The sequence below is a fragment of the Papaver somniferum genome, unplaced genomic scaffold (assembly GCF_003573695.1).
Source record: "Papaver somniferum cultivar HN1 unplaced genomic scaffold, ASM357369v1 unplaced-scaffold_152, whole genome shotgun sequence".
NCBI classification, from domain to species: Eukaryota; Viridiplantae; Streptophyta; class Magnoliopsida; order Ranunculales; family Papaveraceae; genus Papaver; species Papaver somniferum.
This window is the reverse complement of record NW_020624598.1, coordinates 396050-468138: the sequence shown is the minus strand read 5'-3', so window position 1 is coordinate 468138 and position 72089 is coordinate 396050. Positions and strand designations below refer to the sequence as shown.

The following is a 72089-nucleotide window of genomic DNA, read 5'->3' as shown; positions in this document are numbered from 1 at the left end:
ATCTGCATAACATGTTATGCATTCGAGAAAATGGATGCATAACCTGTTATGCGTCCGAAAATATGATTGTATAATGCGTTAGGCATCGAGAAAATTGTTGCACAATCTTTTATGCATCGAGAAAATAGATGCAGAACCTGATATGCATCCGTAAATATGGATGCATACTGCATTATGCATCAATCTTTTTTATGTACGCACTAAAATCAACCAAAACAATGGTTAGATAACTTGTTATAGATGCATAACTTTGTTATCCAAATGCATAATTTGTTATGCAGTGGAGAAAATGGTTGCATAATTCGTTATGCGTCTGCAGAATGTGTTATGCATCTTTTTTTGTGGCTGCATAATTTTTATGTATCAAGTTATCGAAAATTTTGCATAAAATGATGATCACCTCCGATTTTTTCGTGAAAAACAAAAATTTTATATTCTTGTTTGTACTCGTTGCGTAGCTCTCTTAAAAAGATTTCCAACGATATAAAATTTGTAAAATTCCAAGGCGCGAATTTTTAGATATGTTATATCCAAGTTATGTTGCCAATTATACCCCCGATGCATAACCTGTCATGCAGATGCATAATTCGTCATGCATACATTTTTAATGATTTCATATAATTATGGGTGTCAGGGAAATAATTATGCGTGTCATGGTACCTAAAATTAATTGTGGGCTTGACAATGAGAATATTATTTTTTTTGGGTCTCCCCGTAATTCTCCCTAACAGAAAAGACTTGAGCAATCCGGGTAGAAATCCTAAGTTTTGAGCTTTCCCGGCTAAGTTTCAGTCATCCCTATTTGACGGACAGAGTCTAATCGGTCAAACCTGGTTGACACTGAATCGTTTCAAAATTACATTGTAGTCCTTTGAGTGCTTAACCTAACAAAAGCTAATCATACCCTTTCTTCTCTTTCTTCTTTGTTCCCCCTCGTTTTTCTTCTTCTTTTTCTTTGGATTTCTAACGTAGCATAACAGAGCTTTGATTGCGAAGGATGGGAACTCGATTCCAGGTGACCTAAATTAAATAACACTAAAATTATATCATCTTCTTCTCTTCTTTCCTTCTTCTAATCCTCATCGCTAACCCCCATCGAAATCAGCCGCCAAATAGGTGTTCCCTCTATCTGTTAATTTAAATCTATCGAAAAATAATTACTTATTTGTATGATATTTTGTTTTCTTTCACTGTCTGTAGGTGGAATTTCTTTTACTGGTAAGCAAGAATACTAATCCAGTAATCCTCCTCTTTGAAGAGAAGAGAAGAATTTATTTGTCACAATTTCAACCTGCAAAATTGGTTCCAGATTCAGAGCAACAACTGAGGATTGTAATCAAAATTTTGGTTGTGAAAGTTAATACACTTTAATTAGTAAGAAATCACTAAATCAAAAATGTATGAATGTTTAGTTCAACAACATTTGGATGTTTTTGGAATTCCTTGTGCAATTTTTTTTTCTTTTCCTGATGGAATTATACCAAAGGTTATTTGCTTTGTTCTAATGTTTAAATTCTATTTCTTTTTACTAGAAATTATATTTCTCATGATGAACATATTTTGTCTCATGAGCTTTAATATTTAATGGAGTAAAAAAGAAATCATAAAATTAATTATTGCAATTTTTTTGATTCAGAATTATTATTGGAGTAAATATTTTTTCATTCAGAATCATAAAAAAAATATAGTATAAATAAATCAACTAACAATTCGAAAAATAAATGGATAATTTATTAATAAATGTAAAAAAAAACTTTTTCAGGCATAAATTATTTGTGACGAAAAAATATATAATTGTGGTAGAAAATTATGCTACAAAACTCCTAAGCATAAGTGACGCTTTGAGCGTTGCTCCGATTATTTGCAACAACTTAAAGACTCGAGTTAACGACTTAAAGATTTCATTGGGATTGTGAAGCCAGACCGATACTACTTTTATCGTAGTTGTGTGATCTGATCTTGCATCTTCTATCGTACGAGTACAATCGATTGATTGGCTTGAGATCGTGAGAGTTCTCCGATAGGCAAGATAAAGAAGTCACAAACATCTTCGTCTCACTGTTTGTGATTCCTCGACAATCCGCTTGTGTAGTCAGGAAGGATTGTAGAGAGGTGATTGATTAATCTAGGCTGTTCTTCGGGAATATAAGTCCGGATTATCAATTGGTTCATGTTACCTTGATTTTATATCTAAAGACGGAACAAAACCTAGGGTTTATTTGTGGGAGAAAGATTTATTCTTTTGATAGACTTTTCTGTGTGAGACAGATTCGTTTATTATCAAGTCTGTGATTTTGGGTTGCAGCAACTCTTTGTTGTGGGTGAGATCAACAAAAGGAATCAAGTGCGCAGTATCCTGCTGGGATCAGAGGCGTAGGAGTACAATTGTACCTTCTATCAGTGGGAGATTGGTAGGGGTTCAACTATAGATCAGTCCGAAGTTAGCTTGGAGTAGGCTAGTGTCTGTATGGCTTAATACAGTGTGTATTCAATCTGGACTAGGTCCCGGGGTTTTTCTGCGTTTGCGGTTTCCTCGTTAACAAAACTTCTGGTGTCTGTGTTATTTCTTTTCCGCATTATATTTTATACAATAGAAATAATACAGGTTGTGCGTTCGTGATCATCAACTTCTCTAATCCAACTTTTGATTGTTGATTGTAGTTGATTGATCCTTGGACATTGGTCTTTGGTACTGTTCAAGTTATCTCTCTTTGATAAAGACTCACTGTTGATTTTAGTTTGAGTAAAGATCAAATCGAGAGATTGAGATAATAACTCCTTGAGATACTTTTTATCTAGATTGAGTCTGACTGTCTAGTTGATTCTCTAGAAAATTATTTCGGAGTTAGTCCATACAGATTGCTAAGCGAAATATTGGGTGGTGTTGTTAGACCCCCGCTTTTTCAGAATATGTCTTAATAGTATTTAGATTATGGTATTAATAATAAGTATCTTATTCATATGCAAAGTTATTCTCCTTTAAGTCTAATTTGTACTAAACATTCAAGTACTATAAATATCACTTTATGTGTATAATTTAGTGATTTAGTGAATCATTTATTGAACTAAAATTAATCTAGGCATAAGATAGATAACAAGTTTAATCTTTATTTTATGCATTATATGACCTCACGTTCTTTTATTCCTACTTAATAAGTCTTATTAGCTATCTAGTTTAAATGCAAAACACATACTTCTAATTTTTTTATTAGTTAACTTTGCAAGATTTAATCTTAGATAAATACTAGTAAAGGTATTTAATCCTAATCATTATTTTATCGCTATATATTTTTTAATGAGATTTTAGATTAAGTTATGCTCAATATAATACTAACTTAGGTTCTAACAGTTTAAGTTCGTCATACTAATTTTCCATTCAAAAGATGATTAAATTTATTTACGAAGAAAGATCCTATTAATATACAAATTTATTTTCTTTTAATTTTAATATTACCCTAAGCATCTGAATATTTATTATTACTACTCTCACCTATATTTGTTTCATTTTAGAGATTTATTAAATCAGTTGCTAGACTAAAGATAATTTCAATACAAGGTTACTAACAAGTTAAGTCTTTTTAATTTATATTTTATATCCTCAATTTCTTAAGTCTAACACCTAATAAGTATTATATTAACTATCTAGTTTAGTCGCAAAACATATATTTTAAATTTTTCATTAGATTAATTTACAAAATTTAACCATAGATAAGCGTTATTATTATTTTCATAACTATTTAATCATAATTATTATTCCTATCGTTATATATCTTCAATGAGATTTTAGTTAACTTAAGTTCAATATGATACTAATTGAGAAATGCTAACACTACTTTATTGATTTATTATTACTATTATTATCATTTATAATCATTATTATAATATTTTTATTATTACATTGATAGTTGAACTATTCTAACTACTTTTACGAATATTATTAAGTCCCAACAATATTATTAATATTTATGTGATTTTAAATTGTTGACCCTGCGAATAAGTCAAGGTACTCAATAAATTTCTATGTGATTTTCAAGATTTATCAATAATACTCATTTCACTATTTTTCTAGTATCGGATTGTTTATGTAATCACATTTTTTTAGACTAATTATTTTCTAATCTTTATAACTAAAGTTATTGGTGTACCCTACAATTTTTACTTCATTACATATACAAACAAACAAGCAAATAAATAAAACAATCAATCAACCAAATAAATCTTTTAGTTATTGATAGCTTTGAGTGATTAAGATTTATCTCACAACTCAACCCAGTTTTAAACTAATCTAGTTCTCTAACTGGCACTGGTTGTTTCTAACTTTTCCCATATAAGATCTAATACTGAGATCTGATACCAACTTTGTAGAGCCCCCAAAGCTAGCAGCTGACTAATCCAAGAGATTAACTAAATACAGAGACACTAAAACTAAACATTTACTGAAACAATCAAATAAGAAATCTGCTATAAAAATTAACCCAAAACTAACCCCGCTTAGAAATATATATACAAGATCTTCTCTCAAATGATACATATACAATATTCATTTGGTTTAAAAATATAATATACAACATAATAAACATATCATATTATAACCAACTAAAGAAGTCAACTTCTCGGAGCTTTCGTTGCGCAATTCTGGTCTGTCTCTGAAACTGAAAGTGGGAATAATTAACATTTAACTTCTAAGTAATCATAGGAAAGATTTGGAAAACAATAATGTTTTCCCAAGCATTAATAAGTGACCAAGTAACTCAAATAAACAAACATGTATATGGACAAACTCCTTCTTCAAACAATGTATAATATGGTCGTAAATTCCTAACCGGCAATTCACACCTAATAGATATTGATATCACCAGGACCATGATGACCCACTCTAAGCATAAAAGTTGAATTCATGTACATATAAATGTGAAGGAGTGTATCCTATATACCATACGTGGAAATTCTCATTTCCATAACAATTCATATTGACAACAAAACATTACAAGTCCTTTCCAAATCGTGGAAAGATTCACATAATCAACAGAATTATCATAACGCATTTTAAACAAAGCATGGGATGCAGGAACAGACAATTCATGAGTTTGTCAAGCATAAACTTTTGTAAAAGCAACAATAATGGTTACAAAAGAGTCAAATGTATTCCCACCTCTTTTGATGAAAATCCACGCCTACCTCGAGATCCACGATCCACTGGTTCATCCTTTGAATCGATCGTTGTTAAATGTTAATCATACAAGAACTCTAAGAGTTTAGCCAAAAGGACCACTGTTGATGGTGGATTTTAGTTTAGGGCTAAAATTGTAAAACCAAATTTATGTGCTGACATCCTGCAAAGGATAAAGCCACTGATAAGTGATGAATACTTCTTCACTTTACTAATTCACCTAGAATGGAGCATGTGGCAACAATCCCAGTATTCTGTGAATTAAATACACAAAATTCATCCAGGTTGGAGCATGTGGCAACAATCCCATATACCCTGTGAATTTATAGCATTATTAATTAATGCATGACTAGCCTTGTATTTCTTGTGATGTTCCCGCAAAACTCTTATTATTAGTACGACATGACGACTGAGTGTTGCTCTAAGCAGAGTAACACGAATCTCCAAGTGTTAATAGTGAGGCATGCACGAAATACCCGTACAGGGTACTCTCGGTGTGTTATACTAGTCTGATTGAGCATACATCTCTCGGTGTGTTATACTAGCCCGATTGAGCATCTGGATTGCCCATGTCAGTCTCAGAAACAATCACGACCACGCAAGTTGGCCGCATGATTTAACCAGTCTAAACGATCCTCAGCAGGAGCAGGCTACCACCTTAATGACCACCAACGGGCCCGTCTTTGCCCTGATCGGTCGAATACATACCACGCCCTTCAAATATCCACCAAACGCCAGCCCAGAGTTGGATGTCCGGGATGGTGTGGAGCAATTAAAAAGGATCGCGCGACAAGGCCGACCAAGGAAGACTTAAAAAAAGTCACGGTCGTCCAACTTCGCCAGCACAGTTGGACGGCGTAGATTGTTCCAAGTCCAGTCGGACAAGTACCGCGGTGTACACCCGCGGGGCCCCTTCCTACCTGCATAATCGATCCTCCCCTGACCTAGCCACGAAATGACGTGCGGTTGCCTGAAGTTGGGCCGACGTGAGGCTTATAGGGTCGCAGGAAATTCCACTAAGGGTATAAAATTGATCACGACCATCCAACTTCACCGGCATGTTTGGATGGTTTAGATCAAGCCTGTGACCATGGGACAGGTACACACATGCTCACCACCGGCCCAATGTGGGCCCCACATGGTCGGCCTCCCCAAAGGAGGAGCATAGCTTTCCAAACCGTTAGGTTGAAGTCGTGTACACACGACCGATCCAAAACCCTAATTAGGAGTTGCGGCATATTGCATGTGTCGCTAATCGATCACTAACGTCCATCTTCGAAAGCATAGATGGAGGTTGTAGATGTAGATTCAAAGGGTTCCAAGCATGTCAACACAATCACCGTGGGCCCGTATACATGCGTGATCGATCGGCCAAGGCCGGACATGGTCGGACGCCTCGGTTCATGCGCCCAAAGGTGGCATGTCACGCCCATTTAAGGAATCCTTTGCGACACAGGATTCCTATTGAAAAATAAATCTCGACCACCCCTCTTTGCCGGCCGAATCGAGTGGTTTAGATCGCACCTCCACAAGACGAGCTAGTATGGACGTGAGCACCGGCGGGCCGCCTCCATGCAGAACCAATCGGTCCCTCCAAAATCGTCCCCTAAGCTCAAATTCGATTGAGATGAAAGTGGGTGCTTGCGCACCTCCTAAATCCAAATCCAACGGTCGCAGATGTGGGTCGCAAGACATCTCGTCCGTCCAACTTCGCTAACTTGGATGGACAGCCTTGGATAGGAGTTAGGCGACCAATGAAGCATCAGCATGATCACCGTCCGCCACTCTTCCACATGGGGTGATCGTCCAAAGCAGGGGTTGCCTGTATAGCCTCCAAACGATCACTCGAAGATGGCTGGACGTGATGCTATTTTAAGACGCTTAATTCGTGACTTACTCCGTTAAGCCTTAAAGCAACGATGCTTCATACTTGTTGAATATAATCGATGCAGTACATGCATAGAATACACACGATATTCATAAATATCGATTTCCCAAATAACTTAGTTATTTAACCTAGCACCGTATGCTACCTTCTGTGGGTCCCATGATCCACACAATCGAGACATCAAGCATGTCATAAACTGGGGGATACATAGTGGGGTATTGGTCTGGCGGTTTAGAGCATGCAGTGCACAACGCGCCATCACAAGAACGTGTCAGGAAGACATGGACGGTTAGTGATGATGGGAGAAGTGGGCAAGACTGGTCGTGTGACACTAACACACGACTCCACTACTCCATCACTCCACTTCCTCCACTTCCCACGAGAGACGAGGGTTAGGCTCAATCACTTGTATAAATAGGTTCTCCTTCCTATTTCCAAGACAAGAACAGACAAGACAGAAATCAAGTGTTGATACAACGTATCCCAACACCAGAACTGATAGCTTACATTCTGCAAGCCAGTTCAGCTTTCTGATACAAGTCATAAACAACCAACACCTTCACAATCTCAACACCTTCTTCGCTTCCCTCCCTAAGATCAACCTCATCTCCTTCACTTTGTGACCGAAGCAAGTCTGGAACGGCCATTTCTTAGTTTAGGCCAGAATTGTACAGATTGATTTCTCGAATCAAAAGCACTCTCGTGCAGTGCATTTGCTTAGGGTGTAGATTCATTTCTCATCCACACACCCCAAATTACCAAAACCGGCAGAAATAGTTTTCACCCATAAATACCCACACAAGAATTACACAATTATATCTAATGGTTCTAAGCCCATTATGGTATCTTATTCTCTGTCTTTAGAATAACTAAGAGTTTATTAATCCAATTAGATTGGTTTCATAATCCAGTATCTAAGTATTGTGAACATCTACAACTATGTAGAAGAAGCTAAAGACTAATTCAGACCTCAAGAGGTCCAAAATATCTAATTAAGAAAACTGCCCTAAGCCCAAGTCCACCAAAGTCAACTAACAGTCACTAGCGGTCGAACTAACGGTCAAGGGTCAATTAACAGTCAGCGTCCAAGGTCCGGTCAAGTCCGGGGTCAACCAGTCAATTTGGTCAAAGGTTAAAGTCTAACTCGGTCACACTAACTCACTCTGATTCAAACCGATGCAACTCAAGTGAACAAGGTCAACTCGACTCAGTCAGATATCTGAGTCAGGGTAAACTAGACCGGTCATCCAACTATCTAACTGAAAAGTACAGGACCTAATCCAAAACACAAGCTAAGATCAAACTGAGTAACAATCTGGTGTCATGGGAAGTGTGGCTAGAATGTTGGAGGATGTCCTGGAAAATCAAGTTGGTATCGCTAGAAGGCAGAACGAGAAATTCCGCCTTTTGAATGATATAGCAAAGCAATTACAAGAAGGTTCGGCAAGCATTTACCCAAACGGTGCAAGAAACGCTGAATCCTTATTTAGAAGTCATGCCTTTACCAGCGGAGATGCAGAGAGAGCGCGTAGCCACAGGAGACTCAAGAGTGACGAACAACATGGTCCAGCTGGCGACAGAGACTCGAAACAACTCTACGGAAGAAAAGACTTGTCCGGAATGCCACAATGTTTTCCGGATAAAGAAAAGGATCCTGCTGCTTACGGAGCCTTACTGTAAGATTTGTATCTCAAGACTCTTGCCGAAGCTTAGAAGACTGCCCAATCCACAACGACCTTTCATCCAAGTGAAGAAATGCTCGAGGAGGGAGAGATCAATCAAGGAACACGTGAATACAGAGGATGGAAGCGTTCAATTCATTCACCCAGAAGTGATATTACGACGCCTTCCACATTCCGTCACCCGGTCAAGCGATCCGCGGATATGATGACACGCACTGGTTTTCCAACTCCATCTCCGAAGCGTGCTTCACATCAAAGCCACATAGAGACGTCACGATGCCCGCTAGTGCAAGAAAAGCTAGACTCAAGGTATCTACATTTCCCGTTCCCAATGAAAAAGATCTTGGAGATGCTGAAGGTGTGGGTACGAAGCGTAGAGGTGCAGATACCTCCTGTATGGCGTCAACCGACCGATCAAGAAACGATGGATCCGAGATATTATCATTATCACTGATTCCTTCACCACCCTACCAGTGAAAGCAACGCCTTGAAGCGCATTTTCCATAAGAATCTTAATTCAGAAGATTAGCTTTCCCTCTTTGAAAATTAGTGCGTACGGTTTCCTTGAAGAGGTTTCTCGGGAAGATTCAGTTTCATGCAAATGAGGCTCCAAAGAACAAGTAAGTTCTATCAAACAATTTTACGAGAAATATAGTTTTAGAACTTAATGGAGACTTGACATCCCACGCACAGATAAAGAGATTCAATGATCAAACACCATGTTTGTTTTCCTTTCATGTTTTTCTTTTCACATGATATTTGCAATTTCATATGACATGTACAATCATTCATAACCAAGATGCAAATTCCATTTAGAATAATCTCTTTCAGAAAAGTCATTCACAAAACTATCTCAAAATAAACCAATCCAACCACCTATTAGTTCAAAACATGAAGTCAAACTGTGAAAGCAATCACTCAAAAAAAACATCTAAAGAAAGGACACAAGTAGGCGGCACAAATCCTTCAAGGAAAGTCCTTCAGCGTCAACTCGTCCTTCTGAGCAAGAGCGGCTTTCATCCTTTGGAGCGCGGCCTGTTTCAGCTTCAACTCCTTAGACAACTTTTCAACCTCTTCTTTCTGGAGAGCAATAAAGTCTGCAGAAGGAACTTCGTCTTGCAATTTCTGAAGCTCATGGATCTCAGAGAACCCTTTGAAGAACCAAGGAGCGTTGAATTCGTACTGCACACAAACACGTCTCGATGGCACTTCCAGTCTTCAATCATCTCCTCAGAAACGGTTCGACCATTCATGACGCTCATCTCATGGATAGAGAATAAAGATTCCTGGACGCGGTTGACCAATGCAAGGCGACTTTTGAGCTTCGTAGTGGTAGCAATATGGTCGTACTTCTTCCATATCATCGTGTATAACTCCTCGAACTGAGCCGGCACACTGAATCCCCCAACCAACACATGACCTGCATGGGGGGTATCGAAGGGAGGATCGAAGATAGGCCCAGGAACAACAGGTTGCATTACCAATGCTTCATCAGTCACAAGAGCCTTGTCAGTTGCAAGAGTCCTTTCAGAAGAAGTCACCATGACAGCTTTATCAGTTGGAGCCTTCTCAGGAAGTTCTTTAAGGGGATCCGCCTCGACAATAGCAGATGTTCCCTCTCTTGCATTCCTACTGATGTCTACTTCACTCTGTATGTTGATTTCCGTCACGACCTCGTATACAAGCTCACTGAGGTTACCACTTGGAGAGGCACTTCTTTCAGTCGAGCTTGCACCATCTTTGTCATTATCTTGAAAAGGATCGGTATCGCCAGACCCCTCCTTAGAAGGATCGCCATACTTCTCATGAAGACCAGCATTGCCAGACTCCTCGTTCTGAATACGTGCCAATCTTGCGAAAACGTTTTCTTTCGGCATCCCCTGATTTCAAACAAGAATCACCTTTAGAAGAAATTACTCTAGAAAGGTGAAGGAGTCGACAGAAAGGGATTTAAAAGTACCTGCATATTTGAAGAATTGAAAGTCACGGAACCACATGCCTGCTTCTTAGACCTCACTCCTACCTGGGGACTGCAGTCGTCAGCTCCGGTTCGCTTACCTGGGAGTGGCTTCAACCGAAAATGTTTCTTGAAAGCATCAGAAGATGGTTCGCCGCGGGAATCTGTTACAATCTCCTCCGAGAACTTCTGAAAAATTAACAGTTTGTTCCCTCCAAAATTCCTTATACTTGTCGGTTACCACTGGATTTCTTCCGATAGGCAGGAAAGGAAGGATCTGCATTGACGAAAACGTGTCAGCATTAAGAATGTCCGGGAAAAATTCTTTTGGAGCCTCCAACGGACGAAGAAATGGAACACCCTGGTCAAATCCGATTTGCCGAGCAGCCCTGTCAATATGGTACGAAGTCACAGTAAATTCTTCGTCAAATAAAGACGGGACATATTCTGGAATGCAGCTTCGCAAGTAAATGAGTTATCCAAGACTTGTGGTTTGAGTATCAATACGCAGAACGGCATCAGGAGCAATAGCAAAAGTCTTTGGATGTACAATGGAAGGATGGATCGGCCCCCATGGACGAAAATCTATGGAGAGCACATTGTCGAAGACATCCACGAGCTTCACACCGGTTTTGGGACGTATTTTCTGCCAGCGGAGTATTCTCGAACCACCATACAAACTGCTGAGTGAAGTTGCAGGAACAAGAGAATAACTTTTGAAATGTTACCACAAAAACGGCTGAAGAAAAGCGATGTGGATATGCGACTCCACCTTCTTATACCCGTTGGAAGCATACATGTCCATCGCTAAGGCGTCCAGATGAGAATATAGTGATCCAAGAAACAAGGCACCTAGGGGAAGGACCTCACCTTTTTCCATCCTTATAGAAAACATAACGAGATCACCTCTTATGGTCTTCCTTCCAGAGCCGTCATCAAATATGTCCCTGGAAAGCCACAAAGACAGGAATGCTACCATGCTGAGTTCATTTTCCAACTCCTGATTAGGTTGCGGATATGTAGGAGACCACTCTGACACCCAGCAAGTATAGAAGAATTTTGTCTCCTTCTTCTCCAAGTCATAAAATTCTGCCGCCTTTCGAAGTATAGCGTTATAATCGCGACATTCTGCATCAGAAAGTTTGTAAAAAAAGCTTCCAGCGACAGGCAGGTTTATCAATGCATCCACGCTTTCCAGAGTGATGGTCATCTCTCTCCATGGACGCCACCGAGAAATGAATGTGATCAAGCCTGCAGCATATTTCTTAATTTGAAGAGTGGCGGATGCCATGACTGCATCAAGGATTTGCACTTTGATCAAATTAGCTTTAATACTCTTATTATTCAGCATGTGTCTCAGCCATCCTTCATAAGGACCCAGCGGGGATGACAAATCTTGAAGTCAATAGGTGAAGGTGGATACTCATTTCTCCGAAGACATAATCTCATCACAAGTGCTGAAGAAGAGGATGGATCAACTTCCATATTTTCTGAACCAGAGAGCAGGACTATCTTGTGAGAAGGCTGTTTTCTGATAGTCGGGAATGGCGAAGTGAACAACTCATCATCTATATTTGGCATATCTTTGAAACTGTCAACACTCCCTGACTTGGCATCAACATTATCCCTAGAAGACATCTTAGCAGGAGCCCTTTTGTTCATTCTACAATAAAAAGAAGAAGCAGGGGACTCATTACTTGTATGAAAATGCATGGGATGTGTAGTCACGCACGACAGAACACACATTCACGTTGAAGTACACAAGGCTGGGTCAATCACGCAAGCAAGTCCGGTGTTGGTCGAGGTCACGAAGCCGGTGTTGGTCGAGGTCACAAGGCTGGTATTGGGCCACGTCATCAAGCAAGGCCGGTGTTGGTCGAGGTCACAAGGTTGGTATAGGGTCGATGTTCAATCAGGCGTACACGGTGGGACCCATGTTCAATCAAGTATGTATGGTGAGGCCGCATTCATTTTGCACGTATCATAACACGGTTTTATTTATTCATGGGAATCGTGTCTACGAAATTCAAGCCAAGGGTTTTTCAAGCTATAAAAGCTAAGTTTTGCATTCAACAATGGAAAAAAGAAGCAAAAACAACATATTCATGGATTCACGGTTTTTTTTACTAAACAATCCTAGTAATATCGGCGGTTTGGCTATCAATTTCGGTGGAGGAACTAATCATGATATGTCTTGCAAAAAGAGTTTACCTAAGAAATTAGGGTTTGAAAAAAAAAACGTGAGAACAAGGAAGAACGGACGAAGTACCTACCTCATACGCGTGCGGTGGCAGCAACAAAGTCCGGCGGCAGCAGCAAAGTCTGGCGGCGGCAACAAATCCTGCGGCGTCAACGGCAGCAGCGTTGGCGGGGGCGGCAGCAAGGTCGTGGATGGGAGCTGACCGAACACAAAAAAAATATATGTGAGAAAAGAAAAGGGGTAGGTCCCTTTTATAGACAAATAATTGAAGAATCCCAATAGAAAAAGGATTCCTCATTCGAACGCCCAAGGAAGGAAACCGGTCCCACCCAAAAATTCCATGCTTGCATCAGCGCGTTCACATGGACAATTGCTAGCTGTCGGTCAAAGTTCTTCTGGGTAAGCTTCCTTTATCTCGTCTTTCTCACATGTATACGTCACCATCTCATGCCTACCTCACAATAGTGTAACCATTATGAGCTACGCAGGGGACTTAATGTTGATGGTGGATTTTAGTTTAGGGCTAAAATTGTAAAACCAAATTTATGCGGTGACATCCTGCAAAGGATAAAGTCACTGATAAGTGATGAATACTTCTTCACTTTACTAATTCACCTAGAATGGAGCATATGGCAACAATCCCAGTATTCTGTGAATTAAATACACAAATTCATCCATGTTGGAGCATGTGACAACAATCCCATATACCCTGTGAATTTATAGCATTATTAATTAATGCATGACTAGCCTTGTATTTCCTGTGTTGTTCCCGCAGAACTCTTATTATTAGTGCGGCATGACGATTGAGTGTTGCTCTCAGCAGGGTAACACGAATCTCCAAGTGTTAATAGTGAGGCATGCGCGAAATACCCGTATAGGCTACTCTTGGTGTGTTATACTAGCCCGATTGAGCATACATCTCTCGGTGTGTTATACTAGCCTGATTGAGCATCTGGACTTCCCATGTCAGTCTCAGAAACAATCACGACCACGCAAGTTGGCCGCATGATTTAACCAGCCTAGACGATACTCATAAGAAGTAGGCTACCACCTTAATGACCACCCACGGGCCCTCTTTGCCCTGTTCGTTTGAATACATACCACGCCCTTCAAATATCCACCAAATGCCAGCCCAGAGTTGGATGTCCAAGATGGTGTGGAGAAATTAAAAAGGATCGCGCGACAAGGCTTACCAAGGCAGACTTAAAAACAGTCACAGTCGTCCAACTTCGCCAGCACAGTTGGACGACGTAGATTGTTCCAAGTCCGGTCGGACAAGTACCGTGGCGTACACCGGCGGGCCCCCCTTCCTACATTCATAATTGATCCTCCCCTGACCTAGCCACGGAATGACGTGTGGTTTCCTGAAGTTGGGCCGGCGTGAGGCTTAAAGGGTCGCAGGAAATTCCATTAAGGGTCTCAAATTGATTACGACCATCCAACTTCACCGGCATGTTTGGATGGATTAGATCAAGCTTGTGACCATGAGACAGGTACACACATGCTCACCACCAGCCCAATGTGGGCCCCATATGGTCGGCCTCCCCAAAGGAGGAGCATAGCTTGCCAAACCGTTAGGTTGAAGTCGTGTACACACGACCGATACAAAACCCTAATTAGGGTTTGCGGCATATTGCATGTGTCGCTAATCGATCACGAACGTCCATCATCCCAAGCATAGATGGAGGGTGTAGATGTAGATTCAAAGGGTTCCAAGCATGTCAACACAATCACCATGGTCCCGTCTACATGCTTGACCGATCGACCAAGGCCGGACATGGTCAGACGCCTCGATTCGTGCGCCCAAAGGTGGTATGTCACACCCATTTAAGGAATCCTTTGCGACACAGGATTCCTATTGAAAAACATATCTCGACCACTCCTCTTCGCCGGCCGAATCGAGTGATTTAGATCGCACCTCCACAAGACGAGCTAGTATGGACGTGGCCACCAGCGGGACGCCTCCATGCAGGACCAATCAGTCCCTCCAAAATCGTCCCCTAAGCTCAAATTAGATTGAGATGAAAGTGGGTGCTTGCGCACCTCCTAAACCCTAATCCAACGGTCGCAGATGTGGGTCGGAAGCCATCTCGTCCGTCCAACTTCGCTAGCTTGGATGGAAAGCCTAGGATAGGAGTTAGGCGACCAATGAAGCATCACCATGATCACCGTCCGCCACTCTTCCACATGGGGTGATCGTCCAAAGCAGGGGTTGCATGTATAGCCTCCAAAGAATCACTAGAAGATGGCTGGACGTGATGCTATTTTAAGACGCTTAATTCGTGACTTACTCCGTTAAGCCTTAAAACAGCGATGTTTCATACTTGATGAATATATTCGATGCAGTACATGCATAGAATACACATGATATTTCATAAATATCGATTTAACAAATAACTTAGTTATTTAACCTAGCACTGTATGCTACCTTCTGTGGGTCCCATGATCCACACAATCGAGACATCAAGCATGTCATAAACTGGGGGATTGGTCTGGAGGTTTACAGCGTGCAGCGCACAATGCGCCATCACAAGAACGTGTCAGGAAGACATGGACGGTTAGTGATGATGGGAGAAGTGGGCAATACTGGTCGTGTGACACTAACACACGACTCCGCTACTCCATCACTCCACTTCCTCCACTTCCCATGAGAGACGAGGGTTATGCTCAATGACTTGTAAAAATAGGTTCTCCTCCCTATTTCCAAGACAAGAACAGACAAGACAGAAATCAAGTGTTGGTACAACGTATCCCAACACCAGAACTGATAGCTTGCATTCTGCAAGCCAGTTCAGCTTTCTGATACAAGTCATAAACATCCAACACCTTCACAATCTCAACACCTTCTTCGCTTCCCTCCCTAAGATCAACCCCATCTCCTTCACTTTGTGATCGAAGCAAGTCTGGAACGGCCATATCTTGTTTAGGCCAGAATTGTACAGATTGATTTCTCGAATCAAAAGCACTACCGTGCAGTGCATTTTGTTTAGGGTTTAGATTCATTTCTCATCCACACACCCCAAATTACCAAAACCGGCAGAAATAGTTTTCACCCATAAACACCCACACAAGAATTACACAATTCTATCTAATGGTTCTCAGCCCATTATGGTATCTTATTCTCTATCTTTAGAATAACTAAGAGTTTATTAATCCAATTAGATTGGTTTCATTGTCCAGTAGCTAAGTATTGTGAACATCTACAACTTTGTAGAAGAAGCTAAATACTAATTCGGACCTCAAGAGGTCCAAAATATCTAATTAAGAAAACTGCCCTAAGTCCAAGTCCACCAAAGTCAACTAACAGTCACTAGCGGTGGAACTAACGGTCAAGGGTCAACTAACAGTCAGCGTTCAAGGTCAGGTCAAGTCCGGGGTCAACTAGTCAATTTGGTCAAAGGTTAAAGTCCAACTCGGTCACACTAACTCACTATGAGTCAAACCGATGCAACTCAAGTAAACAAGGTCAACTCGACTCAGTCAGATATCTGAGTAAGGGTAAACTAGACAAGTCAGCCAACTATCTAACTGAAAAAGACAGGACCTAAGCCAAAACACAAGCTCAGCTCAAACTAAGTAACATTCCCCCTTCCCTAGATTTATTTCAAAGTCTATTGCATTAACAATTTAAATCTATCAAACTAAAATTATACATTCATTATTAAACAAACTTCACAACTCAATTACACAAGTAAACTGAGTTTACCTTCATCTGCATTGCAGGCTTTTACTAAGATCACTGCCATAACATCATTACTCTCTTTTTCATCTTACACAGCTTACCAACATAAACAAACTTCAAGATTTATAACCAATTCCTATGTTGCTCCAATTGCAACCCAAACTCAGCTCTCACTGCCATTCTAGTTCCTATGAAATACTATTATCATCTGAACACCATTCTCATGAACTGTAATACCATCTCAGGTAACATTCATCACTTTAACTCCCCCACAATCCAATCAACAGACCAATCATAACTTCATTACTACTTCCACCTCCAATTCCAGTTCTGCAATAACAACCACATAGACAACACCAACACCCAACCTCCAACAACCACTGATATCCCCTGCAACCTCAACAATACCACCCAATTCAAAAGCTTCAAACCCTAATTCTTAGATTCACTACCAATATAGCCCCAGGACATCCAATTAACCCTAATTCATCAATCTAAACTTTAATTAAGAACGAACCCATCTCAAATCCCCTTTCTTACTCATCAGTTTCATCTTCCATAACTTCTCTGGATTCCTTACAAACCCTAACTAGGTGATTCTTCATCAAAATAGCTTCAGAACTTCAATTACGCGACAAACCCTTCATTCTTTCACTATTAAGAACTCAATTCCGTCCTTTATATCTCATAAATCGTCAATCGATTCCATCTCTCAGGAACCCTAACTTCAATTCTCTTTAATTCATCATTTCTTCTTCATCCAACGATAAACCAACCTTAACACCATCATTAGTAATCAACCTCCAAAGTATCCCATGAGTTTCTCTTCAATATCACGGCCTCATAAAACTCGCAGAATCGCCAGAGGCGAAGAACAGAAGAAGAGGGAAGAAAGAAGAAGAAGAATGAAGAGAAATAGAAAGAGAAACGAGAGTTTATCTTCTCGAAATGGTGCAGATAAGGATGACCAAATTACTGAGGAACCCACGCCATGGATAAGGGCATCCAAGTCGGTTTGTCTATAAATGCCAATCTTCCCTTCATACTCGTCGGGTGATATGTTTTTCGTCCAGTGTGCGAATGACACATTCGAGTAGTCCATTCCGCGTAACTTTTCAAGATATATTTAACAATACTAGTTTTGTATCTATATAGTTGTTAGATTAATTCCTATTAATTAACGTTCGTGTTAAACTAATCGAGTAATTAGCGGCTAATTCGTTACTTGACTGGTCTAATAGCGTTGACGAGCTTGAGGGTCCTTACAATATACCTCTCTATTCCAAGGAATCTTCTTAATTTTGATGACTCTTTTAAAATCTTTACAAATCTGTAAAAGTAATTATCGAATAAACTCATGTTAGTATAAAAAGAAAAAGGAAGAGAAAGTAATTATCGAGTAAACCCATATTAGTATAAACACAAATATGAGAAGGATGACTTTTGATTTATTGAATTTTTGGATTGTGGTTGCATATACCATAGACGGAGGCTCAATCATCCTTAGATTTCGCACAATGGCTTCTCCTCTCTAAGTATTGGTATGAGTTATACATTGCAAACCCTGTGCTGACGAAGAAAGGGTTTCGCAACGCACTTGGATCTTCGTAGGTTTTCACTTCTTCTCCATTTTAATGTCCTGATTGAATAAATTTTTGGGGCTCTTCTTGTTTTCTAACTGTTTAACAATACTGCAGAAAGAGAAAGCTAAAGATGTTAAAAGAATCAGCAGTATCACGGCTGATATGACTTCCAAAGACTAATTTCTGACCATGCTAAATGTTGGGCCTGCGTTTGCATATGGAAACCCGTTTTTCCATGTGCAAGACTTTTATAAATTTGTCTCATGTTAATTTGTAGCACAACTTTTGGTAATAATCAAAACTTAATTTTGATAGTATAAAGATTCGAAATAGCTCGATCTAGTTGATAGCCACCCTACCAATTCACAACACACCTTCCACAGTACACATTAGCAGTGAGTCTTTAGCTAGGTTCAAAAATCAGTCCTCGGACTGTTTCTGGGATATTAGGGTGGATAATGGAGATTAACCCTTCTGCCATAATAAATAAATTATAGCTTCACTTTTTACGGCTACGCTTGCCGCACCATTGTAATTCTCGGTATAGTAAGAGCTTTGAGATCACCAATAGTTAGGGCTGCACAAAACCGAACCATAACCGAAACCGAAACCGAAAACCGAAATTTTTTAACCGAACCGAACCATAACCATATTCCTGTGGTTCATTTATGGTTGTCAGTTTCAGATAACCGACAGTATAGGTTTCGGTTTAGGTTTTGAAATAAAACCGAACCAATAACCAATTGGTTAACCGATTAATAGTGACCGTAGGATTAAATGATTTTAGGCCGTTGATGGGGATATTTAACCCTAATAAGTAATAACTTACATCGCTCTTCTCTTCTTTCATAGATATCATATTATCAGAAAGCTTTCCCACAGACAGTTCCACTTCCAACTTCACTCGACTCGACTAATTTTTGGCAGCTGTGCTTATGATTTGTAGAGGAAATTGGTTCAGGAAGCTCTTTCTCGTGATTCTTCTGGTGCTGTTCAATCCAACTTCTCTTTGATTACTCCTACTTCTGGTGTCTTTCAGGTTTGATTTCTTTTTGAAACTTTGTAGATCTGGGTTTTGTTTCAGATTCCTTTAAATTTTTTTACTAGAAATGGAGATTTGGGGGTTTTGAATCTGCTATTGAAATTACTGATTAATTTTTTTTTTTAATTTTTCGTTTTGTTTGATTTTTGTACCTTTATTCTTGATTTACAGGGATCTCTGCAAGTAGTTTGGTTGTGTTGTGATTGTTGTCATGTTCATATTTATGTGATTGTTGTCATGTTTATGATTTTAATTATGATTAGGGTTTGTAAAATTGAAAAAAATTGGGGATTTCAAATGTAAAATTGGTCATTTAGGTTGATTTACACAGTGGGTTTTGCTTAAATGTATGGTTTAAATTAAATGTATGGTTTATCACATTGCAGACTTGCCTTTTGACAATGCGAGGAGGATCCAGTTCAACACCTACTGCCTCTGTTTCTTCTAATAAGCGGCCACCTCGACCTCCACCTAATGCAAGTTCAGATGGAGGTGCAAATTCAGCTGGAGGTGCAAGTGCTGCTAAAGATGCTAGTGTTGCTGGAGATGCTAGTGCAGATGGAGATGCAACTGAAGCTGTCATAAAAGTGACAGAAACACATAGCAATAAGCGTAAAACCCCTGAAGATGCAACTGAAGATGACACAGAAGTGAGTCAAGTGACAGAACCAAAGGGAAAGAAACGTTCTGATGTGTGGAACCACTTTGATATGGACCCCAAGCCTTCGAAATATGCAAAATGTCGCCACTGTAAGACAAAGATTGCAGCTCAGGGTACCAAGTATGGGACAGGTGGTATGAATAATCATTTGAAGATATGTAAAAAGAAGCCCAAGGAGGAAAAAGGACAGCAAACGCTTGATTTTCAACCGGCTAGGCTAGGAGGAGAAGGAAAATTGGTTGCACAACTTTTAATCAAGATGCATGTACAAAGGCAGTGATTTTATTTGTGATTTTAGATGAGCAGCCGTTTAGAGTGGTTGAAGGAGAAGGGTTCAAGGAACTTTGTAGGGTACTTGAATCCAGATTCAAGATCCCTTCTCGTATGACCATTTCGGGGGTGTGTTAAATTTGTACGAAGCTGAAAAGGAGAAGATGAAGAACTACTTCAAGGAAAACAATGTGAGAGTTTGTCTCACCACTGACACATGGACCTCAAATGCCCAAAATAAAAGCTACATGGTTGTAACTGCGCATTTTATTGATAAAGATTGGAAGCTGCACAAACTGGTAATCAACTTTTTCCAAATTTTAGGTCATTCAGGTGAGGTAATTGGGAAGATGTTAGAGGAATGTTTGTTAGATTGGGAACTTCCTGGGGTTTTTACTATTACTCTTGACAATGTTAGTGCTAATGATTTAGCTATTGATTATCTAAGGGAGGATGGTCATTTAAAGGAGCAAGTGATTAGTTCAAATGGTGTACTGAATACTAAGTTTATGCAAGTTAGATGTGCTGCTCATGTGCTTGCACTTGTTGTGAATGCTGGCTTGGGAGAGTATCACATGGCTATTAAGAGAGTAAGGGCAGTGGTGAAGCATGTGATGAGTTCTCCTGCTAGGTTGAGTAAGTTTATGGATTGTGCTAAACAAGAAAAGATAGATTGCAAAAAGGTTTAGTTTTAGATGTGGATACAAGATGGAATTCCACTTACATGATGTTGGAAGCTGCTTGTAGATATCAGAAAGCTTTTGAAAGGCTAGCACGGGAAGATAAGGCTTTCAAAAAGAAGTTTTGTTTCAACGAAAGATCCATCCCTCCTGTATTTTCTACTTCTACCGGTGCTAGTAATGATGTTGACATGGAAGAAGCTTCTACTATTGCTCATAACAAAGGCAAGAAGAAGGCCCCTCCTCCGCCTCCTATACATGCTCCATATATGGAAGATTGGGCCAATGCAAGATCATTTGGAAAAATTTTAAAGGTATTCTTTGATTTGACTGTCAAGTTTTCTTACTGTACTCGTGTTACTTCACATGAGTTCTTGTTTAACGTAAGTGTCATTCATAGAACAATGAACACATGGGTAAAAAGTTCAGATCCATTTCTCTCTGGTATGGGCACTAAAATGCTAGACAAGTTTAATAAGTATTGGGGAGAATATGAGAAAATGAACACTCTCATGTTCATTGCTGTTTTGCTTGATCCACGTGAGAAGATGAAAGGTTTAAATTTTATTCTTGATACTTTAGATATCACGGGTCCGTCATTACGTAAACACTTATCGACTTATGTGAAAACTGATTTTCAAGAACTTTTCGAAGAGTACAAGTGTCTCTATGCAAATGATGAAAACATGTCTGGTGCCACAGGTGATTGTAATAATGTTACTCAATCTTCTGGGGTTACTGATGATGAAGATTCTGCATATGCTAGTATAATAGCAGAGAGAGCAAGAGAAGATGAGGAGGATGACAATGTTGAGGGGAAAACTGAGTTGGAGTTATATTTAGAGGAGAAACGTGAACCAAGAATTAGCCCTAGCGGTGTTCAGTTTGAAATTTTAGGTTGGTGGAGGACTAATAGTACAAGGTATCATGTATTATCACATATGGCGAGAGATATACTAGCCATACCAGTCTCTTCTGTTGCCTCAGAATCTGCCTTTAGTACTGGAAGGCGAGTTATTGATTCATATCGAAGTTCACTGCTGCCTAAGACTGTTGAGGCGTTGATTTGCACGCAAAGATGGTTACAGACACCGGTTGATCTTGATCCAAACACCTTAGGAACTGATGATGCTGAAGATGTTTCAGGTATTTTCTCTACTCACTTTTGTAAAATTCTGATTTGTTATTTTCTGTACTCACTGTTTGTCACTTATTGATGTAATTTCTTGCAGAATTTTTAGGTTCTCTTGCAACTTCTAAGTTCATCCGCATTGACATAGATGATGATGAAGAAGAAGAAGATTCAACTTTTTTATCGTGAAGTTGATTATAAATGATTTAACGGGTTAGCGGTAAGTTTCTCTAGTTTGTAGTTTTATTAGCAGTTGATATTTTTTTAGAATAAAACTTAGATTTGTTTAAGCATATGAATAGCCAAGTAGAAACAATGAACTGTCAATAATGTGAGTACTCTCCTTTACGCCAAAATAGCTTAAACTCATGCCATTGCCTTTGAAGGTAGATCATCTTAGTCAACTGTTATGAATGTTCAGGGCTTACTTTACTTGTAACTTCTTCATATCAGTACAATTCCATTGTAGTTTCATTGGTTGAGGTGATAATGCAACATTAAAATTAGAAATGCATATTCCAGTAAAAGGATCATCCTCAATTCCAGCTAAACGAATGCTTATTGTTTAGTGCTTCTCTACCATAGCGGTTGCTAATCTTGATGTTCTTAGTTACATTATGTACCATTGCACTGATCATGATTGAGAAATTCATATTTAACTCGAGTTTGTGTATGTGCAGGTTACCATTACAACCTCCTGTGGAATACCCAATTTCTACACATGCAAAGTGTATTCACTGTAACAAACTATTTCCTGTCGACCCTTTTAGGAATGAACTTATGATGTGTAGTCAGTTATGAACTTATGATTATGATTTTTTGATGTTTTTTCATTTTTGTTATTAAGGAGAAACTAGACTCTTTAAAATTTAATGTTTCTATCAATATGTATTGGAAGTTGGAACATTTGATGTATTTGAAACTTGAGTGACAGGTTCAGAAAAATTTGCCTGTCATTTTTGTGAGACTGACAGATATAAAAAATTTCAGTGGTTAACCAAAAACCGAATGGTTTTATACAAAACCGAGTTGGAACCGAACCGAGAAAAACCGAACTACCCAAATGGTTTCATTGGTTTTCATTATTGGAAACCGAGTAGTTCGGTTTCGGTTTAATTTTTTCCAAAAACCGATGAAAACCGAACCATGTGCAGCCCTACCAATAGTTGCCAGTCCTATTGAGATGACTAGTGAGAAAATACTTTGACACTTTTCATAATACCCAGCATCTCATAAGAAACATCTCCTTCAATTTGAGCTAATATTTTATTCTGCAAAAACAGGTGGAATGCGTATGGGAACTTGGAGTTCTTTCAGCAAAGACTCAATCCACATAAGTTCGGAAGTGGTATTGCAATACCTCTATATTCGGCTTCGTTACTTTATATTGGGATAGTTATATGCTTCCGAGCACTTCAAGAAAGAATATTTGAACCCAAGTAAACACAATAACCGCTCGTAGGGCGCCTATCAGTCTGATCATCTACCCGGTCGGCATCAATATATGCTTGAAAATTCATCTGTAGTTTAAGAGAAGGTCAGAGAATAATCCTTAAGAGGAGGTACCTTTACAGATAACGTAAGATCTATTTGACAAGAAGTAAAGGATTATCAGTGGGATGTTGCATGAACTGACAAACTTTGTCAACTGAAAATCTAAGTTGTGAACGTGTAATCAATAAATACTGCAGACCACCAACAAGGCTTTTGTATACAATGGGATTTTCAAGAGGAGTACCACCTGATGACTTTAATTCAATAGAAGTAGTAAAAGACGTAGTCACAGGATTTTCATTGTGCATATTAGCGCGCTAAAGAAAGTCTTCAATGTAGCACCGATGGGAAAGGAATAAACCGGTAGGAGTGTGTGTTTGCTTCAACTCCAAGAAAGAATGAAAGATCATCGAGATCTTTTAGATAAAATTCCTTATGAAGAGTGCTAATCTAATCTTGTAGACAACTAACATTGGAGCCTGTGAAGATTATATCATCAACGTAGACAAGAAAATAAATAATTCCATCAGATGAACGACGCATAAATAAGGAGGAATCTACCCGATATATAATAAAACCAAGCTTTTGAAAGAAGAAAAAAAAATATATGTAGGAGAATATACCAAGCCCTGGGCGCTTGTTTTAATCCATATAAGGATTTATGCAAGCGATAAACGTAATTTGGAAACTTAGGATCAATGTACCCGGAGGCTGTTTTATATAAACTTCTTTGGTGACAAATCCATTGAGAAAAGCATCTTGAATATCCAGTTGACGAATTGGCCAAGCGTATGAGAGTGTCAATGTTAGAATAACTCGAATAGTACAAGGCTTAATGACCAGACTAAAAGTCTCTCCATAATCAGTTCCTTCATGTTGGTTGAAACCTTTAGATACTAGACGTGCTTATACCTTTCTATAGTACCATCAACATGCCGCTTTATATGGAACACCCATTTACGACTCACCAGATTCAAGTTAGGAGTTTTAGGAACATAAGACCACCTGTCATTCTTTTGAAGAGAATGATACTGGTCATCCATTGCTTTTCTACATTTAGGATTCATCTTTACCTGTGAATAACATGTAGGATCAAACAACGAGTCAGTAATATTCGCATGTTTGGATGCCAACAAAACCCTTTTTCTGTATAATACCTTTCTTTCCTCTAGTGGCCATAGGATGGCCATTATGTACTATGGGTTTTTGGAAGGCTATATTTAATGGGTTGGGATTAGGGACAATTGGTAATTAGGTCCTGGGTGCAACAAGAATGGGAGGATTAAGGGAAGAAAGATGATCAGGTGAGGAAAGAATTTGATTTTGCGCATTGACACGAAGATCATAGAAAAGAAACATAGCTTCAAACTCTTTAAAATTGATCATGGTGGTAATTAACGAGCTAACAATTGATCCATAGGATGAATCAAGACCGGCCCATAATGACATAGTGTCGAAACTGTCTATCAGAAACTTCTACTCCCCTGGCAGCAAGTGAATCAATAATATGTTTAACCGATTATATATAATCAAACATAGTCGAGTTTCCTTTCTTAACTGAAGAAAGAAAGAACTTAAGATAATTAAGCATGAATCATTTTTGGATGCAACGAAATCATCTAGTTTGGTCCAGATGGAATAAGATTTTTCACAAGACTTAACTTTATCCAAATCTGGAGAAGCAAGGGAAGACATAATCCACCCGAGTAAGAGCTTAATTGTGCATCACCAAGATAAATAAAAAAAGATTGATTAGAAATTCCATCAACAATAGCCTGGACACCGGAGAGTTCTGTCAACGAATTTTCCCAAATCATAACTTTGTAAGGCTAAACTGAGCCTTCCATAATAAAAAGTTGTGCCCAACAAGTTTTTCTGTGATAGCACCATGTAGTCGTTCAAAAAGCACTTGAAAAGTCTACAAAGGAGCCATGGTTCCGTGAGAACCAGTGTTTGTGGAAAAGGTCGATGATAAAGTTGAGGAACAGTGGTTAAATTGTCATGATGGTGAAAAAGAAATGAAAAACAAAAGACATGGAGACCAATAAAAAAATGAGGAAAAATATATTAAATCCCTAAAAACATGCCCAAATAGGTCGACTAAGATGATACCAAGACGGATTTGATAAAAGAATTGGTTTCTCAACTTGAGAAAACCGAAAGAGAAAATTTTGTATTTACAGATATAAGTGCATCTTACCTTAACTTGGAATACAACTATTAACGAAAGAGAAACAGGGCTAGAAAAGGAAAAACTTAATACAAAAGGTAAACCATGTTAAACATAAAATTTATTTTTGTCTAACAAGGATACATGCATACTACGAATTAATTTTTGATTTGGTTTGGCTATGTTATGCAGTTATATATATACAAATGAATTTCTTGTATGGTACGCATACTCATTTCTTATATATATACAATTGAGGTTTAGCAATGCCAAACATGTTTGTGAAGCATCTACTTAATTCATGATGGGTAGTTAGATGTAGGGGTACCATATCCATAGACCAGTCCCTGAATTCAGACTTTTGTGTTAGGTGTACTCGGTATGTGTACCCTTAGCCAATCACGAACTCAGGCCCATCTAATACAAAAGGTAAACCATGTTAAACATAAACTAACTTTCCTTTTGTCTAACAAGGATACATGCATGCTTCGAATTTTTTTTGATTTGGTTAGGATTTGTTATGCCGTTGTATATATACAAATGAATTTCATGTATAGTACGTATTAAATTAAGTAGTATATATATGTTAAAGTTGAGACCATGGATTGGTTGATTTAATGTGTGAAAGCACTATGTTCATATGTTGTTCTTTTCTAGGACATTTGGTTCACCTCTACAGTACTGGGTGGTGGGCGGTGTGTTGTTCCGTTTCTTCCCTGCCCGTGAGTGAAAAATCATAAATAGAAAACCTTGACACTTCCGCCATTATGTACTTTTAATTAACGGTACCATGCGGGTTGCTACTTTTTTTCTTTTAAAGGAAAAACTCACAAGTAGACATTAATTTGGAAGAAAAAAAAATAAGAAAGAGAAAAAAATACAATAAGAAGGAAAATAACTAAGCCATACCACCAAATAAGATGAGGGGACAAACAAAGAAAAATATACTCCTTCCGTCTCACTATTAAGTGACATAGTTGAAGTTTGCACAAATTTTAAGGCAAGCAAGGAAAAAGAGATTTTTAAGCATTTTTTACAATTATATCCTTATGGATAATAATTAATGAAATTTTGAAATGATTTATCTCTCAAACTACACCACGGATGTTCGCAAATTTTATACCATTGAAAAGCATTTTAAAACACCTACGTAACGAATATAAACATGCATATCAAATTATGCATATTTCTTATATTTTTTATAATCAATTAAAAGGGTAGTTTTAGAAATATCTCCTTGTTTAGTGATATAGGTCACTTAATGATGGGACAAAATTAAAAACCAAGTAGGTCACTTAATGGTGGGACGGAGGGAGTAATAATTACATATTAGCAAAATATGTAAGCTGGTAGGGTTGATCGGTCAAAGCCATCCACCATTCATTACCATTATTAGCATCCCATTCTGCCAGAACGTCAGCTAAGTTGATCGGTTAAAACCCATCCACCATTGGTTATCATTATTAGCATTCAATGTGCCAGAACGTTAGTTATAAGATCAAGCATTGTGAAGAGGTGGTATCTTAGGTTTTGAAAATGAGATGGTACCAAGTAAAGCACCAACTTTTTCGTTTGGAAATTTCTATAGACAAACCTAAAACAATTGCAAGTAGATCTAAATTAAAGATCCTTAAACAATATGTATATAGATTTTTTCTATTTATTGACATATAAGGCCGTAAACCTGATTATGTAGAAGAGTTCTTTGACAATCTCAAAAATCAATATTCAAGATCAATCTAGTCGTATGCAAATTAAGAGAATCTGAATTCTGACAAGTATGAAACTTGTAATCTATATCTTTCATGATACGAATTCCACAAGAACAAGTTTAGATATCGATCACAATTAATAAGGACTTAAACTACCTTGATTGAATACGTACTACTTGTGTTATTCCTATTATAAAGATAAAAAAATATAATGCGGAAAAGGAAAAACACAAGACACCAGAAATTTTTTAACGAGGTAAAGTGCACTTGCAGAAAACCTCGGGACCTAGTTCATCTTCGAACACCAAACTGTGTTAAGCCGCTACAGACACTATCCTACTATCAAACTTCGAATTAATATGTAATTGATATCGATTTGACCCACAAGCAATTCATCTGAAGTCGTTCTCCTTACGTTTATTGAACCTCGCAAGGCTCTACGCAGTTGATTCATTTAATTGATGTCATTTACATCCTAAGAATTTCTTCAACCTAAGTGAAGATGTTTGATACCAATCTTCATCTAATAGATAAGCCTATTTGATTTCCCTTTAGATCAAGGCTTGGAAATATGTTTGCAATAGACAAATCTAACAAACCTCACAAATTGTTAACATTTACACTCAATTAGCTGAAATCCTAGATTATCAACCACCTCTAAAAAACAATCTAAACATATCAATGAATAAGAGTTTTTAGATCTATATCTCGACGATTCAGAAAGGCTGAGACTAAGAGAACTTTATAATTTTTATCTATCTTGATCCTGATCAGAGATCAAAACAAAACCTCAACAATCAATAATAACGGGATACACGAACTATTAGGTAAAAGATAGTCAGACCCGTGTTCACAAATCCCCTAGTGAAGTCTTCAAATCGTAAACGTAATTATGTTTTATGTAGGAAACCTAGGTTAATAAAAGACGACTCTAACAAGCAACTAGGACACAAAAGTAACATGGATTAAAATTCTGGTTTCAATAGCATCTCTATTTATGGATTTTAGAGGCTCTAGGTAACTTTGAATTCAAGCTAAGATAACTTGAAATTCAAGCAAAAACTTTCTCAGTTTAGATGGAATTCTTGTTAGATATTAGTGCAAGTATGTGAGAAGTTTTCCTTAAAATTACATAAAAGAATATACATTATGGTCCAGGGTTCTGGAACCGTTCACAATGATAGCTCATGGAAAATATCTCTTATGAACTTATAATTATAAATAATGTACTTTAACACTCAAGACTTAAACCATCATTCACAAACACAAAATGATTTAGTTAAAAATGTTGTCTTAGAAGTGTTTATGAGAGTTGTAGCAATGCCAAACATATTCGTGAAGCATCTATGTAATTCATGATGGGTAGTTAGATGTAGGGGTACGCATACCCATAGACCAGTCCGTGAACTCAGGACCTTTGGAGATACGTACCGGGTATGAGTACCGCATCCCATTTCACGGACTCGGGACATTAATTAAGGTACAGACAGGATATGCATACTTCCCCTTGGAAATCAAATGTCTAGGGTACGCGTACTAGGTATACCTATTTTGTGTCCATAATTTCAATAGTTATGAAAACACTCTTTAAACAATTTGAAACATTCTCGATTTCCATAGATAATGAATATAATTGTTTGGTAAATATCCAATATAATGATCAACTCGAAACAAAAAACTGAACAATAAATTGTTTTTAACCAAAATTGTTAAGGATCCATGAACATCCATTTCTTGAATTTCGAGATATTTATCAAGACAAGCTTGACTCGAAATTTCTTCTCTCAAATATAAAATCATACGACATAGTCTCATAAGATAAAATGGTAGTGTCGTGAGTAAATAAGATGATCCAGTCTTCACATACCTCTTTGTCGATGAAGTTCTCCAAATGTCTTCATTTGATCATCAATCTTCAATCTTCGAGGGTTATCCAGTGATATATGATACCCAAATACATTATTATAATCTTAGTCCGAGACTTGACTTTGGTAGACTTGAAATCAAGTTATAGTTTTTTGCATCTAGCATTGACAACAATCTTGAGATAATAAAGCTTGTGAGTTGGACCGAGAAATGCTCTAACGATATCCCCCTTTATCAATTTTAATGACATAACTATCATACATATGGGTTCAAAATAAATAAACATTTCATCTCAAAAATAGCTCGGTTGAACTCACCAAACGTTGATATTTCAAGTTTGGTTGTCAAATTTTAGTGTGTCAAAACTCATCTAAAGTCGCTTGATTGCATACTAGAGTCAACTTCGTTTAGGTTAGACTAGAAAGTCTAGGAATGTTGAGACATACAATTATTACTCTGGAGACCTGAAGAATGTGAAGAAGTAGCGAACTACTACGGCAACATCATCCTTCCACTTGAGGTTAGTAATATTGACTTGAACTGTTTCATTTATAACGTATCTTTCAAGTCGTGCTATATTGAAAACATAAACGCGAAGCTGTATATACTGTACATATTGTATAAGACTCTAGTGATGTAACATGGTCATATTTGTATGATCATAGTATTAGGTAATTAAACTACGAATTATACCGCTTATCTTTTGAACTTCATAGATACGACATAGACATACTCTTGTATATACTATTATGATTATTTGAATGAGTTATGGTGAAGATTTCATCATAGGAAACAATGTTTTACATTCCTTTAAAGGAAGTACATTCATGAACTTGTTTTATGAATCGAAAGGGAAATCATTAGGCTTATTGGTACGGATTTAAGAGCAAAACCTGGTGTTAATTAGGCTTATTAGTATGAAAAATCTCGTATCAAAGTTATTAATTTATCGAGTTAAAATTTAGCTTATACAAGCCTAATTGGGACCAGAGAATTTTATTATTTTAGCGAAGTAATTAATGTATCGAGGATTAATTTATAAAAGTTCTATTGTATGTTTCTTTGAATAAGTTTATCTGCGAAAGACTCAATTAAATTGTGTCTTATGGTAGTATTTTTTGAAGTTTCCAAATAGACTGTGTAGTATCGTTTTGAGTCGCCAATTAGATTGTGTATTATAACAATATCTATTGGAATTGCCTACTGGATTGTCTTATAGTAATATCTGTTGACGCGACCAATGAGAATACGATTACATGGAAACTTAATATGCTGATATATGGCTTCACCGGAATCAAGAATGATTATGGCTATGACATGTGACAACTTGGAGGTCTCTTATTATGAAGAAAGATACAGATGCAATTTTTTCTTATTTCATTTTTCAAGAACTGTGGAGAAAAAATAAATTGTCAACATGAGAAAATATTACTTTTACTGTTTTTTAAAATGTTTTTGGTACTGACAATAAACATTTTTTTTATGGGTAACATAACAAATATCATGTGATACTAATATTCTCTTAAAAATTTTGTGTTTCTCATATGATACTAATATGTTTAAAATATAAAATATATGTGATTTGTATGATACTTTTTTCATTTCAAGATGCAAAATACCCATATATCTTGTAATTATATTTGAGTAATCTTTGCTTTAGATACAAACCATTACTAAATCCAGCTAACATGAGTAATTATTGTTGGAATCTTACAACAATAAATAACAACATTAGTGCGGTCAACCATATATCTATGTTTTTAACTCAAGTTAGATTAGGGTTATTGGGATTTTGGGTCTGATTTTTGTCGGTGTTGCATGTGGGTCCCATAAAGTGCTTTAACCACGTGTCGTTCAAACAAGTGTTTCTCATTTTCTTAATCGTTGCCTTAAAGAGGCATAGTTGGTGTCCACACTCAAATTCATACTCACTATTCTCATCTTCTTCTTCTTCCTCCTGATCTCCCCTTTTATTCTTCTCTGTCCAAAATCACTAAAAGTTAGATGGATCGTGGTTACAGTTTGTTTCCCTTCCACACGCTAATGTACTACCTCGCAATATTGCGTGGTATCCTCGTTCGTAGTGATTGCAACACGTATTTTTTACTTCATACTAATAGTCGAAGACTGCTCCGGATTCTTGCATTCTCCCAGATCGCTTCCGCAGGTACATGAACATTTATAGAAACCGTGATGAAGGTGATTCAATGGTTTGATAGAGTAAGAGAAGATATCAAAAAAAAATGAACAAAAATACAATAAACAGATTTATAGCAAAATATATATATATATATATATATATATATATATATATATATATATATATATATATATATATATATATATATATATATAAAGAATTGAATCAAAACAACTCTACGACAACAACTTGACGAGGTAAGAATTACAGGTTCAACAAGTTTTCCTTAACATATTATTTTGCTGATATATACCCAAGATGAGTAATGATAAACCCCAACGTGTGAAGATGTGTCCGGAATAAGACTGCCCGATATAGCTCGAATTACCAACACGCAAGCTACCCACCGTTGAACTTAGCAACAAGGATTGCAAGAAAAGTAAACAAGCAAAGCGCAAAACAAAAAAAGATAATGTAAAAAGAAGACATGATAGTAATCGCTTCTGGACGCAAGTTTTCAAGAAAATTTGAGTTCTTATTTATAAGAGAAAACTAAATATAAGATTTCAAATTTCTTTTAAAACAAGTTTTAGGTTTCTTGTAAACATATAAAGATAAACTTAAAAAATGAATTCTACCATAATTAAAACTCATAAGAAAATATTTTGGAATTAATTTCCCAAAAAAAAACTTGTAAAAATAATTTCGAGTAGACATATGACTTGGTGCATGGTATACATGCATAGACATGGGTTGCGCCATGTATTGTTTGCAAAAATAATATATGAATTTCTCATAATTAAAACGCTTAAGAAAATATTTTTGGAATTAATTTTCAAAAAAAAAACTGGCAAAAATAATATCAATTCAGAGGGGAAAGGGGTGCATGTGGGGATGCATACCCCATAAGATTTTGAAATTTAATAAATACTTATATGTATTCCCTGCTAATTGTATTTAAACGAATTTTATTGCCTCCATAAAAATCCTTAAGAATAAAAGATACTCAATATATTGTGTCTGTGTAAACCTAATTTCATTTTATCCAAACACAGAAACCTACCTATACCTAAGGAATTTTAATATATCTCAATCCTTCTTAACCGGAAAGAAAAAAAAGACATGATTAATTTTTTTATTCTTTTCAAAGTTTTGTGTTTTGTATATTTTGGACCTTTGTTTTGTTTCGATTTTATTTGATAACATATGGTATTTTCCAATTTGTATCAGCTTTGAAACATTGTATTCCACCTTTTTATCCATTTCTAGGGTTTTTTCCTGCTACATTTTTACTCATGGTTTTTAAGACGAAAAATTCCCCCATAAGATATTTGTCCTGGATTCAGGACTGTTTCGAGTAGGAGTAAATATATGACTTGGTGCATGATATACGTGCATATAGCATCGGTTGGGCCATATAATGTTTTCCCACTCATTACACCCTCGTTTGTCTAACTATCGATAAGAGAATAGTTATATAGTGGAGTTCCTCTTTAGTTTTACCCAATGCGGGACTAAAGGTTCATTTCATTCACTCACAAAGTGAGCAAGTATTCTTAGACCCTTAGGTCATTAGATCAAACCACACCAAGACCAAAAAATTATTATATTAAACTCATTTTCTCCAACAATCCTCAACATGAATCTCGGTAAAAAACGAGAAAAAAAAAATCAGAAAGCGAAAAATACCATATAGGCAAAGGTGTTTATAAGATCTTGAACCCTTAATTATTGAAAAGTTACTGAAACTTCTTGCTAGAAACAGTGAACGCGATGTTTTATCTGCTAGAGTTTAGTTCAATTTGCGATAACATCCATGCATGATATCCTCCTGGCATTGCTAAGTTTGTGGCCTTGTGTCCGTTTTGGCCCTGAACATTCAGATCTTCTAATCAGATTTGAATACAATAAGTACATATTTTTCTTTTAAAATAAGTACATATTTTAAATAAAACATCGTTATTCAATACGATTTTTAGGTTTTCCATATTCCAGTTTCGTTATTGCTCTCATGGTGTTCTCAAACCCATCAGAGTTTTCCCATAGCCTTATAGGCGTTTCAGACGATTCTTACAATTGTTTCAAATACATGAAGGACGATTTCTTCTGGCATACCATGATTCTACATTCTTATGAAGATCAATGGCTACCAGATTTGATTGTGGTAATGGCGTTTTGTTCTTATTACTCCCGTATGGAGCAGTTCCATCTTAACGAAGAAGATAATGATGAAGAAAACAAATTCTTTAAATCCAAATGGCTGAATTTTAATTCAAGTATCATCAATTTCCTTGAAATTCGTGTATTTAACATAATGTATACAATCTTTATATATCAATGAAATTGAGAGGATCAAGGTATTGGAAGCGTGAAGCGGATCGTGACTCGTTTTCTATTTTTGAGAAGCGATGCGTAGGTTGAAGCGTGAAGTGGCGATTCATGGTTGGCGGTGAATCGTAAAATATGAAATTTGATAAGTATATTATAAATAGGTATGCAAATATTTATAAATATAGAACATAGCCAAATATTATCTTAAATAACCATGTAGAACAGTGGTTGAGCATTCACATACAACATATGAGGTGGTAGGTTTGAATTTCACCATTATTTTTTAATTTTTAGAACATTATATTATTTCTTGAAGTTTGACCATTTTGTGCTTCTGATTTTGGTCAAAATCATTGATTATACATTTTACAGTCAAAATGCTTCATAGATACATTTCAGAACGTTTCCGAAGACTTTTCGACTGGAGCACTTCCTTTTTACATGGATATCTCTATATCGTTCCAATTTTATCGGATGTCCCTGAAGGGAACTTTTTACATGGACCTTGAAATAACGCGAATCCCCCGTTATAAATCTTGCCTTACTACTATATCGCCCTTCACGACATTTTTTCTTTTCTTTTCCCTTCTCTCCCCTCTTTCTAATGTTACAGTCTCATCCTAATCGACGGAGTTCCATCACAGTGAGGAAAAACCCTAACCCCACCCAAAATCAAATCGATTGATTTTTCTTCTTTCTAAAACTCGAAGTCGAATCATTTTTCTCCTCTCAAAATCACAGTATTGTTTCCTTGTACCTAGGAGAAGAAGAAGATTCTAATGGAGGTGGTGTTGATGAGATAATGATGGATGTGTTGGTGCCTGAGGTGAAGAAGAGGAGAAGAAAACAGAAAAAGAAGGATAAATCAAAAGGAAACTGTAAGTATACTGTTAATTGTGTTTTTGTTCTGGTACACTTACGAATTTTGCTCAATCGATCCTTTTATATATCTGAAATTTGGTTTGATTAATTAATGTTTGTGAAATGTCGGAATCCTAATTTGTTCTGGATTTGATCAATTTCAATTAGTACTGAAGATTAAGTCATGTATTAATTTATCAGTTTGTTGTTTGTACTAAATGCCTAACAGAATATTGGTGGTAGTACCGTATTAGTAGTAGGACATTTAGGTAAAAGAATTTAGCTATCTTTACGGTTTGAATCCTTAATTTGTCAACAACGACAACAAATGCCTCAGGGGCGTGTCGGACAACGATCCATATTTGAATTTACCATAGGTTTTTAGTTTCTTTTCCTTGGTTCAAATCTCAATAAATCGAATTTGTATATGTTGACTGATACTTTTGATGCAAGTTATACGTTTTAGATGGGATTGATATTTTTGGCAGGTACAATTTCAGGGCCGTAAGTTTAAGTGTTTAACCCAGTCATTTGCTTTATCTGAGTGTTTACTATTTGGTGACAATAGTAATGGACCTAGTGTGTTCGGTAAATACCCCTGACGATGTAACCACCAGACCAGCCTGGGTACTTTACTTAAATCATTTTGCATCATTGGTACTGTTGTGTGACTTCAGTTATAGCTGCAGCTTTATTGGAGTGGCTAGATAACTTGAGTATGTGACACAACACTCAACAAAAGATTGCTCTCAGTGTACCATATACAAGTCATGTTAACTACCTGATGTTATATATGAAAATTAGGCCATAAGAAATTGATAGAATTACTTAGTGGGAAGTAGATGTAGATATCAAACTTCCAGTTTGAATTCTTCCTTGGAAGAAAAATGTGGATGAAATGTCCACAGGACAACTTTGTGGATAGAATTTGTTTTACTCGGTCAGAGGTTCTAAGTCTTCTTTTCCCAGTATTTTCATACCTGTGTATTGATTGCCAATAACAGACATAAATGTTCTTTTGTGCTCTTTAAGATCAGTATTCTTGCCGCAATATTATTTCAGTGCATCTAGACACTGATATTAATTAGTATTCTTGCCGCAATGTATTGCCGCAATATTATTCTTGCCATTGTTCTTCTGCAACTATTAATGCATGTGTGAATTTGCTACAGAGAGTTTATTGATGAATCAATGCTGTAGTTTTAACCGCATTTACTTGTATCCATGAAGTCACATATTGCTTCCTTAGTTTTGTTTCATTTTAACTTTGTTGCACTTATCTTTTTGCTCCTGCAAATTTCATAAAAATTGAAACAACATTTTACCACATACTTGAAAGTTCTAGAATAAATTATCCTTTAGTTAATCATGGCGAAGATCAAAACGCAACAAGTAAGAGTTCCTGATGCGCTTGTACGTTGCCAAGAAATTTAGGCTGAGATTCTGGCATTATCCGCCTTATGCTGTGGCTAAGGCATTCAGATGCTCTCACATTTGTATCTTACTCTCCCATGTCTAATCTTTCATTACTGGTATTGACATCTTTTTGAGCAAATGCTAAAATGAATTAATATGTTTCTGATTATCGACGAGTGCTTTAAATATTGAGCTTTTTAAAACTGATGCTTTAACATGCTTCTAGTGTTAAATAAGCTTGGTTAGAATCTTTCTGATGGATAATCTTGAATTATTCAAACCTAAGTTTCTTGAATGCAAAAAATCTTTACATTGCTTCTAGTGTTAAATAAGCTTGGTTAGAATCTTACGGATGGGTGATCTTGAATTATCGAAACCTAAGTTTGTTTGATGCTAAAACTCTTTATATTGCCTTTGATGATGACCGAAACAAACTTTTGTGCTTCCAAGGTTTATTAATAATCTACGCGGAAAATAATGGAGATCTGAACTGAGGAGTCTTAGATTGGCCAGTGTTTTGCGTCTTTGTGTCATTACAGGTTTAATCATGCTTCGACATCTTTTATTGTTGGCTGTTGGTGTCTAGTCTGACAATTCCCATTGAGTTTGAAACTGCTAATTAAGATTTTAGTATGTCAAAGATCTTTTTTCTGAAGATGTTAAAAAGGAGTCAACTTCGTTGTTCTGAATCATTTTTATTGCTAATTAAGATTTTAGTACCTGTGTAACTGAATCAAGATTTATTGTTAAGATTTTAGTACATGTGTTAACTGTAGTAAAACCTGCTTCCCATTGAGTTTGAAACTGCTGGCATCTGAAATTCTTCTATTGATACTGCAGAACAGTGATCAAGAACTAGAAGGAGGCAAGTTTGCTGTTTGAAGCAACAGTGGCGCTAAAGCTCGTAAGTGTGGAAGAGATCTGGAAATGAATATCTGAAATTGATGGCCGAAATGATGAGTCGGTGTATTCCCTAACTCGTTGTCGTGTTCTGGTCGTGTTGCACCGGTTTATGAGCGGAGGGACGCAGGGAAGGTAATGGTGGCAGTTCCAAAAATTCTGTCAGCAAACGAATCCCTTGTTGTTTTTCCTCCTAAAGCTCTTCGTTATTGTTGTCTGGTCTGACTTTACCTTGTCGACTCATGAAAGAAGCTAGACTAGGTTGCCCTTCACTATGCTAGCTCAAACAGTTCAGTGACAGGTATATTTCAAGATATACTGAAAACACACAAGAGGCCCATCAACTTACTCCTTCATGGTACAGTTGTTTGAACCTTAATTCACAAGATTTGAAATCAGTGGTAGCTCAAAGTAGACTTGATGCTTTCTCTGAACTGGAACCATTGTTTTCATTTTAGTACAATTTTTTTTCATCTAGAAATTGAACATGTATGTATATCTGAAGATTCATCTTGTACTTTTTAGCATTTTTCTAGTTGCAGAGCTTGCTTGAGAATGTGTTGGCTACCTGCATTTGAACTTCATATCTACTTGCATTCAGAGTAGGAGAATCTAATGCGAAGTGCGCAAGCTAGCTAGGCCTATAACTCAAATTTAGTACGAATTTCGGTGCTCAAAATTTTGATAGTAGGTATGCCCAGTTTGAGTGCTGCCCCAACCAAACAACACAGCTTGCCCTGTTAGAGAGGCTGAATATCAAACGAGCTTACTCATTTCTGCTCGCCTCTAGGCATCTTATGCATTTAAAAGAGCTGGAGGGAAGGGTAGTACGTACAAACTCCTTATGATCAGACTCATTGTAGCAGCAATACATAATGAAGCTGATGTTTTGGGCTCTTTGACCGTGATGAATTGTAATGGAGCGGGTTGCATTTGGCATATGCTAGAGCAACCATATTTAGCAGTGAAATATGTCATGCTAAAAAAGGGAGCCTGGCATATTAAAACTGAGACTTGAATTAGAAACCTGGCTGCCATCCACCAAGCTCAGTCAAAAAAACTACAAAAGTACATCGGAAAAGTAGTTATGAGACCAAGTTTTGGGCGACTTGTTGCCTACACCGTGTTTGTACTTGTTGTTCCTTGATACTTAAGTGTAGTCCTAGATTGCAGATGATCAAATGGTCATTCTTGAAGTTTGCTGTCACCGGAAATTATTAAGGTGGTTTTAAGGTTTCATTTAAAAATATGTTGACAGGTTGGCCTATAAAAGAAAAATGCCGTGTTATTGAACGACCATTACAACATCATAAAAGTAGTATCGTGCAACTTTAAGAGTCTTTCTTTAATGAGAATCTAACATCATGAATTCATATGGCAGTTATGGTTTTTGAAGTCAACTTGTACTTCGTATATTACTAAATTCGTGTCTTGAACTCTTAAAATGTTTGTTCTTGACTTTCTTTCCTTACCATTCGCAGTTGCATGTTGGAGCAACAGCAGGTCAAAGCTATGAAAATTTAGAGACCCCAAGAATCAAGTTGCTGCATGTCAGTGTTACATTTACACTGCGGATTGTTCCGCATTAGTTAGTGAACTTACTACCAAGCGATACAATTCCATCAATAGATAAAATCACGGCCCCAAGGGCCAAGGCTAAGGTGGTAAGCCAAATTGGCCTTTATTTGATGCACTACAGCGAGATAAATGGTTCCAGTAGGGTGTTTGGATGTACACTTGAAAGTTGCTTTTTGATTTGTGAAAGTCGAAAAATCAAAAGTCTGTTTGACAATAATTTTTCAGAACGACTTTTGGAATAAAAAGAAGTCGGCCTTTTGTGACACAAAATAGTTTTGCTTATGAATTCTCCAGAAACACTTCTATTTTTGGTATCCAAACTCATTATAAATTTACCAAAATGTAGCAGTGAAACTGAGCCCAGAATTAGGAACACCTTGCCTTCAACCAGATACCCTCCGGTATACTATAATTACACTAGCCTATTTTTGGGTCCTGGCCTGAGTCAATCCTGTTAGATTCGGACATGGGCGGGCTTTTCTGCCCGGCTGGTTCTTGATGGAGTTCTACTTTTTCTTTAGGGAAAAAAAACATGTTCTTACAGAAGTTTATTAAAAACTAGAAAAGTAACAGAAAAGTAGTTACGAAACTAATTTTGCGAATCAACTAGCTAGGCATGACTTGTTGTCTACACCATTTACTTGCTGTTCTCTTCTCCCAAATAATTAGAGCACGTAGTGCTAGATTGCAGCAGGTGATAAAATGGTCATTCTTCGTTGTCAACGAAGATTGTTAATGTAGTTTTTAAGGTTTCATTTGTTGACAGGCTGCTGGTTAACTAAAGAATCAAAAAGGTGGTGTTATTGAACGACCATTACAACATCGTAATGTGTATCGTTCAAGTCTTCCATTGATGAGAATCTAACAGCAACATAATAGTTCTTAGAAATGGAGAAGTCAACTTAATTTTCTTAAATGAATTTCTTAAGTTAAGTCTGGGATTTTAAAATGTTTTTGTTTTTGTTTTGTTTTTGCTTTTCTTCATTATTATACGCGGTTGCAGCTATTGAAAGCTTAGTGCGTAAGCTAAAATTGTAGAGAGCCATTATCAGTACAGAAGTAACAGTTGACCATCTAATTCTCTGAGCCAGTTTGGCAAACAAAAACGAAAGTGATAAGGAAGCCAAGTTATTTTATTTCACAAACCTTTTTTTTAGCAGAACTTTTTGCGAATCTACCCTTTGCGTTCGTTTGGGGCGTGTGGAAACAAAAAAATAAGTGCATCTTTCAAGAATCAAATTACTCGCAAGAAAATTTGATTAGGAAGATTAAAGCTCCGTTATTGTATTGGACCTCTACAACTATATCTTTTAGACGCATTACATTTCAGAATTTGCACTATAATTGGAGTATTGTAGTTAACCGGCAGTAGCTACACTTTGTTAATTGCGGTACACCTCAATTTTGGGCAGTTCAGGTGGGTTAAGATCTTGGCCAATAGGACTTTGAACCTACTGAACGGCTAGTTATCTTTCTTCTTTTCTTTCTTTTCTTTTCTCTGTTTCTTTTTCTTCTATGCCTCTTGTGATATACCTTCTTCTTTTATAAAACTTTTTGTAGTATTGATCAAAAAAAAAAGAAAAAACCCTTTTCTTTCCCTACAGAAGTGATTTCTGTAATTGCCACACAAATATGATTAGACTTGAGTGAGCAATAAGAGTCAAACCTTGTAAATTTCACTCCAAGTACACACATACGTACGTAACATGCATACTAGTAAGATGTGGTTAAAATCAAAATCTAAGCATCCAAATACTTTTCTACTAGACAACTTAGGTTTTGGGTTGTCATTTCTTATGATGGTACATTTGGCATAGAAGGCGAAAAGAACCACTCTTCTTCTACTTATCCAACCAAGCGTGATGCCTTTCTATCCTTTGCAGGATCGTCTTTAGGATATGCATCAACTTTTAGTATCTTTAGTCAATCAACTGGATCCCATATTTTCTTAGCCTTTAGGCGAAAAGACAACTCTTCTACTGATGCAGTAACCATGCATGCGTGATGCTTTTATCCATTGTGGGATCGTCTTTATGCGAGCTTTTCCCTTTATTATCATATATGCATATATTCCCCACTACAACTATTCAACGGACACATTTGTTTGCCCTACATCCTCTAACGAACAAACTTTCTCGACAAACTTTAGGTCTTTAGTCAATCGACTCGATCCCACATTTGGTCCACAAATCCACATAAAATAATAGCAAGTTGCAAGCATATAGAACTACCCACCAAATGCAAACGATTGTGTATATAAAAAAAAAAGCTCTAACTAATTCTTTTTTGAGACCCACCACCGATGTTCATGTTCAACGCTCCTTCCGCTCCATTGTCCCCTCTCCCCCCAACTTCCAAACCCCCATAACTTTCAGTCTTTTGAGATGAAGAATTATATAATATACTATACTGCTGTTACATACTTAGTGATGACGGCCACCATACTAGCTACCATGTCTCCTTCCCTGAGTTCCCATTGCTTTGATTATTGAGCAGTTAGTGCAAGTGTATGGGGTTTCATACATATTCGACAAATACGTGTTGTCCCATCATTGGGTTAACGCGTCCCTGCAATTACCACCGAATGTGGGGTTTTACCGCGTCTAACCGAAACACTATACCCTAAAACCAAAGAAAGTTAGTCCCATGAGTTTGAATGCAATGGACTAATGCATCATGCATGGTAATTTATACTACTTTTATTTCCGTAAAAATGTTACTATCCTGGACCCTGAACGTAAAATGAAAAGATAATAATAACATTTTTGTAGAAACCGAAAGGATATGGTTTATAGGACTAAATTTGTCATTTTATTTATATTTTTGCACACACAGTATGAGTTTTTTTTATTGTTCATCCTTTTGCACCTGAAGTCCTGGCTCCGCCCAGCTTTGGGCAGCTAGCTGGTTGTATATGTTTCTTGCGATGATAGGTAAGGTAAAAAGGAGTGGAAATTTCTAGCTGTAATATCCGTGTAGTGAGTATGAGTGTATATACTTTTAAAGAATCTTCTCCTAACTTTCCTCTTCACCCCACAAGCTTTCTAAATTTTCTCCCTTAGAATAAAGAGAGAAAGAAAATGGTCGGTTGAGTTTTGGGGTACCACAGAATAAATTATACTATTCTTTCTTATCTCTCCGGCCTTGTTGTCCTTGATTAAAGTAACACTAGCCGAACTCCCAAAGTCACTAACCGTTATATATATAGAGACATATCCACATACCATTTTCTTCTCATATTCAATCACTTCCCTCTTCAAAATAAACAACAACAACAACAACAAACCATATTCTAGCTAGCTAGTTGAATACTTCTTCATCTTCTTCTTCACCGATCGGCGATCGAACAATTTATAGCAGTATAAACTTACAGATCAAAAGACTTCATCACAAGTTTCTAAACATGACTGTAAGTATCTATTCTCTCTAGCATTTCAAGCAAATGAACAGGTTATATATGCATGCATATGAATGTTTTGGATGGTTTTCTGATGATTTTGATTTATGGTGAACAGATTGTAGAGTTGAGAGTTCACATGGATTGTGCTGGATGTGAAAGCAAGATCAGAAAAGCTCTTCAAAAACTAGAAGGTATAAACAAATATACATACTATCTTTTTTCATTTTTATATTTTTACCGGTGCACAAGTTAACAAGACCGTTAACATGATATGTTTATGTAAAAATGCAGGAATCGATGATATCGACGTTGACATGAGCATGCAGAAGGTAACGGTAACAGGATACGCAGACCAGAAGAGAGTTCTGAAAACTGTGAGGAAAACTGGAAGGAGAGCCGAATTATGGCCACCATATAATCCAGAGTACGATAGTTACAGTAATGTTCACAACCATCACTACAACCAGAGTCAGAATCCGGTGGCTACAACACATCACTACCAGAGCAGTGGTCATCATCATCACGGCGGCTCTTTATCGTCTTATAACTACCAGAAACATGGTTATGATAGCTATGCCGATCATGGTTATTATCACAATAGACCTGCTCATTCCAACGTTATTGATGATCGCACTGGTTCTATGTTCAGTGATGAAAACCCTAATGCTTGTTCTATCATGTAAGTGATTGATCCATTATTTATAAGATCATTTCACTAATCCTCTTATAGATCCTAGATTATAGACAAAAAAATATTGTCCTTCCACAGTCTTAATTAATTTGTTCTACTGCTTTAGTTTTTTTATGTGTTTTTTCTTTTTCTTATTTATTTATATGTGTATGCTATGAATGAATTACATTTTTGAGAAATAAATAAGAAAATTTAGGTATGTCTTTTTACTGTATCCAAGAGGTACCCTGGCGGAGCTAAAATCCATGTTAAATCTGTTTGCAGCTCTATACAAACGATTTTGGTATATAGATGCACGCACCGGAATCCATGGGGATCATTTATAATTGTTTATTTAATCTAAATAAAATATGCAAAATATTACACGATGTCGAACTGTCGCGACGAATTGTTCGAGAACTAACTCAATGCATGTAGTAACCAGTTATTCCCTGTTACTGATTCCAGTCCAGGCACTGAAATCTGACAAACATGAATCGGCAGATGCCGTGCTTGTTGGTGTTTGGACTCGGTATCTGATTCTGCCTGTTTTGTGTTTGGACTCTTTGTATGATTCAAAAAGGTTACAAGTCCCACAACAGTGACAACACCTTAGTAAAGAGAGAAGGAAAGTCCTACAGTACTTATTTCAAATCATAACAAAAAAAATCCCTAAAATATTTAGGCTGGGGTCTTCCGTCTAATTTAACACTACAACTATGAGCAAGATTCATTTGATCTCTCCCTAAATCTTTTCCATTCATGAAAACAAAGGAAGCAATAATGTAATCATATCCATGCTTTCAGATTTAAAAAAAAAAAACAATCCATTTCAAAGGAGCCAGGACTAAAATGAAAAAGGAACACCAAACATATCAGAAACACTGTCTAATTGAATTTACGTAGTACAAGGTAGTTCAGATTCAGAAACTAATAATACAAGGTGGTTCAGATTCAGAAACTATACATATAACTAAGTTAATGGATTCGTTGAAACTACTAAATGCACCAACTAATTGGATTCTCCACAGGATAGAGTATCAGAACATTACTTCACTAACTCTTATCTGCACATGTAATGAATTTTATCTCTGCTCACTACTCACTATTAACATTCTTCACCTAAATTTTCTTCAGGATTAACTGGAACAAGTGATTCATTTACTGTAAAAGCTTTCTTCTAGAGAGAAGAGAAAAGAGGGACACCTGGAAGAGTCTGTCCTGCATCGACTATGAAAATGTTGCCTGTCACATAGTCTGACGAGTCATGGATCAAGTATCGAACTAGTGACGTCAATGCTGGATCTACTGTTCCATATGTTTTCAATGGAACACTCTTTAACGCGACATTGTTGAGCCAATCCTTTTGCATAAGCTTCTCTGTGATCTCGGATTTGAACAATCCAGGAGATATAGAATTCACTCTGATCTTAAGAGCTCCCAACTCCAAGGCCATGACCTGTCATTCCAAACAAAACACCATTTCTTCTTTAAACTTTTCCAGTAAATTACTCGAGAAAGGGGAAATAGATAGAGGAAATCTAGTGATCATAATAATCAAAGATTCACAATCTAAAGACAATTCTTTAATAGTATTTGAAACAGTATTTACTTGGTCAATATACTATGTTTTTTCATAAAGGGTCCCCTGAATGTAGAACTTTATGAAGTTGGTCAACAAGACTTGCCAAAATGTGATAACAAATAGCGAAAAGCTTTATGCGAGGCAAAGTATTGTTTTGTTTTATAAATAACCTTTTTAAACAAGTTTCCCTGGTGCAGCTATTACTTGATTCAGGGTAAGTTCATAGCATCATCATCATAGAAAATTGAAGCTTTTCTAAAATAGTATATACCTCAAATACGAAAATGAACAAAAATGCAGCCCCAATGGGAGGGAGCTTATTTAGCGCATCTCACAATCTCTTTTGTAGAGGATGATGTTAAGTAACAAGAATACCTGTCATGGATAAAACGTATATCATAAAGAGTTACCTTTGTCATGGTGTTCACGCCAGCCTTTGATGCAGCATAAGCAACACCTCCAGGTAACTGCCCACGAGAAAGACCAGAAATAGATGAAATATTTATTACTGATCCTTTCTGATTTGCATCTCGAATGCGTTTACAGAGAGATTTTGTGACGAGCCATGTGCCAGTCAAATTAGTTTTAAACGCATGGTTCCACTCCGCCTCCGTTATATCCAGGGGAGATTTCACTTCACCTATGTGGACATAGAACCTTATTACATCAATATGCTACTGGAGGATGGTAATTTCGTGTTTAAGCATTTAGGAGCTACGTATGCATATATGCACAAAAATATAACTTACAATGTTAGGCATATGAATTCCCTGCCTATTATACTGTAAATATCTTTGTCAATATCCGAATTACAAGTAAATATTTAACACAAAGCAAATGAAGAGATATCGGAATTGGTAATTTATACTCCCTCCGTTTCTGCAAAAGTGTTACTATCACTTTTTCATTTTAGCCTAAAAATATGATAGTAACACTTCTGCAGAAACGGAGGTAGTACTTGTTAAACCTGAAGCTAAAGGTATTATCCATGCCTTAAAGCTTGCTACAAATGGCCCATCCATCAGTCATCTGCTCTTTACAGATGACTCTTTGGTTTGTGTTAAAGCTAATAAGTATGGATGTAAAAACTCTCAACATTCTTAAGGTGTTTGGTGACAGTTCTGGTCAGATGACATTTTACTCCAAATCAGGTACGTTTTTCAGTAGAAGCAAATCCAATAGAGATACTGGATCCTAATCACTACTCTTGGGGTTAGAATGATTAGTGTAAAGGAGGATTGCCACTGTTTACTCATCTTTGCTTTCAGTCTATTCTTGATAAGATTGCTTGTAGTGAAGGGAAGGAATGGGACAATTTTTATCTGCTGCAGGAAAAAGAGATCCGATTAAGTCTGTGGCTGAGACCATCACAGCTTATCAAATTGGATGCTTCATTATTCCTAAAGCAATCACTACCACAATGGACTCAATAAGAGGGAACTTCTTTTGGGAAAAGACCCAGATTCTGGAATAGGTATTTTCCCCAAAGCTTGGCCAGATTTGTGTTGTTCTGGGGATCAGGAGGGGCTCTCTGGGTGAATGTTTTAAAAGCCAAATACTTTCAAAACAAAAACCCAATTGATGTGCGGTCTGCCCCTTCCTCAGCCTCTTGGCTTTGGGAGGGTATTGCTCTAATCAGATCCCATCACATGTGTTAACATGTGTCTAGTGTTAACATGTGTCTAGTGTTAACATGTGTCTAACATCGGATTGCTAAATTTAAACTGTCTTCTGATTATTTACTTTTGAACTCTTCTATGATAACTTAGCTTTTGAATTGTTCAATTGATCCTGTCCTTTTAGGTTGATAAACAAGTTATACGGAGGAGAATTTCTCTCTGCAGGCCTGCTCTTCCATTTGGCAACCCAAGTCTGTAGGATTTTGGAAGGGGATAACTTTCCTTGGCCTCATTCCCTGACTAAATCATTCTCACACCTCAATGTATAACATGCTAACAATTAGGATACACACTGCTTCTACCTTCTTCCTAGGATATCGTAACTATCGTACTGCTTCTAACTTCCTCTGCGGGTGAAAATCTGGAAGCATAATCCAATGCCTAGGATAGATAGTTTCATAAGGAAATGCTGCCATAACATCTTACCTGTTGCTAATAAAATTGCTCACTTCTTCTCTAACGTTTTCTCCCTTGTGGGATTTTTGTAAAAATCCCCCCTGAAACTTTTGGTTCAATTGCACTGCACCTTTGGCTAGGGCAGTTTGGCTTTCTCATGATACCCCTAGTAACTTTCATACTAGCATTGACAAATCTATGAGGCTTAAACAAATAATTGATTCAATGGAAACTCTGTCTTCAGGTTTCTGGAGTGAGTCTTGCAGCTTTAAATGCTATGGTGTGTTGGTATAGTTACAAAGCTCGTCGCACAAACAGTTTCAGAACCCAAAAGCAAAACCATCTAGTGTTTGCGGCCTGATTACTGGAACTCCTAAATCCAAAAAGCCAAACCCTTTTAGTGCCTGCGACCGGCAATTCCTAAATCCCAAGTCTATCACTACAATTTGTCTCCTACTTATATGCTTCTATGTAACGATCAAGTCCTACTCTACTCGAAGTCTGCACTATAAAAATATCACTCTTACACTTCTCTAAACGGACAGGCAATACGCTGATATTGGGATCTAAATTATCATTTCATCACTAAAATCTCAACCAAAATTAAGGATCCCTACATATAAAATGTCACTCTACTCAGATTTTCAAAAACACTATTAAATCACAAAATTCACCAAAATTACTACCATCTACATATGAAAATTCTGCAAAAAAGCATGGAAAATTGTGTTATTACCTCTGATACCAGCATTATTAACAAGAGCATGGATTTTACCAAATGAATCCCAAGCCTTTGGAACAGAAGAATCAATAACATCATCACTAGCAGACAAATCAAGTTCCATAGCAACAGCAGCTAATATCTCTTCGTTATTTAATGCCTAGGATAGTTAGTTTCTTACCTGTTGCTGACAAAATTGCTCAGTTTTTCTCTAATGTTTTTCCCTTTGCGATCTTGGAAAATCCCCCCTGAAACTATTGAACACTTATTTATGCACTGCACCTTTGGCTAGGGAAATTTGGTCTTCTCAGTATCCCAGTAACTTTCCTACTAGCAATGACAGTTCTAGAAGGCTTTAAATTAAACTTGGTTAAATGGGAACCCTGTTTCTGTCTTTCTTAAGGGTTTTTGGAGCAAATCTTGCAGATTTAAATGCTACAGTGTGTTGGTATGTTCAGAAAGCTTGTTGCACCAACAGTTTCAGAACCCAAAAGTGAAACCCTCCCAATGAATTTAGAGGAGAAGATTTATCATCTCTATGGGATTAGATCCCAAGTTATTGTTAAGTAAAAAACGATGTTTGCAACCAGATTACTGCAACTCCTAAATCCTAAGTCTCGCACTACAATTTGTCTCCTACTTATATGACTATGTATCAACCAACTCCTACTCTGCTCAGACTACCGCACTCTAAAATATCACTCTTGCACTTGTCTAAACGGACTGCAACATCATATTGCAATCATCCTTATTTCAGGTTGAGGATCAGTGCAAAGACAAACTTGGCTTCAAAATCCCTACAGAAATCACTACTGTAATTCCTTTACTGCAAATGACAAAAGAACTACACTTGCTACATTTCTTAAACATTTTCAAAGCATAATTCGATGCGCAATTTCATAACTGATAATCAAAAATCAGAAACATTCAACAAAATTAAATACTCATGAAATTTGCACAAAATTGAAAGAAAAAAAAAATCTGCAAAAAAAATAAATAGGAAATTGTATTATTACCTCTGATACCAGCATTATTAACAAGAGCATGGATTGTACCAAATGAATCCCAAGCCATTTGAACAGAAGAATCGATAACATCACCAGTAGCAGACAAATCAAGTTCCACAGCAACAGCAGCTAATATCCCTTCTTTATTTAATTGATTGATCTCCTCACAAAGAGATTTTAATCGATCGATTCTTCTAGCAGCTGCAACAATTTTACAACCAGCTTTTGCTAGATCTAAACAAAACTCACGACCTATACCAGATGATGCACCAGTTACCATCACTACTTTCCCTTTTAGATCTCTCCATGGTTCTAAATGATTCTCCTTCTTCTCTTCTTCACTCCCCATTGATTTGATTTTTCTCTGTTTTTCTAGGGTTTCTTTGATTTTCTTACCTAGAGCTAAAATGTTTGTGTGTGTGTTTTTTTATATTTATTTTTCTGTTTTAAAATTCTGCATTATTGTAGAAGACCCTGGTCGTTGAAGATTCTTACTATATTATACTAATGACAACTCAAAAGACTTGACTTGAATGCTTTAGTCTAGTTTCCGGCAGATACGTAGGCCAGTCCCTGGAATGACCGCATGATAATCAAACTCCTTTCTCGCCGTCTCCGGCAACTTCTATTTTTGACTACTATAGCCAACAAATATGCATTTCTCACTCTTATCATCAAGTTTCTTCCTTATCTGATCTGGAACATGTGAGTATGATATACAACCAAACACTTTCATATGTCTAATGCTTGGTTTCCTCCCTGTCCATTTTCTTCTGGAGTTTTGTCAAAAACACTCTTAGTTGGACATCTATTTGGTATATACACTGCACAAGAAACTGCTTCTCCCCAAAATTCTTTTGGTAACCCTTTAGCTCTTCTCATAGTTCTAACCATTTCCATGATAGTCCTATTTTTTCTTTATGCCACTCCATTTTGTTGTGGTGTGTATCTTGATGTCACTTGGTGTTCAATTCCATTGTTTTCCAAGAAATTATTGACTGCAATATACTCAGTGCCTTTGTCAGTTCTTAGCACCTTAATTTTCTTGCCAGCTTGATTTTCAACATAAGCTTTAAATTTCTTAAAATACTCAAAAGCATCACTCTTTTGTCTCATCAAGAAAACCCATCATTTTCTACTAAAATCATCTATGAAAGTGATAAAATACATGTTACCTCCTCTAGAAATCTCTTCTAATGGTCCACATAAATCAGAGTGAACTAATTCCAAATTCTCTTCGGCTCTTATAGATTTTCTAGCTGGAAAAGGATCTATATGCTGCTTTCCAAATATGCAATCTTCACACTTGTCTTTAGGGAGAGTTATGTTTGGTAATCCTATAACCATATCCTTCTTCTCAAGCTGTTGCAAACTTTCAAAGTTCACATGCCCCATTCCCATATGCCATAACAAAGTATCATCATTCATGGAAGAATTATAGCATTGTTTTTCATTATAATTAATATTCAATGGAAACAATCGATTTTTGGTCATTTGTACCTTTGCAATAAGTCGCTTTCTCTTGTCATGAATAGTGCAAATACCTCCTTCAATGTGCATTGAATATCCTCTCTCAGAAAGTTGTCACATGCTCAGCAGATTTTGATGTAGTCCAGGCACATAAAACACATCTGTGATATAAGCTTGAGAGCCATTCTTCAGAATAATAGTTATCCTACCCTTTCCCATTACTGGTACTAAGACATTATTACCAAACTTCACATCTGTTCTTATTGATTCATCCAGATCAACAAACAAATCCTTTAATCCACGTATATGATTACTACATCCAGTATCTAGAAACCATTTATGACGTGCTTGTTCTTCACTTGGATGACAAGCCATCAACAAAACTTCAGATTCTCCCTCTACCAAATTAACTTTGTTATCAGCAGAATCCTGTTTAGAAAACCTTTTACATTCAATAAAGAAGTGACCTAATTCACCACACTGCCAATACTGGATCTTTGTTTTGTCAAGAGGTTTCTTATACTTTCCTTTATTTTGAGATGGATTGAATTTACCTTGAGTTTTAGTTGAGCTAGACCGTTGTCTGTTATTCCAATTTGTCTGACTTTGAAGTGCCTCTTCAACTGGTCGAATAACAGATTTCTCTAGCATTCTTTGTTCATAGGCTTGTAATGATCCTAGTACTTCATCAATCTTCATATCAGAAACTGTATTACATTCTTCAATGGCATGCCTTTGACTCAAACTTTTTAGGTAAACTACGCAATATCTTTTCTATGATTGCAGTATCCTCAATTTTAGCTCCATCATCTTTAATCTCATTAACAAGACTTAATGTTTTAGAGAAGAAATATGCTATCGACTCAGTTGAGTCCATCTGCAAAAGATCATACTTTCTTCTTAGGGTTTGCAGACGTACTTTCTTCACCTTGTCAGACCCTTTATAATAGCTTGTTAAAGAGTCCCGAGCTCTCTTAACTTCTTTGATATAAACTACTTTATCCATGATAGATTCATGGATTCCTTGATGTAGGATATATGTAGCTTTAGAATTCTTTTTCATGTTCTCAGCTAGAGAAGTTGTCTGTTCTGGAGTAAGAGCATCTCCTGCAACTGGTTCATCATATCCTTTGTCAACAATATCCCATACTTCTTCAAACATAAATATATTTTCCATTTGTATTCTCCAATGCTCAGAATTCTTGCCATCAAAGACTGGTACCTTGATCGAACTCATGTTGGATGTCATCTTCTTAACAACCCACAATCTCTACTGGCTCTCGATGCCAACTGTTGGACCCAAACCTTTCTCTCTACTGATCAAGAACAATGCAGCTAAGCAAAAACAGATAAAAATACTTGAAACAAGAACAAACTGAAGCAAAGTAATTCGATTAAGAATACGTACTGAAGCTTACAAAACTCAATGACTCAACGATACTATTTATACTAAACCAAACCACGTAAACAAACTTCCATAAATACTAAACTTCCTAACTGAGTAATACGTACTGACCAAGCAAATAAAGACTTCCAACTCAAGCAAAACTATGGAACATTCTAGTTCCTTCTAGAACAAGAACTGCACTTTCCTGTTTTAGATTAAACACCATAGAGTCTTGATTGAACTCACTTTCTAATAGAAGCAAACCTCAATCATAATTCATAAGATAATAACCGGAATGAACTACCGGGATTGTTACAAAGGATCTGTTACAGTTAAAAGAGGTTACATGGCCTGATAACGACCAAATTTTTGCCGGAATATGACCGGGAAATTTAACTATCTCTAAGTCTAACACCAAAACCGGATTGACCTGGAAACATGAAGAATCCATTTCAATCAGCAGTACTGCTATAAAATGTTGGAAAATAATTAATTGAAAATTGATTTTTTAAAGTTTTTAAGAAAATAATAACTTATTGTTTTCTTTTGTGAATGAAACTTTTTAGTCCCACATCGGGGAGTTCCTCTTTTTAAGTTGTATTATTCCATTATATAAACAAATTCTCTACTTTTGTAAAATTTATGGAAAAGGGGATTCTCTATTTTTTTGAGAGACCCCAGGGGAAAATATTTTATAGTGATTTCTTTAACGTTCGCGATTTTCCTTAAGGGTTTTTTCGGAGTTGCCAAGCTCAAGTTGAGCATCTACTACATATGCTAGTTGTAGGTGTAGTAGGTTGTTTTATCCTGGAGATTATCCATCCTATGAGGGCTATGTCATCACTTTTGAGTGTAGCCAAGTGCTAATGTCTTAAGGACAGGTGTTGAACACGTGACTCACTCTGTTTTTCCAAAGTTTTACCTTGTTGTTGTTGCAGAGATTTGGGGAGCTTGTCCGTTTCATCGAATCGGTCACTTCAATTATAAATGAGCTAAGTATCAATAACTTTTGCTTATTTGATTTTTTCTTATTTTGATTATTGCACCCAACAATCTTAAGACATTATAATTTGTAATACTCATGGATGTTAATTGTGAAGTGAAAAACAAAAAACGAATTTTTGGTCAGCTGTAGAGTTTCGAATTTATCTCTTAACCTAGAAGGAATTTCGATGAACCCTTTTGACTTAATTGTAGTAGACATCCTGATAGTTACCCACACAAAATTTCAGAATTTTTGGAGTTGTAAAAGTATTTTTTTTGATATTTTACAAAACAGAGAAATGTTCCTGAAAAATTCTGATGAGCAGAAATTTGTTGTTGACTAAATTAGTTTTTATGGGGTAACCATGTGTTTTTTGAAATGGTGATTCAAACGAAGTTTGTATATATAGATGTTATCTTCAAAACTCATATTTTATTTTCCGATTCGGAATTAAGGTTTGTGAGATGTGGTGTATTAGGTGATTGAGAAATTACTATGTCAGTGGTCAGAGTATAAACGAAGATTGTGACATGAAGTTGAAAAGTGACATGGCTACTAGGCGCATGTGGATGAACACAATTCTTCCAAAGATGACAAGGGCAAGAACATCAAGCACAACTCTAAGCATAGTATTCATAAGAAAGGTATGTTTTGTAAAACTGAATCCGACATTACTTTAATTAAGGGTGATTGTTATGTTTGTAAAATTCCTGGCGACAGTAAATTGTAGACAACGTAAAAACCTTAATAAGTAGAAAGTTAATGCTAACTTAGTTGAAATAAACTAGAACGAATTCAGTGGCATGATGTGGGAAATTATTTTAATAACCAATGTGAGAGGATGGTGGGTGGACTTTGGATCCACCAAGCATGTTTGTTGAAACAGAGACATGTTCACCTCCTATCAGAGGATAGGGAATGTCGACAAACTCTTTATGAGTAACTCATCTGCGACAGAGGTTGCATAAAAGGGAAAGGTCGAGCAAAAACTCACATCTGTAATATTCTCACGTTGAATGAAGTTTTCATGTTCCGAGCGTATGATTTTTTTATTTGAATCTGGAAAACTTGTTGTAACTAGGCAGTGATTTTTTAAGAAAGATTTATAGGGCTTTGGGTCTATATAAGCTTAACAGAAAAACTAATGAAGTGAACATAGTTGATTCTTGTGCTTTCTTTGTGTGATTGAATGTTTTGCGTGGTAGACTTGGAACCGTAAACTTACAAGTCAATGCTTAAACTGGCTAGCATAGGCTGCGTACCCAAATTTTGTTTGTGCTTTTGTGTAGAATCAAAATGCTATAAAATCTTTTAGCATAAATGTTCAAAGTAATTCTAAGCCCTTAGAATTAATTCAGTTAGGCCTAGTTGACATAAGTTCAACCCAAAACCACTATGGTAAAAGATGGTTTATAACTTTCGTAGATGATTGTACGAGGTACGATCTCGTATACTTGCTTAGGGATAAGGATGATTGATAGACGCATTTATGTGTCTATTTTGTTCTCAATTTTCTGTATTGTTAGACTCGATTAAGTACTTATTGTGTTATTTTGTGTTCTTGTAGGAAATTTTAGACAAATAAGCCCTTGCGGCGAAATGGGCTCAAAAAGCAGTGTTTTACACCCCGGAGAAATGTACCGTAGGCACCCCAGAAATGCACCGGAAGCGTCCAAGAAATGTCCCGGAGGAACCCAGAAAAATTACTATTTCCACCCCAATTGATATTCGCACCCCAGCACTCTGGATAAGGGGAACCTTCTTAAACAATTGGAATTTGTGCTTTTGGCGGGAAATGAAATTTTCAACTGGCAGAATTTTGATTGTCAAAATGAATGGGTTAGAGTGCGATTCAATCGCTGAAAATTGGCAGAAAGATGTGATTTGGCATAAGGAACAAAGTTTGGGTGGTGGTTTCGATCAAATTTGGCTGGAATACGTGTTTTGATTCTCGAGTTCAAAACAGGGCAAGCATGCACTAGAGGATGATAATCACGCGTCATGGAGAGTTATGGACGTGTTCTGATGATGTGGAATGGCTCGAGCATCACTTTGGGTCGTGAAGAATCGATTTGGAGCGTGGAGGGAGGAAGTTTACGCAAGAAATTCCAAGTTTGGTAAGAAAATATTCGGAAAATATTGTTATTCACTGCCCGTATAATGAAGAATTATATTGGAGTTATTGGCGAGATTTGGAGCTGTTGTTGGGTATAAATAGGCTCTTTGGGTCTACTAGAGAGGGTGTCGAGAGTTGGGAGGAGAAGAGAGGAAGCTGCAGAGGAAGAATCACGAATTCTCTCTGCTGCTGCTGCTGTTCGTGATGAAGATGAAGAACATGAAGAACGGACCTGCACCAGCAGTCGTTTATCAACAGTGAAACAGACTCACAGGCGTGGGTCGTAGGTGTGGGTCTTAGAGCCACAGTAACAATAGCACTTCTTCTGTGTCGTTCATTTTGGACGCTTTCTGTGGGTCGCACATTCATTGTTTTATTATTTCATCTCCATTTTCATCCTTGTAAACACCCTTTGAGCAATAAATAAATATTTTGAGCGTGTTTTTATCATGATGAGCTAAACCCAACACTGGGACGACGGAGGAGGTCGAATTTCATCCATGTGGTAATTTCATTAATTCTTTTATTTACTTTTTGCACTAATTTTAATTGAATTAAGATTTTAAATTAATTACTTGTGATTTCATTCGATGGAGTATTCTTAGTCCTAGGGATTTTTGATATGCCATGCTTAAGAAATACAAGTAATATTTTATAAAATCTATCTTGGCAATAAACTAGAGTTAATATTTGTTTTGTTTTGAACTATAATCGCTTAGAATTAAATTCTGAACCACTTGAAAATGAAAAATGGTCGAATCTTTAGTCCCATTTTCTCGCACCAGTGTTAATATTTTTATTGTATATATTTATCTTTTTTTATTAAGTTTAAAAAATTATCCTTCACAAGTCCGAGAGTTTGAACCTCATTACTACAACCCACGAAAAATTATTAATCAATGATGCCTTAGAAGCCTTAAGATGTATAAACTTGAAGTTGAAAACCAATTAAAAGCCTTGAACATAACAACCATATCCTTAAGGAGATGATAATTTCCATGTTGTTTAGTTCAAGATTACCTGCGGCCTTGTAGGGGGAGGCATTCCTCTTAACTAGTATATCCTGAATAGAGTACCCTTTTAAGGATCAGATGAAACTCCATATGATTTATGGAAAGGTATATGACCCTCTTATGAATGCGTCAAAGTGTGGGGGTGTTTGACTAAGATTGTCATTCCTCTTCCTAAAAGAAATAGATAGAAACCAAAAATGTTGATTGTATCTTCATATAGGGTATGCCGAGTATACTTCTACATATAGATTTTTGGTTGTGTGTTCTGACTTTTCAGACTTTGGTATGATTTTTCTGACTTTGTTATGAATATTATTATAGAATCTAGGGATGCTGAGTTCTTTGAACATGTTTATTCGTAAACCTGTACCTCGTTAGAGATGTGTTGTTGATCCCCTAGACTTATTTTCAAATAGTCAGAACTTATCTTAAAGGAAGATGAAGTTAAGGTTGAGCCTAAGAGAAGTAAAACAATTAGACTTGAGACTTCTTATGAAGCCGACTTCATAACATGCTAGTTTATGAAGCCTTGACATCTACTTGAAACCCCATTCTGGTAAGTTGCATTATTCCATTATATAAACAAATTTTTTGCTTTTGTAAAATCTGTGGAAAAAGGGATTCTCTATTTCTTAGAGAAACCCCCAAGGAAAAATATTTTATAGTGATTTCTTTAACGTTCGCGATTTTCCTTAAGGGTTTTTCCGGAGTTGTTAAGCTCAAGTTGAGCATCTACTACATATGCTAGTAGTAGGTGTAGTAGGTTGTTTTATCCTGGAGATATCCGTCCTCTGAGGGATATAATATCACTTTTGAGTGTAGCCAGGCGCTAATTTCTTAAGGACAGCGTGTTGAACACGTGACTCACTCTGTTTTTCCAAAGTTTTGCCTTGTTGTTATTGCAGAGATTTGGGGAGCTCGTCCGTTTCATCGAATCAGTCACTTCAATTATAATGGAGTTAAGTAAATATCAATAACTTTTGCTTATTTGATTTTTTCCTTATTTTGATTATTGCACCCAAAAATCTTAAGACATTAGAATTTGTAATAATCATGGATGTTAATTGTGAAGTGAAAAACAAAAAACGAATTTTCGGTCAGCTGTAGAGTTTCGAATTTATCTCTTAACCTAGAAGGAATTTCGATGAACCCTTTTGACCTAATTGTAGTAGACATCCGGATAGTTACCCACACAAAATTTTAGAATTTTTGGAGTTGTAAAAGTATTTTTTTTATATTTTATAAAATAGAGAAATGTTCCTGAAAAATTCTGACGAGCAGAAATAAACAAACCTGGAGTTATTGATACTTAGCTCCTTCAACAATATTGTACCTTATACTCTTTTCTTTTTGTTATTTACCAGCAATGGTAAACATCCGAAGTCATTTCCTGTAAATATGCACACGCGATGTAGACAAAATTAGTTGGAGAACAAGTTTAAGAAACTCAAACAATAAGATTCATTCATCATGTTTTGAAATTTACACACTTCATACAAAAGAAAAAACCAAAACTCCAAACCCAAAATTGAACCCCAATCAATATTCAAAACCAAAAAAAAAAAACCACAGCTCAAATCAACATCAACACATAGAAAATGCAAACAAGTCCTCGGATTCATCAAAAATGCCCAAAAATAAATAAATCATGAACAACCCGATAATCCTCAAATTTCACTGAAACTAGTAGTAAAAATCAAGTGGTAATTGAATTATTGTCCCTACTTTTGATGGGCTATACAAATATCCTTATCACATAACAATTATGTCCTTCTTTATCTATATGCCCATCAGGGCCCATCAATAATTTAGGGACTTCCAAATATACCCCTAATATATATTCTAGTATCTAAATCAAATTTCAGTTAATAAGCGGAAGCAAAAACTGAAAGAGAGAGAGAGAGAGAGATATCAGCGCAGAGAGCTGAGATCGTGAATTTTTTTTGAAATTTTTTACAAATAATCTACGGTTTATGATCGTGAAATCTTCTTCAACTTCTTCTTCTCCATCGTCTTAATCAACAGAATCATTGATGTTCGCAGCGTTTTTCAATTCTTATTAATCAACATTCTCGGCTAGATCTGTTAACATGAAACAAATTGGTAATGTTGATGCTTCTTTGAAGATTCATATAGTTGTTTTTGATGATTGCATGTTCGGTTCATCTATTTTATGTTCAACATTTGATTTCAGTTTTTGTTTTTTTTTATTTTTGTTGTTGCAGAGATCTTGATTTTTGTGGGAAGCTTGATTTCGTAATTATTTTGTTACATTAATTGGTTGATCTTGATATAATTTGATCTCGAGATCGTGATTCATTAATTAAACAGGTACGTTTCAAATTTTTGAATTGTTTTTTTAGATCTGCTTATCAATCAAAAAACAGGTTTTGTGTTTTTCTTTTGATGAATATAGAACATATGATAATGGTGAATGTTGAATTTGACGAACTACTGATATCAATTATGTTTTTGTTTGTGATGAAATCTAGACATTCTTTTTGGATCAACTTTGATTGTTGATACCAAAAATTGGGATGATTTTTAGATTATTTGTGTCAACTGTTTTTGTTGATCCAAATTTCTGAACACTATGTTTTTATTTTGTGTTTTTATTTCTTTGTTATCTGGTAGATTGCAGGTAATCATTATGTATGCATTCATTTTATTGATAATGTAGCTTTTATTTTAGGTTTCTCACATGCTACATTGAATTTAACTTTCACGAGGGGGAGTAGCCCCCGAGTGAGGTGCGACATAATACTATATGTAGATTTGGGTAATTTAGACTGCTTTCTTTTTTGTTTGCATTGAAATTCATGCTTTAACTACCTTTTATTGGATCAACTGTGATTTTTTACACAGATTTATTGGATCAATTTTGATTGTTGACTCAAAAAACTATGATTGCTTACACAGATTTATTGGATCCATTGTGATTGTTGATCCAAATTTCTGAACACTACTATATGTTATGGTTGTTGACTCAAAAAACTATGATTGTTTACATATATTTATTGGTTCAACTGTGATTGTTTACACAGATTTATTGGATCAAGTGTGATTGTTTACACATATTTATTGGATCAACTGTGATTGTTTATCCAAATTTCTGAACACCACTATATGTTATGGTTGTTGTAGGCCAAAGATGGTAGTTGCAATCAGACCGTATCGCATCCTGTTTCAGGATCAACTACTGTCAAGGATATGATAAGTGTGGTGAAACAAAAGTGGCCTTATGTTCCTGAAGAACTCATACTTTTTGGTTACACTGTAGATGGGATTTCAAATGTCATCAATCAAGATTTGGATTTGAGGTTTTTCATTCACTACTGCAGCTCATAAGGGATTGACTTGTTGAAGTTTGTAATCCAGTTAAGGACTTGTGTTGATTCTATTTATTCATCATCTTCTTCTGCTCCTGCTCCTCCTTCTTCGTCATCATCAAGTTGTATTTCAAGCGATGAGGTAGTTGTTGTGGAAGACGTCACTGATGATGCGTGTTTGATCAAAAAGGTCCCGAAAAAGTCTGATGCTTGGGTCAACATCTTAACTGGAGTAGGGAAGTTGTTTGAAGGTCGTATTGCGGAAGTTAAGGACTATGTTACAAAGTATGAAATATGTAGTGGTCGCAAATACAAATTAATGAAGAGTGACTTTGAACGATACACTGTGGAGTGCAAGTTCAAGGAGGAGGAAAATTGTCGTTGGAGGTTTCACGCCTCTTGCCTCGCCAAATCTAATGGTGTATTTCAATGCAAGAGATATATTGGAGAGCATTCATGTAGTTTAGCTTCTTCAAATCCATCGAAAGTTAGGATGAGAAAGTCGTTTATGAAGAATATATTATCAGATGATTTACGAGCATCGAAGAAGAAGAAGACTGCTGCTGATGTTATAGATTTACTCTGAATGGAATATGGAGTGGACCTCACGTATAGTCAGGCATACCACGGTTTACAATTCACCAAGAAATTTCTTTGGGGTGATGACATCAAGTCCTATTCAGATTTTGTTTGGTATAAAGATGTCATTGAACAGTACAATCCTGGACGTGTTGTCAATTTTGAGTATGATAGTGTGACGCGTCGGTTCAAAAGGTTTTTTGTTGCTTTTGAAGCTTCCATAATTGGTTTCAACAATTACTGCCGTGCGACGCTATTTATCGATTGTACCTTTCTCATTGGGAAGTTCAAAGGTGGTCTTATGGTTGCTTGCGGCAAAACTGGTAACCAAGGTATGACTTTTAACCTTTTACTATTTTTCATTTTGTATCCATGCTTTTTAATTTTTTTTACTGTTGATCCATCATTATGCATTCATTTTGTTGATAAATGTAGCTTTTATTTTAGGTTTCTTACATTCTACATTGAATTTAACTTTCACGAGGGGGAGTATCCCCCGAGTGAGGCGCGACGTAATACTATATGTAGCTTAGGGTAGTTTAGACTGCTTTCTTTTTGGTTTGCATTGAAATTCATGCTTTAACTACCTCTTATTGGTGATATTTTACACATATTTATTGGATCAACTGTGATTGTTTACACATATTTATTGGATCAACTGTGACTGTTGATCCAAAACTATGATTGCTTGCACAGATTTATTGGATCAACTGTGATTGTTGATCCAAAAACTATATTTTGTTTCGAATCAACTTCTACTGTTGATCCATCAGCATGAATCAACTTCCATTGTTGATCCAACTAAAATGGATCAACCTCTATTGTTGATCCAACTGAAATGGATCAACTTTGTTTGTTGACATTAGTTACTGGTCACTTAATTATTATTTTTTTTGGTCATTTATTTTTGTTTTTTGGTTTTTGTAGAGATCTATCCAGTTGCATTTAGAATTGTTCCTTGTGAAAATTGTGAGAGTTGGCAATGGTTCTTAACCAATTTGAAGGGTATTATCCGTGAAGATCGTCTACTGACCATCATATCAGATCGTGGAATCAGACTTTTGAAGCATGTGCCTTAAGTCTTCCCAAATGCTTTCCATTCCTTCTGTTTGTACCATATGAAAGGAAATATTCTAGTTCCAAAGGGCAAGAGCAGACAAACTGCAGTCAAGTTATTCGAAGAGTGCTAAACTGCATTAATAAAGGAAAAAATTTATGCTGTTGTGAAGAGTATGAGTAATCTAAAGTTGGATTCAGTGGTTTCTTGGATGATGAAGATTCCATTCGAGAATTGGGATGCTCATTCATTTCTAGAGAAAGGTAGGGTGAGAACACATCTAATATTGCTGAGAGTTTTAATAATGTTATTAAGCATGATAAGCCGCTTCCAGCACTTGAGGTTGTCGATGTTATTCGTGCTAAGGTAATTGAGCAGAATTACAAGAGGTTATTGGAGTCTAAAAAGTGGACTACAAGGCTTACTCCTCGTATGCAAGCAAGGTTTAACAAGAGGATAACCGACTGCTGTTCATACAAGTTTCGGAGATCAAGTGAGAAAGTATTTGAGATTCTTTCTCCAACAGGAAAGCATACTGTCGACTTGGATTTTAGAACTTGCAGCTGCAAATGGTGGCAAAAACATAGCTTTCCTCGCACTCATACAATGAAAGCCATGTTGCAGATTGGAAATGATGAACCGTACAACTACATTAGCCCTTACTATACTTCTGACTACTATAGAAGGTTGTACTCTCGACCCATATATCCTATTCCGGTCTCTGAGAAGCCACCTGGAATTAATGAAAAGGGGTATGTTTTGCCTCCCAATGGCGGTCGAGAATAAGGTGGAAGGCCTAGAGGTGTTAGGTATATGGGTAGTCGTGAAAAGGTGCGCAAGAAGAGGAAGTGTGGCCAATGTGGGATGCTCACCTTTCACAACCGTCGAACATGTCGCAGAGCTCATTTGGCTCCTCGTGCAACAACGTTTCGCAAGGAGTCTCATTCTAGGATGATCAACTTCTTGAAGAATATATTGTCGTAAAGTTTTTTTGGTGTTTTCATATTCTGAACAACTTGTTTTAGGTTTCTGGCTAGTTGGCTGATTTTTTTTTTCTTTTTTATGCTTTTTTGGTTTGCACTTGTTATTTTTTTAAATGACATACATTCTTATTTGTTGTTATGAATTTTATTCTTTTGTTTCTCAAGTATATGTCAGTTTTCAGGTTACAGGAAACATACTTATATAAATGGTATCAACTGCATTTGTTAATCCTTTTCTTTTGGATCAACTTCCATTGTCGATCCAACTCAAATGGATCAACTTTGGTTGTTGACACTATAGTGTGGAAACATTGTTCCTAGGTTCCAACTTATTTGGATCAACAATGGTTGTTGACACACAAAACAAACAGAAAATTTGCATGGTCCTATCTGTATTTGCTAGTAAACTCCTCAAGCTATACATACCTGTAACATTCATTCATAATCAGGCCAACTTAATTGGATCAACAATGGTTGTTTATCCAACTTAATTGTATCAATAATGGTTGTTGATCCAACTTATTTGGATCAACAATAGTTGTTGACACACAAAAAAAAACAGAAAATTTGCATGGTCCTATCTGTATTTTCTAGTAAACTCCTCAAGCTATACATACCTGTAACATTCATTCACAATCAGACCATAAATGCATACATAATAATTCATTCATAATGGTTCATAATAATTCATTCATAATCAGACCTACAATAAGATTTACTTACTAAGATAGTTATTTTTAAAACTACAGTTAGAATTTCTTTACAGACCATGAACAGACTATGACATCAAGTTCACTATAATGGTTCAGCTAATGGTTCAACTATTGGTTCAACTGAGTCTTGCAATTGCATTTTTTTCTTCAATAGAGTCAGTAGCTGAATCAGGAAGTTGTTCCGGTTTCTTCCATGAACCCAATTCTGCCAAGATTCTTGCTGCAATCTTCATTCTCTTCTTGTTCAACTTCTCATCTAAGTTAGTGATTTCAGATACGTTTTCACAGTTTCCACGCTTTACCAAATTATTCATGTACATGCAAGTGTGCAATGCACAATCGCATACGTCTTGTGCTGGTACAGTGTAATGTGAAAAGATTGTCTTCATATCACCACCTGTCTCTGGATCTCTGTGGCCCATTTCATTCAACCATTTAGTCAGTGGTACTATCATCACAAGATATTGCTAATTGTAAGCCGGATTGCGCCTTGCAGAGTTGTACACTATACATTTTCTTTTTACCAACGCCAGCACCACCCAATGGTATCCAACACCGTCCTTATCAGTCAAGCACATTGGTATAATGAGGTATGTGTCTTCAACATTCCCTGTGTAACTGTTCCTCAGCTTTTCCGGAATCCCACATCTCTCTACCTTTGCCATATTTTTCGAGGCTATTGCGAACCCCAATAACGGCTGTATCAATATTTTTTCAAATATATTAGTTTGCCATATTATGGATCATCTACATTATAAACAAAAGCTATATTATCAACAAAAAAAAGGAAAATGCAACTGTGATATTGTAACCAGAGAACAACATAAAATGAATAAGATTATTTCATGTGCCTATCATTCTCTAGACCTACATAAATTTCAACTACCATTGTACACAGATAAAATCACCAAGATTATTATGACAATTCAATAGATAATCAATTGGATGATGCATTTGAACAAACCAAGATTTTTCTGTTACTTACATAATCATTTGTTGAGAGAATAATGTGGTTCTTGTATTCTGGTTTATCCGGCGATTCCATCTTTGATTTCATCATGTTGATGTAGTAATCAACAATCTCACCGTGAATGTTTTGATTATTCAGTAGACACTGTATCTGCTTCCCATTGATGATTACTTACAAATCATGATTGCAGAAATAAAAACTATAAGTTTTGTCGTTGTATTTTCAACAACAACAAAAAAAAATGAATATTTTATTAAAAAGAACTAGCATAAACCAAAAAAAAAAACTATGTGATCTGAGGTGAATTACATACCATTCAGTTGCATTCTCAAAGAACGGATGGATGAGATTTTTTTCGCTCTCATTGCATGACTTCCACAAAATTTAGTTTTTTTGGCTTTATCAGTTTTTTGGGTTCAGCTGGTGTGATGTCAATTTGACTGTCGACGTCAATTATTTCGATTTTCTCCTCCTCCTGCTTCTTCTTTTTTCCTTTTCTACCTTTCCTTTGTCCCCTTTTACGCATAGCAGGAGGTGTTCGACTTTGAAGTTTATACGACTTTTGCTTCGGCCTTTCTCCCTTCTTCACCCGCCTAACAAGAGAACTGACCTGCTTTTGTTGTGTTTCTGATGCTTTTGTATCATCGGATTGTTCCTATGATTCGGTTTCCTCTTCAGTTTGCTCTTCAACTGCATCCAAATTAAACAATTGCTTCAACCCTTCACGTATTGCAGCTCCTGATGTATTGTCAACCTCTTCAGTTTGCTCGTCAACCTCTTCTGTTTCTTGTGTTGCCTTATGCATTACCTCATCCATTATTGCACCGAAAATCGGTGTGGTACCTGTATGCACATACCCGGAAATTTCATCTGGTTTTATTGTTGTAATTGGAGGAATGTCAAACACAACCACTTCCATTTTTATGTCATCATTATTCTTTTCAACAGATGGACTCTTCTCTTCCATTTGTATGTCATCTTTCTCTTCTACTATTCCAGCAGATATTGCAATGTTTTCAACCACCGAATCGAGCTATGCATTGTTCTCGACCACAGTTTTGAGATCTAAGTCATCAGCTTGCCTTAGTTTTCTTCCTGCATGAAAGTCTTCCCTCCAATTCTCCAAAGATTTGCCACTTTTTGGTTCTTCCTCCGGAAACTTCATTCCAGTTTCAAAACCCTTCCGCCAACTCTTTTCTTGAGTTCCCAAAGTATCTTGAGTTCCCAAAGTACTCGGAGTTCCATCTTGAGTTCCCAATGACTCGTTCATTTCTTGAGTGTCTTCATTGTTCATATCCATCGAATCTTCGACTTCCATGTTTACTCTTGTTTCACTCCCATATGTTGGTTGATTATTCGCTGCAGATTTCATTTCATATCGATTTCCTTTTCCAGATGATTCTCCTTGTGTCTGTCTGAACACATTGTCCAAATCTTCAAATTCCTTCCATGTATACTTTGGTTTATTTCTCTTTATTGATTCCTGAAAAATCCTTTCCTCTTCCTGCCATTCCGTTATGTTCTTGTCAATCTCAGCAAGTCGCTCCGGTTCTCCAGCTTGCAACTCTAGTTTGTCTTTGTTCCTCTCATACAACTCTCTCAAGAATATCGTGTTGTGGACAAACAATTTAATTTAAGCCTTCCCCATGTAATGAATTTCATGCTTGTCACATTCAAGAAGTATGTTTTCTTCCTCTAGTTCCTTTATCTTATGCCCGTCTTCTTCCAGTTCTCTTGCAGGTGTCGATAGGTCAATTAAATAGTTCTCCTCGGCACACACTGGATCAACAAAATCTTGATGAAACTGCGAATCATGATCAACACAAATCAAAATAGTGTAGACACTAAAACTGGATCAACATTGGTTGTTGATCCCATTCACATGGATCAACTTCCATTGTTGATCCACAAAAAACTGACAGTAAAAATGGATCAACACTGTTTGTTGATCCCATTCACATGGATCAACTTCCATTGTTGATCCACAAAAAACTGGTAATTGGAGGAAATCAAAATAGTGTAGACACTAAAAATGGATCAACTTCCATTGTTGATCCACAAAAAACTGATAATTGGAGGAAGTCAAAATAGTGTAGACACTAAAATTGGATCAACATTGGTTGTTGATACCATTCACATGGATCAACTTCCATTGTTGATCCACAAAAAACTGATACTAAAATTGGATCAACATTGGTTGTTGACCCCATTCACTTGGATCAACTTCCATTGTTGATCCACAAGAAAATGGTACATTTGTAATAGTAAAGATAAATATAGTAAAAAAAATACTTGATGGTCGAACCAACTCATATCGATTTGCTTCTTTTTGATTTTGTTGCCAAAATCAGTTACAAACTTCTTGCACAATGCGTGCTGGTTCCATCGTAGGAATCTCGGAGTTGCATTTTCAAAATTCTCCCTTTTGTCGATGTACTTATTTGTATGTTCGCAGAACCAACACTTTATAATATAAACAACAAGGTTAGTTTTATCCAATAGTATGCATTTCACTCTCTACAACAATACACATTTTACTTTCACAAAATTAACGTTTTTCTTACCACTAGGAGAGTTGTGCAGCCATCGATAGTTAATTGTTCCTCCTTCTTTTTTCCCAAGTTCGAAATCAAATATTCCACAACGTGATCCGGCCATGAAACTTTGTCCATCAGTAAGGTATGAGGCAAAAATTTCTTTGGGAAGCTTGTCATTCCAGCATTTGGGAATAAGAAAACCGTACATAACCACATAGCGAAAAGTCTCACAAAATGCACCGGATCAGACTCATCTTCTGCTGCCCTTTTCAGTTTGCTTACAACCTCATTCTTCAATATTGCATCTGGACAATCTACTGGTCTTTCTGGTCTGAACTTTTTATTTGAAAATTCGATGTAGTCAAGTCCTTTCTTCGGTTGCAGTTGCTTCTTCAAATCTTCACTCTCTATCAGTATTCTCATCTTGATTATCAAAGCGAAATCTCTTGCTTCTAGAGAGCACTATTCGGATTCTCCAAATTTGAACTTTTTGGTTTCTTTTTTAAATGCACTCATCAGCAGCTGCATTGCAAGATTAATCTTCTTCGACCATTTACCACTCATAACACTTATGTTTGTTACATAAAATGGGCTGATTATGTCCCAGAATGGAGATTCCTTTAGTGCTTGTGCAAGTTTCAGTTTCTTTTTGTTATTTTCATCTTCTACTTCAAACAGTTTGCACTGAAAATTCCCCATTTCAACCAATGGTTGGAGACCTCCTTTGAATTTCTTTTCTTTTGCTCTTGACTTGCCTGCATACATGAAAGTCAAATCATTCTCATTTTCATTTTCGATTTTTAAACAACATATTTCATATAACAACACAAGTATTCAAGTCAATGTTTTTACCTTTGAGCTCTACTTCCTGTTCTTCTGATCCTTGATTCTCTTCATCTGATTGTTCTTTCTCTTCTTCATCGGACTCTGATTCCGATTCTTCTGATTCTTCCTCAACTACCTTCTTCTTTTTCACCTTTTGTTGTGGTTTCTCTTTCGCCCTTGACCCGCCTGCATACATGAAACTCAATCATTTTCATTTTGTATTCAATATTTTAAACAACATAGTTAGATATACCAGCACAAATATTACAATCTATGTTTTTACCTTTGACGACTTTCTTCGGTTTGCCCTTTTCTGCTTCTTTTTCAGATTTATCTTCCTCTTCTTTCGACTCTTGATCATCTGATTCTTCTTGCCCTTCTTCTTCTTCGGATTCTGATTCTGATTGTTCTGGTTCTTCCTCAGCTTTTTTCTTTTGTTTCACCTTTCGTTGTTGTTCTTCATTTGTATTCTTGTTCTTCCTCTTTCTTATTGCCTCTTCTTCAATTTTCTTCTTGTTCTTCACATTTCGTTTTGGTTCTTTAGCTTGTTAATATCTTTCGTGACCTTTTCATCTTGATTCTGCTTTTTTATCCTTTGTGATCTCCTATGCATTATGTTTTCTCAACCTGAGTTCAACAATTATTATAGTTATTCATATTTTCATAGTAGAAAACTACATAACTAGCAACCATTTCAGTTTTATGGATCGACTGATGTTGTTTATCCCCTAAATTGGATCAACTTCTACTGCTGATCCCTATTTTATTTGGATCAACTACTGCTATTGATACAAAAATATCTAAAAATCATTCAAAAACAATTTAATAGTAGAATAATTTGCATACAATGGATCAACTTCTATTGTTTATCCTATTTTTATTTGGATCAACTGCAGTTGTTTATCCCCTAAATTGGATCAACTTCTACTGTTGATCCCTTTCATTTGGATCAACTACTGGTGTTGATACAAAAATATCTAAAAAAAAAATTTAGAAACACATTAACAGTAGAACAAATTTGCATACAATGGATCAACTTCTATTGTTTATCCTAATTTTATTCGGATCAACTGCTGTTGTTTGTCCCCTAAATTGGATCAACTTCTACTGTCGATCCAATTTTTATTTGGATCAACTACTGTTGTTGATCCCCTAAATTGAACAAAAATATCTAAACCAACCAAATATCTAGAATCACATTTTTCAGTTGAACAAATTTACCAGTTGAACAAATTTGCATACAAGATCACTAGCATATTCAACCTAGAAAAATACCATTTTTCAACTTCTCACATTTTTCAGCATCTGAGCAAAACATTCAAAATCAACATAACTGGCATATTCAACCTAACAACAATTTGAAGCAAAGATTAGAAGCAAAACATTCAAAATCACCAAATCATGCTTGTTTTAGTCACACACAGAATATCAGATCTGACTAAATCTAACAAAAATCTCAAGAACTCTAACTAAAAATCAAAACTAACAAAATAAGACCAAAATCAAAAGCGTTTTTACCTGTTCAAACTGAAATCTTCAATGAAACGAAATGAAACTTGATTAGCTTTCTGTTCGCCGCTTTCTGTTGTTGATGAAAGGTATACGATTATGTTCCTTTTTCAGTTTCTTCTCCCATTTTTCAGTTTCTGTTCTTTATCAGAGAGAGTAGAAATAATTTATTCGTAACGGCTACTGTATTAATGGTCGATTATGAGCAACGATTAGTGGATTTATTTCATGAATTTCAGTTATCTTTCAGTTTTCATTTTTCAGATCTTCAATGTGTGAACGGTGGAAACGAGGGAGAGAGAAGACTGAGTAGGTGAGAGAACCGAGTAACTGAAATGAAAAGTTAATGTCTCTGTTTCTTGTATAGAGTGAAATATAGATGGAGCGTATTTTAGTAATCTAATAATTCCGTATTTTAATTCCTAAAATTAGTAGGGATATATTTATTTTGGGAAATGATATATTTATTGGGTTATAAAAATAGGGACATATAAATAATGTACTCAAAAATCAAAACCAAAATCATAAAATTCCAAAAAAAACTAAACATGATTTCATGGTATCACCTAAAAAAATAGAAACTACAAACAACATATCTTCATAACGAATCCCCAAAAAAATTTGCTAACCCTAACTTCCAAATTGCAAACCCTAATTTTTCCCTCACCCAAATTTTGTTCATGTTTTTCAAAATTTTAAGACCAGGCCCCACCTTTGTTGACACAACATGTTTTTCAAAAATTTATTTAAGACCAAGCCCCACCTTTGTTGACACAACTTTTATCATTGTTTCGCTGCCTGTAATAGATATGCATTCCGTGATCAATTTCAGAAAACTCATTGGAAATCTTACACTGGCTGACAGAGTTTTAAAAGTAAGCAGCAGGGGCAGATTTTTGGGTCCCTGGGCATATGTGATACTACTATGCATCACCACATCGAGCGCCGGGCCAGGCCAGTGGAGTGTTGAACATTACTAGTAGTAGTTGGACATGGTCAAAGTCTTTGTATTTATTTGTTGGTACTTACATCCCCATCTACATTTGACTATTTTGTATTCACTTCACCTATACGTATAGATTACGGGCTCCTGTTGGAGACGAAGAATCCTATTAACGTTGAATTCTTAGCATATAATACAGTAAAGACTGAGCGGCCTATGTCGGTAGTGTCGTCATGTCCGCTCACTTTCCTGACTCAACCAAGTTGCGATTAATCAAATCCTTGAAGTGATTAGTTGGAATCTAAATTAATAATATAAAAGGTGAGGTCGACAATTAAGACTAAACAGGAGAGTAAAACAAAATAAAACAGAGCATTAAACATTATTAATTATCCGCTGGCTCGGCCACTTAAATACTAGCATTCTTTGGATATTTCCTTCTTTCTATAGTTTGTTCTCTATTACTTCTATTCTCAGATATCATGCATAATAATGATCCCAACTATGGTCGAGAGTTCCTTGGCGGACATGAGTTGGCTAGTTACGATCGTATCAAAGATTTGAAGGTATTTGATGACACAAAAGCTGGTGTTAAAGGAGTTGTCGATGCTGGAGCACTGTCGAAAATCCCTAGGATCTTTGTTCGACCAGATGATGAGCTCGCTGAGGAGGAGGAGGAGTTTCGTGTGCTTAAAAATTGTGTTAACGATGAGAATGGTAGTAAGTTTGAGATTCCGGTGATTGACCTTAAAGGGGTTGCATGGACGAAGAAAAATGATGTTGGATATTCACAACGACGTGAGGAGATTGTCAACCAAATTCGACATGCGTCAGAGACATCCGGATTCTTTCAGTTGATTAACCATGGGATTCCAAAAAATGTGATGGATGAAATGGTGAAAGGTGTGAGAAGATTTCATGAGCAAGACGACGAGGCGAAGAAGCCCATGTACTCAAGAGATCCCAACAAAAGCATGGTGTATTTTGATAATCATTTTCATTATCATAAAGCAAGATTTGCTGAATGGAAGGACAGCTTAGTCTGTCGAATGTTATCTCCTGATATTATCAACCCACAAGATTTACCGGTGACATTCAGGTACTCTTTTCATATCTTCCTGCACACTTACTTTGTGCACAAAAACAGTCCTTTTGATCGGGACTATTGCGTCTAGTACTATCTTGTTGTAGAAAATCTATGTTATGCTGATCTATTTTTGGCTTATGTACAATTTTGTTGTCAATCAGAGATATTATGCTGGAGTACACAAAGCATGTTATTAATCTGGGAGATACTCTCGTCGAGTTACTATCTGAAGGTTTGGGGCTCGCACTGGAATGTACCAAGAACTTGGATCATATTTGTGATTACTACCCAGCATGCCCAGAGCCACAGCTAACTCTGGGTAGTGGTAAGCACTCCGACTCGACGTTTTTCACTGTGCTACTCCAAGACGACATCGGTGGCCTTCAGTTCCTACATCAGAAATTCTGGGTTGATGTTAAGCCAGTCCATGGATCTTTATTGGTGAATATCGGGGACTTACTCCAGGTATATTATGGATGCATGAGTTGTTACATCTTAGCTAGAGTGAGACCATTATGAGTCTATGACTACTGAATGCTTTGTCCATGTATATGTATTATGTGTGTGCAGGTGATAAGCAATGGAAGGTTCAAAAGCGCAGAACACAGGGTGGTGGCGAATTTCGTTGGACCAAGAATTTCAGTGGCATCATTTTTCAGCGGTTCTAAGGCATACCGAAAGCTTTGTGGTCCAATTAAGGAGGTGGTTCAATAATCATCTTAGGCACTTTTAAGAATATCGCGATTAAAGAATATTTAGAGCTTTATTGGCGGCTAAACGTGTGAGCCACTTTAAGTTGTGAATTATTATAGTGGAGGCGCTTTGTTGGTTTTCATTTGTGCACAGTAAGAGGCCACTTTAAATTGTGACCATACCTCCGATAAATTTTTAATTGTTGTGGAGGTCTTGAAATCAGAGTTTCAGTTGTCCCATAAATAATTTGTTAGTTCTTATTTGCCAACAATATTGTGATCATTTCCACCATTGCCACATCCTCTCGAGTACTCACCTCCAGTTTCGGTTCATGATTTCCACACTATATTTTAGAACTAGCTTAAAGATATGTTCTAAATTGTAGGAATTACCAATTGGTATTATTCTTATGGGCCTGATTAGTGGCAGGTCCACCCATTAAGAGTTCAATAATAACCGGAGATCCATAATTAAAAGAAAAAAAAATGGACCAAAAATTTTATTCCCAGGTCCTATACACGTGCGGAACCAATACGATGTATTTTAAAAATTCTCAAAACACCCTCCAGTATATAAAAGCACAGGAACCTATCTCTATCATTTCAATTTATTTTCTCAATTTGTGTTTCAGAGAAGAGCTCCGAAGATGAAATCTTTTGAGATTCTCGCTCGATTCGTGAATTCAAACTCATATCTTGTAATTGGTAGGTCGATTTTCTTATTGCTACTCCTCAAGTTAGTGAATTTCATATTTGATTGTGTTTTTAAATCTAAATCATCTTGCTCTTTCTGCTACTCATTAATCACTTATATCATCTTGATCTTCCATAGTTGGTGATCTTTTCGATCTTCACATATATATGGTCATATTTGATGTTTGATTAAATTTTCAATCTCCATACTTAATTAGTTCATTTTTGCGAAAATAGTTCAGATCTAGATGGAGAATCACGTTTTTTGTTTATTTTGTTACGAGATTTGACTATACTAGTTTCTTTTTGTTAGTTTTAGATTATTTTTTTCCAGTTTTTTATGTATGAACCATCGGTATGTATATGTCGTACTGACAAAATACCTAATTTTTTTCTTAATATCATGTAAAATTCTTTTGATTATGTTATATGCGTAGATTCATTACTAGGTTTTTGAACTCAATATTAAGATGAGATCGAGATTTAGTTATTGAGTTCGGTGATTTAATTATTGATTTGTATTTCAAGAATTAGGTTTTTAATTAGAAGAAGGAAAGATGGTGGAAAGGGGGGAAGAAGAACAAGAGTATAATAAGAAGATTCAAAGAATTGACGGTTTGTATTTTGTGTTTTTCTTTTATGTTTTTGATCCACTTCCTTATAAACTCACTCATGGTTACTTAGTTTTTTGTGTTTTTTTGTTGTTTGAGATTGTTTGATCCGCCAGTACATATATGGTATACTGAAAAGAACTGCTTTGATTTTGTTTTGCATAGATTCATCACTTATTTATATGATCCAGCAGTACATATATGGCGTACTGGGAAAAAAAGTGTTTTGATTTAGTTATATAGATTCATCATTTGTTTTGACATGCAGTTGAATTTTAGGTTGTGAATCAGCACTACATATGTGGAGTACCGAAATAACATGATTTTTTTTGTATTTATGCAATTTTCATGCTTGATTAGATGTATTATGTTGAAATTTTTACTAGATCTGATTATTTTAGCTTCATTTTGTTGGTTTGTGTTTGTTTTCAGTTTATTACACTACATTAGTTATCAGTATATATATGATGTATTGCTTTAATTAAGGGTATGTATCTTTAAGATATAGACAGGTATCTCTTTTGTGTATATATGTTTGTCATTTGTCCTGAAACCCTATTAATTTGTTTATTTTCTGGTATCTTTAAGATATAGACCCATATTATGTCTGTTTACAAATTTGTATTTCTTCTAAACTGCATAATATTTTTTGACTGCGGTTTAGGTCATAAATATATGAATTTACTTTGTAGATTACTAAACCTAGTTTTAGCTATC

At 36.4% G+C, this 72089-nt stretch overlaps 5 protein-coding genes, 1 long non-coding RNA gene and 2 other non-coding genes across 8 annotated transcripts; 7 read left to right on the top strand and 1 right to left on the bottom strand.

Moving 5' to 3' along the window:
* The first annotated feature begins 19060 nt into the window (after nt 1-19060).
* On the top strand, nt 19061-23061 carry LOC113336282. The gene is made up of 3 exons (XM_026582234.1): nt 19061-19201; nt 19591-19996; nt 22628-23061. The coding sequence occupies exons 2-3, from the start codon at nt 19606-19608 to the stop codon at nt 22729-22731; spliced, it is 495 nt and encodes a 164-aa protein (XP_026438019.1). The 5' UTR covers nt 19061-19201; nt 19591-19605; the 3' UTR covers nt 22732-23061.
* An 11159-nt stretch (nt 23062-34220) lies between these two features.
* Nucleotides 34221-37402, top strand: LOC113336304. The gene is made up of 2 exons (XR_003353680.1): nt 34221-34538; nt 36778-37402. It is a non-coding gene; the product is annotated as an uncharacterized LOC113336304 (long non-coding RNA).
* Nucleotides 36070-36150, top strand: LOC113336581. Its single transcript, XR_003353941.1, has one exon. It is a non-coding gene; the product is annotated as a small nucleolar RNA SNORD36 (small nucleolar RNA).
* LOC113336584 lies at nt 36348-36437 on the top strand. Its single transcript, XR_003353943.1, has one exon. It is a non-coding gene; the product is annotated as a small nucleolar RNA Z159/U59 (small nucleolar RNA).
* Nucleotides 37403-41641: 4239 nt separating the features above from the next.
* On the top strand, nt 41642-42652 carry LOC113336300 (heavy metal-associated isoprenylated plant protein 28-like). Its single transcript, XM_026582250.1, has 3 exons — nt 41642-41824; nt 41931-42006; nt 42107-42652. Exons 1-3 carry the CDS (start codon nt 41819-41821, stop codon nt 42496-42498), a joined length of 474 nt encoding a protein of 157 aa, XP_026438035.1. The 5' UTR covers nt 41642-41818; the 3' UTR covers nt 42499-42652.
* Nucleotides 42653-43333: 681 nt separating this feature from the next.
* On the bottom strand, nt 43334-48362 carry LOC113336303 (3-oxoacyl-[acyl-carrier-protein] reductase FabG-like). Its single transcript, XM_026582252.1, has 3 exons — nt 47883-48362; nt 44481-44710; nt 43334-43944 (listed from the first exon to the last, which is right to left on the bottom strand). The coding sequence occupies exons 1-3, from the start codon at nt 48220-48222 to the stop codon at nt 43666-43668; spliced, it is 849 nt and encodes a 282-aa protein (XP_026438037.1). The 5' UTR covers nt 48223-48362; the 3' UTR covers nt 43334-43665.
* A 10397-nt stretch (nt 48363-58759) lies between these two features.
* On the top strand, nt 58760-60595 carry LOC113336290. Its single transcript, XM_026582240.1, has 4 exons — nt 58760-59084; nt 59680-59822; nt 59982-60077; nt 60125-60595. Exons 1-4 carry the CDS (start codon nt 58760-58762, stop codon nt 60593-60595), a joined length of 1035 nt encoding a protein of 344 aa, XP_026438025.1.
* Nucleotides 60596-68721: 8126 nt separating this feature from the next.
* Nucleotides 68722-70360, top strand: LOC113336277 (1-aminocyclopropane-1-carboxylate oxidase homolog 12-like). Its single transcript, XM_026582227.1, has 3 exons — nt 68722-69388; nt 69538-69841; nt 69947-70360. The coding sequence occupies exons 1-3, from the start codon at nt 68772-68774 to the stop codon at nt 70088-70090; spliced, it is 1065 nt and encodes a 354-aa protein (XP_026438012.1). The 5' UTR covers nt 68722-68771; the 3' UTR covers nt 70091-70360.
* The last annotated feature ends 1729 nt before the right edge of the window (nt 70361-72089 follow it).

Excerpts from the sequence above, each read along its gene's own strand:
- LOC113336277 (XM_026582227.1), top strand. The coding sequence starts at position 68,772 with ATGCATAATAATGATCCCAACTATGGTCGAGAGTTCCTTGGCGGACAT. Across the intron at positions 69,389-69,537 it reads GATTTACCGGTGACATTCAG|AGATATTATGCTGGAGTACA; the intron begins GTACTCTTTTCA and ends GTTGTCAATCAG. Across the intron at positions 69,842-69,946 it reads ATATCGGGGACTTACTCCAG|GTGATAAGCAATGGAAGGTT; the intron begins GTATATTATGGA and ends ATGTGTGTGCAG.
- LOC113336300 (XM_026582250.1), top strand. Across the intron at positions 42,007-42,106 it reads AGCTCTTCAAAAACTAGAAG|GAATCGATGATATCGACGTT; the intron begins GTATAAACAAAT and ends GTAAAAATGCAG.
- LOC113336282 (XM_026582234.1), top strand. The coding sequence starts at position 19,606 with ATGCGAGGAGGATCCAGTTCAACACCTACTGCCTCTGTTTCTTCTAAT. Across the intron at positions 19,997-22,627 it reads GGGTACCAAGTATGGGACAG|GTTACCATTACAACCTCCTG; the intron begins GTGGTATGAATA and ends GTGTATGTGCAG.
- LOC113336303 (XM_026582252.1), bottom strand. The coding sequence starts at position 48,222 with ATGGGGAGTGAAGAAGAGAAGAAGGAGAATCATTTAGAACCATGGAGA. Across the intron at positions 44,711-47,882 it reads TAATAATGCTGGTATCAGAG|GTGAAGTGAAATCTCCCCTG; the intron begins GTAATAATACAA and ends ATGTCCACATAG. Across the intron at positions 43,945-44,480 it reads GCGTGAACACCATGACAAAG|GTCATGGCCTTGGAGTTGGG; the intron begins GTAACTCTTTAT and ends TTGGAATGACAG.
- LOC113336290 (XM_026582240.1), top strand. The coding sequence starts at position 58,760 with ATGGAATATGGAGTGGACCTCACGTATAGTCAGGCATACCACGGTTTA. Across the intron at positions 59,085-59,679 it reads CGGCAAAACTGGTAACCAAG|AGATCTATCCAGTTGCATTT; the intron begins GTATGACTTTTA and ends TGGTTTTTGTAG. Across the intron at positions 59,823-59,981 it reads GAATCAGACTTTTGAAGCAT|AGTATGAGTAATCTAAAGTT; the intron begins GTGCCTTAAGTC and ends GCTGTTGTGAAG.